At 44.0% G+C, this 71,788-nt stretch overlaps 1 protein-coding gene and 1 long non-coding RNA gene across 5 annotated transcripts; one reads left to right on the top strand and one right to left on the bottom strand.

Moving 5' to 3' along the window:
- The first annotated feature begins 5,177 nt into the window (after positions 1 to 5,177).
- On the top strand, positions 5,178 to 6,814 carry LOC113904617. The gene is made up of 2 exons (XR_003514577.1): positions 5,178 to 5,670; positions 6,409 to 6,814. It is a non-coding gene; the product is annotated as an uncharacterized LOC113904617 (long non-coding RNA).
- An 8,175-nt stretch (positions 6,815 to 14,989) lies between these two features.
- Positions 14,990 to 66,645, bottom strand: LOC113905241 (glycine N-acyltransferase-like). Of its 4 annotated transcripts, none has more exons than XM_027562248.1 (6): positions 64,172 to 64,409; positions 55,422 to 55,517; positions 51,856 to 51,963; positions 41,365 to 41,491; positions 38,703 to 38,874; positions 14,990 to 15,180 (listed from the first exon to the last, which is right to left on the bottom strand). In XM_027562248.1, exons 2-6 carry the CDS (start codon positions 55,497 to 55,499, stop codon positions 15,102 to 15,104), a joined length of 564 nt encoding a protein of 187 aa, XP_027418049.1. In that variant the 5' UTR covers positions 55,500 to 55,517; positions 64,172 to 64,409; the 3' UTR covers positions 14,990 to 15,101. The 4 variants fall into 4 exon arrangements, with proteins under 4 accessions (XP_027418049.1, XP_027418047.1, XP_027418046.1 ...); XM_027562246.1 differs by lacking the exons at positions 14,990 to 15,180; positions 64,172 to 64,409 and adding exons at positions 23,706 to 26,221; positions 66,453 to 66,645; XM_027562245.1 differs by lacking the exon at positions 14,990 to 15,180 and adding an exon at positions 23,706 to 26,221 and having other exon boundaries at positions 64,172 to 64,399.
- Positions 66,646 to 71,788: the final 5,143 nt, after the last annotated feature.

The raw sequence follows: 71,788 nt of genomic DNA, 5'->3' as shown, positions 1-71,788 counted from the left end.
AACCATAGCCTTGACTAGATGGACCTTTGTTGGCAAAGTAATGTCTGCTTTTTAATATGCTATCTAGGTTGGTCATAGCTTTTCTTCAAAGCAGCTAGAGTCTTTTAATTTCATGGCTGCAGTCACCATCTGCAGTAATTTTGGAACCCAAGAAAATAAAGTCTGTCACTGTTTCCACTGTTTCCCCATCTATTTGCCATGAAGTGATGGGACCGGATGCTATGATCTTAGTTTTCTGAATGTTGAGTTTTAAGCTAGCTTTTCCACTCTCCTCTTTCACTTTCATCAAGAGGCTCTTTAGTTCCTCTTCATTTTCTGCCATAAGGGTGGTGTCATCTGCATATCTGAGGTTATAGGCAATCATTACGTCATAGGCAAACATATCAGCAAAATGTTGGGAGCTCAAAAATCAGACTGGATTTTAAGGAATCTTTGCTGCGCTTCATGGTTTGGAGAATCCAGAGAAGGGAAGCCAGTGTGTGTGTTGGTCACTCAGTTGTTTCCAACTCTTTGTGACCCCATGAACATCCCCATGGGGTTCTTCAGCTAAGAGTACTGGGGTGGGTTGCCATGACCTTCTCCTGGGGATCTTCCTGACCCAGGGATAGAACCTGGGTCTCCTGAATTCCAGGCAGATTGTTTACTATGAGAGGCATTAGGGTAGGGAGAGTAGCAGGTAAGGAAGATGTGGAAGAATTTTCCACTCTTTATTTAAATCATTGCTGCATTCATTCTTAAGGTGCTTCTAAGGTGGATGACACTTTACCAAGTGAGGAAGATGAAAACCACTGAAGAAAATATAGGAAAGAAATCATTGCAACTTGAGTAGGGAAAAGATTTTTCCATGGGATACCAAAAGCACCATTCATAAAAGCACAAATTAATAAGTTGACTTTGAAGGAAACCAGAATGTTATCCCAAATAGGCTCTTTGACATAATTATTTTGAATTAAATTCAATTACTGACTCATTTGAAAAGACCCTGATGCTGGGAAAGATTGAAGGCAGGAGAAGGGGATGACAGAGGATGAGATGGTTGGATGGCATCAGTGACTTAATGGATATGAGTTTGGTAAACTCCGGGCATTGGTGATGGACAGGGAGGCCTGGAGTACTGCAGTCCATGGGGTTGCAAAGAGTCAGACACAACTGAGCGATTGGACTGAACTGAACTGAAGAAGCAGCACACAGAAATTGTGTGTGTTGGTCACTTAGTCGTGTCCAACTCTTTGTGACCCCATGGATTGTAGCCCACCAGGCTCCTCTGTCTATGGGATTCTCCAGGTAAGAATACTGGAGTGGGTTGCCATTTCCTTCTCCAGAGGATCTTTCTGACCCACGTATCGAACCCAGATTTCCTGCACTCAGGCAGATTCTTTACCATCTGAGCTATAGGGAAGTCCCAGCAAACAGAAAAGCTCCTCTTTTTCTGCCTAAAGGCAGAATATAAATTCTACTTTTTCCAAGCCAGATTCTTATCAGCCCAGAGGAATTTGCAAACAAACTTTGCCCCATAATTTTCCTCCCGTATATTTAACTTCTCATATTTTGCCCTCCTTGGAAGCCTAACTTCCTTCACCCTGTCATTTCTTTACAAATTTGTTATTCTTGCTGAAGACACTATGTACTTCAGAGTCCCAGGGCACCGTTTTGAGTTACTTTTGGTTTAGGTCTCTCCTGAATGATGTGCACTTCATGTTTTACTAAACTGTATGTTTTTCTCTTTTGGGGTTAGCATTCTGGTTTCCTTCAAAGTCAACTTATTAATTTGTGCTTTTATGAATGGTGCTTTTGGTATCCCATGGAAAAATCTTTCCCCTACGCAAGTTGCAATGATTTCTTTCCTATATTTTCTTCAGTGGTTTTCATCTTCCTCACTTGGTAAAGTGTCATCCACCTTAGAAGCACCTTAAGAATGACTACAGCAATGATTTAAAATACCAAACGTCTGGTTCTCAAGAAATGGCTTGTTAGCTCTTCATGTAGAGCACAGACTGTCCAATGGTTGCCAAGAGGTCCTGATACCTTCAGCACTACAGTCAGTAACTGGGGACTGAGTTTGCCGGACGCACGCTCCTCATCATGGTCCACAGTGGGTTCAGATTATGCATTCTGTCACCATGCTACCGTCGTCTCTGTGTCCTAGTCACTCCAGGGAAACTCAGTCTTTCCCGCCCCCTTTCAAGTTTGGGTTTTATGTATTTATTTTAATTGGAGGATAATTGCTTTACAATCGTGTATTGGTTTCTGCTGTACAACAACGCAGACCAGCTATATGTGTACACACATTCCCTGCCTCTTGAGCCCCCCTCCACGCCTCCATTCCTCCCCTCCGGTCATCACAGGGCTCAGAGCTGAGCTCCCTGTGCTCAACAGCGGCGTCCCACCAGCTGCCCGCTTTGCGCGCGGCCGTGCGGATGTGCCAGTGCGTCTCTCTTCGTTTGCCCCGCCGCCGCCTTCGTCCACTGCGTCCAGAAGCCTGTTTTCTCGGCCTGTGTCTCCGTTCTTGCCCTGCAAACAGGCTCGCCAGTACCGTGTTGCTGATTCCATACGCAGGCATCACTACACTGTGTTTATCTTTCTCTTCCTGACTCACTTCACTTTGTTCAGCACAGCCCCTTTCCTCTGTTCTCTAACATTGTAAGTTAAGAATCGCATGAGAACTTCCGGCGTGTAGCAGGCTTCCTGGTATTCGAGGTTGCCCAGCAAACATCAAGAGGGCGACCGAGAGCCACCTCTTAGGCACGTCTGTGACACCTGCACACCGGTGCGCCTTACTCACGGGCTCCTGTTTCCCGCATCGTGTCCCTTCCACGCTTTCACCCTGCTGGGTGTGCAGGTAGAGCCCCAAGGCCTTCTGCCCCTGCTGTGCCCGGGAAGCTGGCCCTTGTGTGTACTAACTCAAGTTAGGTCCTGTCACTTTGCCATTTCTTAAAGAAAAGAAAAGAAAAGGATTTGCAGAGACCCCGCAGTTTCTCCTATATATTTTCTCCTCTTGAAACAGCAATTATAGTTTAAGGGGGGGGGGAGAATTTTCCATCTGTTAAATGTCTTTTTATGTTTGCATTTATTTCAAGTGAAAACATACTTTATTGCAGCATCGTTGACTTGCAATACTTACATTAGCTTCAGGTGTACTACATAGAGGTCCAAAGTTTTGGTAGCTTGTACTCCGTTTAAAGCAGTTACAGAAGAATGGCCACATCCCCTTTGCTGAACAACACGTCCCTTCTTTTGCACACCATAGTTTGTAACTCCTAACTCCCTACCCCATCCTTCCCCCTTTCCTCATTCCTGTGGGTAACCACCAGTTTGTTCTCTGTATCTGTGACTCGTTTCTGTTTGGTTATATCTGCTCCCTTTGTTTTATGTTTACTGCTGCTGCTAAGTCATTTCAGTCGTGTCCGACTCTGTGTGACCCCATAGACCCAGCCCACCAGGCTCCCCCATCCCTGGGATTCTCCAGGCAAGAACACTGGAGTGGGTTGCCATTTCCTTCTTCAATGCATGAAAGTGAAAAGTGAAAGTGAAGTCGCTCAGTCGTGTCCAACTCTAGTGACCCCATGGACTGCAGCCCACCAGGCTGCTCCATCCACAGGATTTGCCAGGCAAGAGTACTGGAGTGGGGAGCCGTCGCCTTCTCATCACCTTCTCTTCTACATTTAGGCTCCACATATAAGTGATTACACACAGCATTTGTCTGTCTCTGTCTGACTTATTTCACTAAGCACAATACCCTCCAATTCCTTCATTTTATTCTTTACGTCTTTTTTTTTTTTTTTTCGTTTTTGGATGTGGACCACTTTAAAAGGGTTTTTATTAATTTCTTACAATATTGCTCCTGTTTTATGTTTTGAGTTTTTTTTTTTTTTGGCCCAGAGGCACGTGATGTCTTAGCTCCCTAACCAGGGACCTAACCTGCACTCCCGGCATTGGAAAAAGAGATTCCAACTACTGAACGCCAACAAGGTGCCTCCATCCGTGTAACTAGCAAGATCCCTCTGTTTATGGCTGAATATTGCTCCACTTCTGCCGCTCTCTCACTAAGGTTGTTGCCTATTGTACTACCACACCGTGAGCTCCTTGAGGTCAACAAGCTGTCCTATTCTTCTGGGTTTTCCTTCGCTTCCTGCGGAGCCACACCACCAGCAACTAACACACCGAGCAGAAATATGCAAGGAGAAGGTGCTTAGCAACAAAGGAGCAGGTGGTGGAGAGGAAGGAAGCCCGTCCTCCAAAGCTCTCGAGTCTGTGGAATGAGGTCCGTGTAGTGTTTCAGGAAACAGTTGGTTCAGATGCTAACATTTTTAAAAATAGGTCATTTTGATGCAGAATTTCATTCACAGTTCTCTTGAAATCTCAGATCTGGCCAAAGCAGACCTTCTGCCCATGAGGCAATAATCAGCCAGAGCTCAGTAAGCTGCTGTCCCTCTGGTGGGTCACGTGTTGTCCTGAATGCCATGGAGTGGAGGTGAGCCCACCGCACTCACACCACTGCTTAGTAATTCATCCCTTGTCTGCCACCAAGAGGAATGTGTTTCCTCCACTTATGCCCTGGAGGAAAGTCTGACCTGAGTCCAGCGAAGCTTTCTAAATTTACCTTCTTAAAGAAATGTTCTGCCTCTGCCAGGTTTTTTTCTGTTTTTTGCAATGTATCCTGCATTGGAAAGCGAAAGTCGCTCAGTTGTGATCCCATGGACTAAGCAAAGACAAACCAAAAGAATTGAAGTAACTCTTAAGAACAGAGGACACACACATACACTAACTTCAATAGAAGAAACAAATACATATAAATAACCCACAGCATGAACTGATTAAGGAGATGACATGACCATACTTAATAAACGAAGGAAAAGCCTTATTGAAACTGAATGCTTATTTAGGGCTTCCCTGATAACCCAGTTGGTAAAGAATCCGCCTGCAGTGCGGGAGACCTGGGTTCGACCCCTGGGTGGGGAAGGCCCGCTGGCACAGGGCACACTGCCCGCTCCAGTGTCCTTAGGCTTCCCCGTGGCTCAGCTCTGCTACGGATTTGCTCACCTTGCTGCTGTCGTCTAATCGCTCAGTCATGTCTGATCCTTTGTGACCCCATGGACCGTAGCCCACCAGGCTCCTTTGTCCGTGGGGTTTCCCAGGCAAGAATATGGGAGTGGGCACCCATTTCCTTTTCCAGGGGATCTTCCCGACCCAGGGATCGACCCTGCGGCTCCTGCATTGGCAGGCAAGCTCCTATCCACTGAGCTGCCTCACTAGACAAGGTCAACTTGTCCTTCCACTTGTTTTCCTTTGGGGAATATCCTGCTTAAACAGAGCCAAGGGTGATTTTATGTAAGTCCCCCCCCCCCAAAAAAAAGACCCAGTTTATTCAGGCATTGCAGAGGAATCACATTTCAAGACAAGCAAACTGTGGTTAACAAATAGGCAAGTCCAGAGAATGAAAGGAGAGCATTCTTTTATAGAAGAAAGGAGAAAGGAGGGGTTGCTCTGAACAGAAATTCATTGGAGGAAAGGAAAGTTGGAAGCGGTGGAGACCCTAACTGGCTGCAGAGCAGGGCAGCCTGCTGTTGCTGGGTGAGAGAGGAAATCCTTGTCCCTGCTGATCCACGCAAGCTGCAGTGATGAGCACGGGCCTGAACACCCTCCCTTCGTGGCTTCCAACTCCAGCTTTGAGTAAGCATTCTTTAATTCATCTTCACACTCATGAGGTGTCAGGGGACCTACCCTGACCGCATAATGACTGCATTTCCTATCTGGAGCAATTAGCCAAGCTCAGACCTACTGAGTTTGTGGTTCCATGGTCAATACAGTTTTCCCAGAGAACAGGTGGCAAACTCAGGTGTTGCAGGAAAGCAGTTTTTATCTGTTCTGAATCAGGGTCAGACAAGGCCCAGCTCGCCAGATTCTGCAGATTCAACGTGCACCAGCGAAATGCCTTTCACTTGGAAAATACCTATGAAGGCTGGAAAGCTGGACGCACATGACTTGTGCAGTTCACCCAAATCATGCTTGGAGCCTTCACGTGTGGTGACCTGAGATTCTCAGGAGAAGCAGAGCGGGGGAGGCGTGCATAGAATCTCTGCAGAGGCTGTGATGCTGTGCATCGTTGCACAGGCCAGACTCGTGGTGCTGCAATCGTATGAGAACCGTGGGCAGTTTATCCTTAGTCCCTCATCTCTCTCCTCGTCTCCTCAGGCTTCTCTCAAGGATCTCAGGGTCTTTATGCCGCCCACTCTGCTAAGTGTGTCAAAGTTACAAATTCCTCCCGGAACCCTCACATTCCCTCAGAATAGCTTGTCTGGGGATAATGAAAGGAATGTGGTAAAAAGAAGATTCTATCCTGTCAAATGCATGAATATGGGCTTCCCTGGTGGTCCTGTACCTAACTAAGACTATGTGCTCCCAATTCAGGGGCCCAGGTTTGATCCCTGATCAGAGAACGAGATCCCCCTGCCACAACTGGAAGATCCTGCGGGCTGCAACTAAGAACCCTGTACGCTGCTGTGAAGAACCGCACAACTGAGTAAATGGCTGACTGAATGAATGAAGAAAAAAACGCATGAGTGGAGATAAGGGCAGTGAAATGATCAGCAGAGGTGGAAAACGTCAAGACGAAAAAGCTGCCCTCGCCAGTGGAATCCCCTTTATGGATATGGAGCCCCACTTAATGATCCCAGAGAAGGAAATGGTGTTGCTGGGGGCCTGGACCATTACACAGGGTGATCCTGAGTCTCCTTTCTCCCAGGTCTTCTCAAGAAACCCTAAGGTTTCTTGACCCTTTATCTAGAATAAAGCTTCAGCCAAAAGGCTTGCCTTAGATGGTATCCAGATGCTGAGAACATTGGAGAAGTCCCAGAGGGAAAAAAAGTCAAAGACAATATCATATGTTATCTCCTATACACAGAATTTATATGAGAATTTGTATAAGAGACCTCTAAACTTTCATCCCTGGATGTCACTGGGGCTCCCTTGCTGAGTGAATTTTGGCATTTTGGTGGGGATGGGAGGAGCCTGAGATCCAAGATGTACAGGATCCAGGCCTTCCGCAGCTGCTGTCTGCTGGGATTTGATGGGAATCCTGAGACCTGGACCCCGAGTGACCAGCCTGAGAGCTGTGAATGCCTGGGTACCCAGGACCTTATCCTGGATCTTCTCCTCTCCCATACCTTCTACTGTATCAGATCCAGGCTCTGAATAAGCTGAGCTTTCCCATGTATTCCCGTGTGGACCAGGACACCTACTTACACAGAACGTCTGACAAACCTGAAGCAGATGGATGTGCTCTGTGGATGGCACCTGAGGAGTTGTGTGCCCTCGGAAATTTCTCCAGGGAAAGCAGGGATGTCCGATGAGGACCTGAGGGTTGGGGAGCAGTTCCCTGGAGGCCCAGGGGTGAGGATTTGCTGTTTTCATGGCTGCAGCGTGGATTCAGTCCCTGCTTGGGGAACTATGATTCTGCAAGAGGCATGGTGTAACCAAAAAGAATTAAAAAGCAAGCAACACAGACCTGGGACTGCCATGTAATTAATGGACACATAGGACATAGTGGCTCACTGATGAAGAATCTGCCTGCCAATGCAGGAGATGCAGGTTTGATGCCTGGATCAGGAAGATCCCCTGGAGATCCCTTGGAGAAGGACGTGGCAACCCACTGCAGGATTCTTGCCTGAGAAATCTCATGGATAGAAGAGCCTGGTGGGCTACAGCCCTTGGGTCACAAAGAGTTGGACACGACTTAGCGACTATACAATAACATATAAGTAAATATGGAAGACACTAAACTTGCTTACTTGTGTTTCTAGAGTTCCTAGCCAGTGTTTCTCATATAGCTGATGTTCAATAAATCTTCTCTAATGAAAAACATTTAATTAAAATAAATATTTGCTTAATGTAATTTAAGAACCCTCTAAGCATGTGGATACGTATAAAAAACAGCATAAGCGGAGTACATTGATTTCCTTGAACAAATAACATCTTGGGAACAAGATGGTGTGCAAGCTGTACTTAAACCAAGATGAGATAAAAAACATCCCTGCAGGTGGAACCTGGACCCTGGAGCCTCTGGGCCAGACAGATTGCTGTGTATCCCTGGGATGCTTCAACTGTGATCCGTAAGTATTGGTTGGAAGGAACTTTCATTTATCTCTTCTGGGAAGAAGACGGTGTGTTCTATGAGTCAGAAGAAAAATAAAATGGTTTGGTAACCAAAAAAATGATAGGTTATGACAGAGACAGTGGTCTATGTGCTTATGATTTTCTCTCTTTCAATTGTGGCAAAAATCATTTTCTCTCTTTTTTATTTTTTACTAGAAGAATGGGGAGATATTACATTTCCCAGTAACTCACATAGTTAAAGAGCCTGTGATTAATCACTCGCCAAGGGGGGGATTTCCTTGGTGGCCCAGTGGCTAAAACTCCACCCTCCCAATGAAGAGGTCCCGGGTTCAGTCCTTGGTCCGAGGAACTGAATCCCACATGAGGCAAGTAAGAGCTCTCATGGCGCAATGAAGATGCAACGCAGGCAAATAAACAAGCAACAACAAGAAAACACAACAACAGAGGAGCCGAGAAGAGTCAGAGAGAGACTGTGGGCAAGACACAGTTCAGTTCAGTCGCTCAGTCGTGTCCGACCCTTTGCGACCCCATGAATCGCAGCACGCCAGGCCTCCCTGTCCATCACCAACTCCCAGAGTTTACCCAAACTCATGTCCATTGAGTCGGTGATGCCATCCAGCCATCTCATCCTCTGTCGTCCCCTTCTCCCCACCATCCTCAATCTTTCCCAGCATCAGGGTCTTTTCCAGTGAGTCAGCTCTCTGCATCAGGTGGCCAAAGTATTGGAGTTTCAGCTTCAACATCAGTCCTTCCAATGAACACCCAGGACTGATCTCCTTTAGGATGGACTGGTTGGATCTCCTTGCAGTCCAAGGGACTCTCAAGAGTCTTCTCCAACACCACAGTTCAAAAGCATCAATTATTCGGCGCTCAGCCTTCTTCACAGTCCAACTCTCACATCCATACATGACCACTGGAAAAACCATAGCCTTGACAGACGGACCTTTGTTGGCACAGTAATGTCTCTGCTTTTTAATATGCTGTCTAGGTTGGTCATAACTTTCCTTCCAAGGAGTAAGCGTCTTTGAATTTCATGGCTGCAGTCACCATCTGCAGTGATTTTGGAGCCCCCCAAAATAGTCTGTCATTGTTTCCGCATCTATTTGCCATGAAGTGATGTGACCAGATGCAGTGATCTAGACATAAGTCCTTACCTAATCTGCCGAGGGACTTCCTTTCGCTCTTGCTATGTTCTGTTCCTAAGGAATGAACTAACGTTCACTGTATGGAATGAACAAATGAACAAATTTTCACAGTGAAAAGCAAGCTGTAAAATAAATAACCTTTTTTTTTAAGTGCTTGCCCATGGGAACAATACCACAAGTGACGGTCACTTCGCCTGCCAAGCAGTTCAGAGTGGATGTAAGGCTTTCCACACTCTGTCTCCACTCTCACGATTGAAATTTAAATACGGTCACTTCGCCTGCCAAGCAGTTCAGAGTGGATGTAAGGCTTTCCACACTCTGTCTCCACTCTCACGATTGAAATTTAAAAAAGCTTTGCAGGATGTGAGGGCAAGCACTGTGGCTTCTCTTCCGAGTTGGAAAACGGGAAAGTCTCGGGCTCACCAGCCTGCCAACTGGTGTCGCTTGCTGTCTGCACTGCCCTCTGCTGGTCAGTGGTGCCCATGACACGGAGGAGCATTCCGGGCTTTCAGAATGGAATCCCCTGGGCCATTTACTTCATTGTCACTTGACTTTTAAACACGGGGAGGGGATGGGAAGGAGAGGTAGGGAAGGAGAGGGTGGGATATTTACCATGTTGGGTGATAGCTCAGGATTCCCATCAGATCCCAACATATAGAAGCTGGGAAAGTCTGGATCCTGTCCATCATAAATCTCAGGCTCCTCTCAGTTCAGTTTGGTTCAGTTGCCCAATTGTATCTGACTCTTTGTGACCCCATGGACTGCAGCACGCCAGGCCTCCCTGTCCATCACCAACTCCCGGAGCTTGCTCAGACTCATGTCCATTGAGTCGTTGATGCCATCCAACCATCTCATCCTCTGTCGTCCCCTTCTCCTCCCGCCTTCAATCTTTTCCAGCATCAGGGTCTTTTCCAATGAGTCAGCTCTTCGCATCAGATAGCCAAAGTATTGGAGTTTCAGCTTCAGCATAAGTCCTTCCAACGAATATTCAGGACTGATGTCCTTTAGGGTGGACTGGTTGGATCTCCCTGCAGTCCAAGGGACTCTCAAGAGTCTTCTCCAACACCGAAGTTCAAAAGCATCAGTTCTTCAGTGCTCAACTTTCTCTCCTTCCCACCAAAATGCCGAAATGCACTCACCAAGGCAGCACAGGGATATCCAGGGATGAAAGCTTAGACATACCTTATATAAATTCAACATGTAAGAGCCAGCACGTGGTACTTGCCTGTCTCTGTCTGACTTACTTCATTTGGTATAATAATCTCTAGGTCTACCTGCGTTGCTGCAAGTGACGTGGTCTCATACTTTCTTTACGGCTGATAAATGTTCCAGACTTTTTATGACTGACAAATGCTGCATCTCCTTTAGCCATTCATTTGTTGTTGGACACTTAGGTTGGAGAAGCAAGATGTTTTCTTTGGCCCTGGGGCAGTTTTCAAAGGCCATTCCTGCTGATCCCTACCAAAACTCTTGAGTTCTGAGCAGGAAGAACATGATAGCTTTACCATCTTTGAGATGAAGACACTAGATGATGAAGATGAAGAGCTATTTGGCCTAACTCCCATAATTAATAAGTGGCAGAATCAGTCCTTAAAAGACAGAATTATTGAATGCTAGTCCTGGAAAAAGCGTGCAAATCATCTGACCCACACATTTCATAATATACAGAAACAGACCTCTGGAGAAAGGAAGTAACTTTTTGTGGTCTCAGATCTAGTTTTAGAATTATTTTTTTTATGGCTATTTATGTAAAATAAAGTGCTACCTCCTTAGTGCCTGGCACTGAGTCTGGCTATTAGCAGGCATTGAATGAGGAGCAACTGAGCACCAATGATTCTAGTCTCCTCCCATGACCCTCTTAGTCCAGAATATATTGATCGTAGCTGATGTCCATACAGACATTGTTTGGAATATGCTGGTGTATGATTTGGCACATTATTTACGTAAATACCATGTCAGTATGTACTCTGTGCTAAGTCGCTTCAATCATGTCCGACTCTTTGCGATCCTATGGACTATGGCCTGCCAGGCTCCTCTGTCCATGGGATTCTCCAGACAAGAACACTGGAATGGGCTGCCATGTGCTCCTCCAGGGGATCTTCCCGACCCAGGGATCAACCAGCTTCTCTCACGTCTCCTTCATTGGCAGGTGGGTTCTTCACCACTAGCGCTTGCCTGGGAAGCCCTACCCTATCAATATATCGTCCCTAATATCTGAGACAATAACCAAAGCTAACGCTGGAAATACGTGTGCACACGGGTTTGACTTGAGAACCTGTAAAAATCACCACTGACTTGAAATCTCATCTGAAACAGGGGGGAATGTTTCCGAGTCAGATAAATGGGAATCAGGCAAGCCTCAGCTCTACAATTTACAAGTCTTTGCTCATCCTTTCTAGGCCTCTGCTCCTTTGTTCATAACCACTGAATACTGGTATCTCCTTCCAGGGATATTATGAGGATAAGGTGAATGGACATAACTTAGGGGGTGCTGGCCCCCATGGACTGTGTTAGAGGTTGAGTCTCACACTTCCCCACAGAAGGTCGCATCTCCACCTTCATGAACTCAGGACTTTTTTTGTTTGTTTTCATGCATGGATTTCTCCCGTGTCCTCAGCATCTGGATACCATCTAAAGCAAGCATTTTGGCTGAAGCTTTATAAAGGACCAAGAACCATTAGGGAAATGAGAAGAGCTGGGAGAAGGGAGACTCAGAATCACCCTGCGTCATCATTTCCTTCCCTGGGACCATTGAGCAGGTCTCCAGATCCATAAAGGGGATCCCACTGGTGAGGGGCAGCTTTTTCCTCTTGAAGTTTCCCCTTCGGTCGGGCATTTCACTGCCCTTACTTCACAAGCGACGCCCACGTTTGTTTCATTGGCTCACTTGGCCCTGCTGTTCTTCGCGGCAGCCTGCAGGGTCCTTAGCTGCAGGATGTGGAATCTATCAGCTGTGTCGTGTGGGGTCTCATCCTCCAACCAGGCATTGAACCTGAGCCCCCTGCTTTGGGGTCCTGGAGTCTTAGGCACTGGATTAATTGGAAAGTCAACACTCATGCATTTGAAAGGATAGAACTTTATTATTATTTTTTATATCAATTTGCCTTTCATTATCCCCAGATAAGCTATTCTGAGGGAATGTTCTGGAGGAATTTGTAACTTTGCACATGCTTAGCAGAATGGGCAGCATAAAGACCCTGAGATCCTTGAGAGAAGCCTGAAGAGACGAGAAGGAGAGAGATGAGGGACTAAGGATAAACTGCCCGCGGTTCTCATACCTGTGCAACGATTCACAGCATCACAGCCTCTGCAGAGATTCTATGCACGCCTCCCTCGCTCTGCTTCTCCTGAGAATCTCAGGTCACCACACATGAAGGCTCCTTTCTTTTGGCCAAGTGTGTTTTGGCCCAAACTGCGTGAGGCATGTGTATGCAGCTTTCCAGCCTTTGTAGGTATTTTCCAAGTGAAAGGCATTTCGTTGATGCACATTGAGTCTGCAGACTCTGGTGAGCTGGGCCTTGTCTGACCCTGATTCAGGACAAATAAAAAATGTTTTCCTGTAAGACCTGGTTTTGCAATCTGTTCTCTTGGAAAGCTGTGCATTGACCCCTGAACCACAAACTCAGTAGGTCTTTCTTCAGTGCGTGCATGCTCAGTCATGTCTGACTCTTTGTGACCCCATGCATGGACTGGAGCCTGCCAGGCTCCTCTGTCCCTGGAATTCTCCAGGCAAGAATAATGGAGTGTGTAGCCATTCTCTTCTCCAAGGGATCTTCCCCACCCAGGGATCGAACCCGAGTCTCCCACATTGCAGACAGATTCTTTACCGTCTGAGTCACTAGGGAAGTCCTCAGTAGGTCTGAGCTGGGCTAATTGCTCCAAATCAGAAATGCAGGCATTATGCGGTCAGTGTAGTTCCCCTGACACGTCATGAGTGTGAAGATGAATTAAAGAATGCTTATTCAAAGCTGGAGTTGGGAAGCTGTGAAGGGAGGGCATTCAGACCCATGCTCGTCACTGCAGCTTGCGTGGATCAGCAGGGACAAGGAGGATTTCCTCTCTCACCCAGCAAAAGCAGGCTGCCCTGGTCTGCAGCCAGTTACGGAGAAGGCACTGGCGACCCACTCCAGTACTCTTGCCTGGAAAATCCCATGGATGGAGGAGCCTGGTAGGCTGCAGTCCATGGGGTCGCAAAGAGTTGGACATGACTGAGCGACTTCACTTTCACTTTTCACTTTCATGCATTGGAGAAGGAAATGACAACCCACTCCAGTGTTCTTGCCTGGAGAATCCCAGGGACAGGGAAGCCTGGTGGGCTGCCATCTATGGGGTCACATAGAGTTGGACACGACTGAAGCGATTTACCAGCAGCAGCAGCCAGTTAGAGCCTCCACCACTTCCAACTCTCCTTTTCTCCGGTGAATTTCTATTCAGAGCAACCCCTCCTAACTTTCTCCTTTCTTCGATAAAAGAATGCTCTCCTTTTATCCTCTGGGTTGTCTCTGTTTTAACCATTTGCTTCTCCTGAAATTCCTCGCTGTATGCGCAATCAGTTGCTCAGTCATTGCGACCCCATGGACTGTAACCTCCCAGGCTCCTCTGTCCATGGGATTTCCCAGGGGAGAATACTGGGACAAATTCAGGACAAATAAAAAATGTTTTCCTGTAAGACCTGGTTTTGCAATCTGTTCTCTTGGAAAGCTGTGCATTGACCCCTGAACCACAAACTCAGTAGGTCTTTCTTCAGTGCGTGCATGCTCAGTCATGTCTGACTCTTTGTGACCCCATGCATGGACTGGAGCCTGCCAGGCTCCTCTGTCCCTGGAATTCTCCAGGCAAGAATAATGGAGTGTGTTGCCATTTCTTTCATCAGGGGATCTTCCCGACCCAGGGATCGAACCCTCATCTCTTGCATCTTCTGCACTGGCAGGCGGATTCTTTATTACTGAGCCACTTGGGAGGCCTCAGTTCCTCTGCTATTCTGGAATAAACTCTCTTGCGCGCTCTCTCTTTTTTTAAAACATAAACTTGCCCTTTGTTATGTTTAAGGTTGATATTTCAAAAAGAAGAGCAAGTGAAAGGGCAAATTGACCTTGTCTAGTGAGCAAATAGTCAAACAGGAATGTATAATGTATTGCAAAAATATCTTTACCAGGAGAAAACTTAACAGGGACAGAAAATTTTAAAAGGTGGGGGGAGGCAAATAAATTTAGAAAGCTCTACTGGACGCACGTCAGACTTTCCTCCAGGGCGTGAGTGGAGGAAACTCACATTCCTCCTGGTGGCGGACAGGGATGAATTACCAAGCAGTGGTGTGAGTGTGGTGGGCTCACTCCACTCCATGGTGTTCAGGACAACACATGACCCACCAGAGGGACAGCAGCTTACTGAGCTCTGGCTGATTATTGCCTCATGGGCAGAAGGTCTGCTTTGGCCAGATCTGAGATTTCAAGAGAACTGTGAATGAAATTCTGCATCAAAATGACCTATTTTTAAAAATGTTAGCATCTGAACCAACTGTTTCCTGAAACACTACACGGACCTCATTCCACAGACTCGAGAGCTTTGGAGGACGGGCTTCCTTCCTCTCCACCACCTGCTCCTTTGTTGCTAAGCACCTTCTCCTTGCATATTTCTGCTCGGTGTGTTAGTTGTTGGTGGTGTGGCTCCACAGGAAGTGAAGGAAGACCAGAAGAATAGGACAGCTTGTTGACCTCAAGGAGCTCACGGTGTAGGATAAAGGCAACAACTTTAATAAGAGTGCAGCAGAAGTGGAGTAATATTCAGCCATAAACAGAGGGATCTTGCTGATTACAACACAGATGGAGGGATTTCCCTGATGGTTCAGTGTCTGGGATTTCTTCTTCCAATGCAGGAGGTGCAGCTTGGATCCCTGGTTGGGGAGCTAGGATCCCATGTACCTCTGGGCCAAAACACCAAAATATAAAGCAGAAGCAATATTGCAACAAATTCAACAAAGACTTTTAAAATGGTTCACATAATAATAATAATAATAATAATAATAATAATAATAAACTTTTAAAAAGGCAGATGGAATTGGAGGGTTTTATGCTCAGTGAAATAAGTCAGAGAAAGACAAGTACGGTGTGCTGTCACTTATACGCTGTTGCTCAGTCGCTCAGTCGTGTCCTACTCTTTGCAACCCCATGAACTGCAGCACATTAGGTTTCCCTGTCCTGCACAATCTCTTGGAGTTTGCTCAGACTCATGTCCATTAAGTCGATAATGCCATCCAGTCATCTCATCCTCTGTCATCCCCTTCTCCTCCCGCCTTCAACCTTTCCCAGCATCAAGGTCTTTTCCAATGAGTCAGTTCTTTGCATCAGGTGACCAAAGTATTGGAGTTTCAGCTTCAGCATCAGTCCTTCCTTGAGCCCCCTTAGGATGGACTGGTTGGATCTCCTTGTGGTCCAAGGGACTCTAAGAGTTTTCTCCAGCACCACAGTTCGGAAGCGTCACGTCTTTAGCGCTCAGCCTTCTTTATGACTCAGAAAGAGAGTAGGTAAATTGTCCAAAGCCCCACAGCTTGTCCAAACCCTAAAGCCCCATGAGTTTTGGGTGAAGCAGTCTGGCTCTAGAGACTGTGCGCTTACCCACCACACTTGACTCTCCAGGGCCACAAAATTTAGCTCACAAGTACCAAAAATTGGGTAGATTCAAACACATTTATTTTCTCACAGTTCTGGAGTCTAACAGGCCGAAATCAAGGTGTGGGCAGGGTGATGCTTCCTCTGAAAGCTTTGGGGGAGAAGCCTTCCTTGCCTCTTCCAAGCCCCTGGCTGCCACCAGTCCTCAGTGCTCCTGGGTTGGCTGATGCCTCGTTCCAGTCTCTGCGTCACTCCACGGAGCTCTCTCTGTTCTCCCTGTGTGTCCGTGGCCCCCTCCCCTCTGTATGTCTCTCTCCTCTCATGGAGACACTAATCAGCTCAATCCCCTATCACTCCAGCCTAACTCACTCACCGCCAAGAACTCTGCAGGTGTACCTTATTTAATGCCCTATGCTTCATTTTATTCTATCCCCTTGCCGCGTGTCCATATGTACAGGAGTTATGTAATATCATGGAGCGGCATCAGAGTTGACATTTCCTTCCCCATTGCTGGCCCCTCAGATTTTGTTCAGTCCTTGCTTATGTTTGTGTAGCTTTATCAAAATCTGCTGAGAGCTCTTTTCGTTTTTGAATTGTTTTCCTTGGATGAATTTCCTCTTCTGGGAATAATTGGGTCAAAGACTCTGAGTTTCACCCCGAAGGCATTGCCTGCTGCTCTCCTCTGCCGGCTCACCGTGAGTGTGTCCAGTGTCACGAACAATCTCAGTCTCAGTTGTTTTCAGTCTACCTTTTATTATGGGGCCCAATGCTTGGCTGTTGGTTTGAGTGGGCATCCCTGGAGGGTGCTTCCGAATCCTGTACTTTTCAGGAAATTCATTACTATCACACCCCACAGATTTATCTGGAGGGTTACTGGAGTATAGTTGATTTACCGTGTTGTGTTAATTTTGGCCGTACAGCAAAAGGATTGATATATGTATACATAAATATGCCTTTTCCTATTCTTTTCTCTAGTGGTTTATCACAGCATGTTGACTATCTTTCCATGTGCTGTACAGTAAGATCTTGTTTATTCATTCTATATAAAGTAGTTTGCCTCTGCTAACCCCAACTCCCAATCCATCCATCTTCTCCTCCTCCTAGCAAGCGAAAGTCTGTTCTCGATGTCTACGATTCTTTCTATTTCATAGATACGTTCATTTGTACTGTATTTTAGGTTCCACCGGTAAGTGATATCATACTGTATTTTTCTTTCTCTTCCTGCCTTACTCTGCTTTATATGACAATTTCTAGGTCCATTCATGTTGCTGCAAATGGTACTATTTCATTCTTTTTTATGACTGAGGCACCCCACTCCAGTACTCTTGCCTGGAAAATCCCATGGATGGAGGAGCCTGGTAGGCTGCAGTCCATGGGGTCGCTAAGAGTTGGACATGACTGAGCGACTTCCCTTTCACTTTTCACTTTCATGCATTGGAGAAGGAAATGGCGACCCACTCCAGCGTTCTTGCCTGGAGAATCCCAGGGACGGGGCAGCCTGGTGGGCTGCCGTCTGTGGGGTCGCACAGAGTTGGACACGACTGAAGCGACTTATCGGCAGCAGCAGCTGCAGCATTCCATTATGTGCATATTTCCCACACCATTTTTCTGCATTCATCTCTTGGTGGACATTTAGGTTGTCCGTGTCTTAACTCTGTAAATAGTGCTGCTATGAGCATAGGAGGCACGTATCCTTCTGAATTATACTTTTGTCTGCGTGTCTGCCCGGGAGTGAGACTGTTGGGTCAAATGGCACCTCTGTCTTTAGTTTTATGAGGAGCCTCCATACTGTTTTCCAGAGGAGCCTCACAAACTACATTTACCTTCCCACCAACAGTGCAGGAGGGTTCCCTCTTCTCCACACTTCTCCAGCAGTTATTATTTGCAGACTTTGTAATGATGGGTATTCTGACCTCCCAGATTTGACTTGCATCTCTGCATCTTATATTTATGTAACTTTCTTGTGAATTACCCTGAGATAAAAGATAAGATCAGCCTTCATGAATTCTATATTTTTTAATAGTCTTCAGTTCAGTTCAATTGCTCAGTCGTGTCTGACTCTTTGGGACCCCATGAACCGCAGCACACCAGGCCTCCCTGTCCATCGCCCACTCCCAGAGTCCATCCAAACCCATGTCCATTGAGCTGGTGATGCCATCCAACCATCTCACCCTCTGTGTCCCCTTCTCCTCTTGCCCTCAATCTTTCCCAGCATCAGGGTCTTTTCAAATGAGTCAGCTCTCCACATCAGGTGGCCAAAGTATTGGAGTTTCAGCTTCAACATCAGTCCTTCCAATGAACACACAGGACTGATCTCCTTTAGGATGGACTGGTTGGACCTCCTTGCAGTCCAAGGGATTCTCAAGAGTCTTCTCCAACACCACAGTTCAAAAGCATCAATTCTTCGGCGCTCAGCCTTCTTCACAGTCCAACTCTCACATCCATACATGACTACTGGAAAAACCATAGTCTTGACTAGACGAACCTTTATTGGCAAAGTAATGTCTCTGCTTTTGAATATGCTGTCTAGGTTGGTCATAACTTTCCTTCCAAGGAGTAAGTGTCTTTTAATTTCATGGCTGCAGTCACCATCTGCAGTGACTTTGAAGCCCAGAAAAATAAAGTCTGACACTGTCTCCACTGTTTCCCCATCTATTTCCCATGAAGTGATGGGACCAGATGCCATGATCTTAGTTTTCTGAATGTTGAGCTTTAAGCCAACTTTTTCACTCTCCTCTTTCACTTTCATCAAGAGGCTTTTGAGTTCTTCTTCACTTTCTGCCATAAGGGTGGTGTCATCTGCGTATCTGAGGTTATTGATATTTCTCCCAGCAATCTTGATTCCAGCTTGTGTTTCTTCCAGCCCAGTGTTTCTCATGATGTATTCTGCATAGAAGTTAAATAAGCAGGGTGACAATATACAGGCTTGACGTATTCCTTTTCCTATTTGGAACCAGTCTGTTGTTCCATGTCCAGTTCTAACTGTTGCTTCCTGACCTGCATACAGATTTCTCAAGAGGCAGATCAGGTGGTCTGGTATTCCCATCTCTTTCAGAATTTTCCACAGTTGATTGTGATCCACACAGTCAAAGGCTTTGGCATAGTCAATAAAGCAGACATAGATGTTTTTCTGGAACTCTCTTGCTTTTTCCATGATCCAGTGGATGTTGGCAATTTGATCTCTGGTTCCTCTGCCTTTTCTAAAACCAGCTTGAACATCAGGAAGTTCACAGTTCACATATTGTTGAAGCCTGGCTTGGAGAATTTTGAGCATTACTTTATTAGCGTGTGAGATGAGTGCAATTGTGCAGTAGTTTGAGGATTCTTTGGCATTGCCTTTCTTTGGGATTGGAATGAAAACTGACCTTTTCCAGTCCTGTGGCACTGCTGAGTTTTCCAAATTTGCTGGCATATTGAGTGCAGCACTTTCACAGCATCATCTTTTAGAATTTGAAATAGCTCAACTGGAATTCCATCACCTCCACTAGCTTTGTTCATAGTGATGCTTCCTAAGACCCACCTGACTTCACATTCTAGGATATCCAGCTCTAGGTGAGTGGGAGTGATCACACCTTCATGATTATCTGAGCCGTGAAGACCTTTTTTGTACAGTTCTTCTGTGTATTCTTGCCACCTCTTCTTAATATCTTCTGCTTCTGTTAGGTCCATACGATTTCTGTCCTTTATTGATCCCATCTTTGCATGGAATGTTCCCTTGGTATCTCTAATTTTCTTGAAGAGATCTGTAGTCTTTCCCATTCTATTATTTTCCTCTATTTCTTTGCATTGATCACTGATAGTCTTAAGTAGTCTTAAGATCCTCAGGTGCTTTATAGTCTTAAGATCCTCAGAAACAAGACAAGGGTGCCTGCACATTGGTCTGGACTTTTCTTCAAGACATATCTTAGTACAATGTAACTGAAAATATTTCCCATATCCAGCATATATCTATACACTCAATACATATATGTTGATTGGATTAATCAATCTATCTATCTATGCCTCTGGAAGTTAGAATAATTGGACAGGTGATTAGAAGCATTTTGTGCCTTAACTCATTCTCACCATCCACCTACTGAGGGCATATTATGTGCCAGGTACAGTGATAAACATAATGGGTAGGATAAGAAGAGCTTCCTGCCCCAGAAGAGAACACAGTCTGGAAAAACAAACTCTAGCCTGATGTAGCAAATTCTGACATGGAGATATGCATAAGCGCTTGTGAGAGCAGAGAAAAGGGAGTGGTTACTCTGTCTAAGGTAAGAAATAAGAGGATTTCCCTAAGTGGTCCAGTGGTTAAGAATCCATCTGCTAATGCTCTGGGAAGATCTGCTCTGGGAAGATCCCACATTTTGCGGGGCAACTAAGCCTACAACTGCTGAGCCCACATGCCCAAGCGACGGAAGCCTGCATGCCTAGAGCTCATCCTTCACAACAAGAGAAGCCACTGCAATGGGGAGCCCACAACCCGAGAGTGGCCCCTGCTCGCCCGATCGAGAGAGAGCCCGCCGCAGCTTCCAAGGCCCCATGCAGCCAAAAAATAAATTAAAAAATTTAAAAGTAAAAAACAAGAAAGGGAGTCAGTAGGGGTGACAGGCCCTTCAGCTCGACTTGGATGAAGGGTGATTGGAAGCTGAACTCAGAAGAGAGGAGTTAGGTAATTCCAAATAAGGAGCAAAATGCAGAAGGAACAGAGGTGTTGAAAAAGCAGACACCACCCTGAAGAAACATCCTGCGGCCTAATGTGGTGAGGAGCAGCCACAGAAGAGTCTGGGAAAGTAGGCCAGAGCCAGGTGGCAAATAAGACCCTCCTACATTTCCTAAGTGGATCTCAGGGAGTTCAGCGGCCACGGTCAAGGCGACCACAGCCTTCATGGTCTGGCTAAGTCTCTTCCCACCTCAAGAAGGAGATCCAAGGGTAAATCAAGCATGTGCCATTCTCTTCAAATGATGGACAAGAAGCTGGAAAGGAGACGGGGGCACACACACGAAAAAATCAGGGACATTCGCCAGTCCTCACATTGTCCAACCTGGTAAGGCAGCAGGATCCAAAAATAGAGTGAAGTCTTTGTAGCGTAGAGATGGTTTTCCATAGAAATGAACTGATATTGGTTTCATTTCTGCAAATCAGACCTTCCACGACCATCCTGAAGAAATCAGGAGGAGCAGAGCTGAAAGGAAGAGGCTCTGGGAAGTCAAAGTAAACGAAGAAGAATCCAGTAGGAAGTGATGGCTCGGAGCTAAACCCTTAACTCTGCAGATAACTTGTAGTCAAAGGCCCTGTGAATGCAGGAGAACTCCGACCAAATCATGTGCATTGTCTGTTGCAGCGGGAGAGACAGTGCACTAGCCAGGAAAGAGGGTGCGTCTCAGGAAGAGGATGTCAGAAGGGGCTTGAGAGGCAGCTGATGGAAAAAGGGTCCACGCCTTGGGAGCCACATGGCTTGGATACTTCTAGGAAGCATTGCAGTTCTGTTTAAGGCTGTTATCCATGAAGCAGGGGGCAAAAATCAGAGGGAGAGGAGTAGCAGCCTCTTGTTACCTGTTTGGAACCCCAGAACAAATACCTTCAGAATTTGTGGTTTGGGCTGAAAGAGCTATTATAACAGACTAATTTCTACTCTAGTGTTGCAGGGAAGAGCCAATTCTGTCTCTCCCTACTGCAGGGTCCCCAAGCCCCTCTTCCCTTGCTGACTTCAGGGCCTTTCTGGGGGCGATGCTTTAGCTGGTGCTCAAGTATAAAATGGAGAAGGCAATGGCAAGCCACTCCAGTACTCTTGCCTAGAAAATCCCATGGATGGAGGTGCCTGGTAGGCTGCAGTCCATGGGGTCGCTAAGAGTCGGACGTGACTGAGCGACTTCACTTTCACTTTTCACTTTCACACAATGGAGGAGGCAATGGCAACCCACTCCAGTGTTCTCGCCTGGAGAATCCCAGGGACGGCAGAGCCTGGTGGGCTGCTGTCTATGGGGTCGCACAGAGTCGGACAGGACTGAAGCGATGCAGCAGCAGCAAGTATAAAAAGCAGAGCTTTTATTATGGTGTGTTAAGGAAGCTGTGGTGTGGTGTTAAGGACCATGGTGGTCCCAAGTCTTAAGCTGATGTCATTCTCTTTCCTTCTATCTCCCTTCACGTAGGCAGTCTTCCTCTGGCAGTGTTGGGGCAGTCTTCCCAGAGAGACTCAAAGATGAATTGTCGGTGGCCTCACCAATGAGACTCCCACAAGACCCTTAGTCATGTTACAGAGGATTCAAATATCTTGAAATAATGTGCTGCTGCCAAGTGAGAGCCCAGTCTCCTCCCTACGCAGAGCCTCCCCGACTTCTGTCCCTGGTAAACAAACTCCTCTCTCCTATACTGCTTTCATGGACCACATAGATTAAGCTTCCACAAGCAAACAGAGAATCTCTTTATTATATGTGGACAGGAGGAGGGAGATTAAGAAAGCTCAGCTTTCAGAAATGTAATAAAACCTGTCGCTTGCTATCTGGTTCTAAAGGATGGTCATTAGCCACTGTAGTTGCTGACCTTCAGCACACCCCTTGAAAAGATTTCAGGGTGGAGATCAAGAATGAGGCACTCATGCTCTGGGAAAGTTGGAAGAACAGGTCTTCAAAGAGTTAGACATTTTCAGGGAAAATGTTTACGAACTCCAATTCCTGTGTCTTTCCATACTCCTAAAATCACTAAAATCATTCACCGAGGTATCTGTTCATCATGCCTAACAGTGATCTACCAAGACGCATGCTTGGTTGCAAGCGCCCCTGCTCTAAAATCACATACACGCTGGTCTCCCCCTTTACCTTTTCATTTTTTAAAACTTTTTTTTTTTTTTTGAAGTATAATTGATTGGACTGCAAGGAGATCCAGCCAGTCCATCCTAAAGGAGGTCAGTCCTGAATATTCACTGGAGGTACTGATGCTGAAGCTGAAACTCCAATACTTTGGCCACCTGATGCAAAGAACTGACTCATTTGAAAAGACCCTGATGCTGGGAAAGATTGAAGGCGGGAGGAGAAGCGGACGACAGAGGATGAGATGGTTGGATGCATCACCGACTCAATGGACATGAGTTTGGGTAAGCTTGGGAGTTGGTGACGGACAGGGAGGCCTGGCGTGCTGCAGTCCACAGGGTTGCAAAGAGTCAGACATGACTGAGTGACTGAACTGAACTGAACTGAACTGATTATGTTAGTTTCAGTTGTACAACGAAATGATTCAATTAGACATACACATGTATCTATTCCTTATCAAATTCTTTTCCCAGTTGGAGTGTTACCTAACATTAAGCAGAGTTCCCTATGTTGTACAGTAGGGCATTGTTCAGAGAAGGCAATGGCACCCCACTCCAGTACTCTTGCCTGGAAAATCCCATGGATGGAGGGGCCTGGTAGGCTGCAGTCCATGGGGTCACTAGGAGTCGGACACAACTGAGTGACTTCACTTTCACTTTTCACTTTCATGCATTGGAGAAGGAAATGGCAACCCACTCCAGTATTCTTGCCTGGAGAATCCCAGGGACGGGGAGCCTGGTGGGCTGCCGTCTATGGGGTCACACAGAGTCGGATATGACTGAAGCGACTTAGCAGGGCCTTGTTGGTCATCCATTTTAAATACAGCAGTGTGTACCTGTCAACCCCAAATCCCCTATCCCTCTCCCCTCCCCTCCCCACAGTAACCATCAATTCTTTCTCGAAGGCTGTGAGTCTGTTTCTGTTTTGTAAATAAGTTCATCTGTATATTTCCCCCACCCCAACCCCGTTACCCCTCTGGAGGAATTCCTCAGTCATCTGAGGGGCTGTCTCACAGGCGAGTCCTCAGAAAATCCCACAGTGAATCTGAAGCCCACAGCTTGCACCTTGTGCGTTTTTATTGATATTTCAGTCGACAGGAACAATTTTGTTCTTGGCTGAGTTGGGTCTCCTTTGTAATGTGTGGGCTCTTCCTGATGTCTGGACTCTTGGTTGGATGTGTGGGCTCTTCCTGACGTCTGGACTCTTGGTTGGATGTGTGGGCTCTTCCTGACGTCTGGACTCTTGGTTGGATGTGTGGGCTCTTCCTGACGTCTGGACTCTTGGTTGGATGTGTGGGCTCTTCCTGACGTCTGGACTCTTGGTTGGATGTGTGGGCTCTTCCTGACGTCTGGACTCTTGGTTGGATGTGTGGGCTCTTCCTGACGTCTGGACTCTTGGTTGGATGTGTGGGCTCTTCCTGACGTCTGGACTCTTGGTTGGATGTGTGGGCTCTTCCTGACGTCTGGACTCTTGGTTGGATGTGTGGGCTCTTCCTGACGTCTGGACTCTTGGTTGGATGTGTGGGCTCTTCCTGACGTCTGGACTCTTGGTTGGATGTGTGGGCTCTTCCTGAGGGGGCGTGCAGTCTTTCTCTAGCTGTACCATGAAGGCTTAGCTGCCTCTTAGCATGTGGGATCATAGTTCCCTGACCAGGCATCAAACCTATGGCCCCTGCATTGCAAGGCGGACTCTTAATCACATGACCAGCAGGAAAGTCTTGACAGAAACAACGTTAGTATCTTTTCCTGGGACAGTGTTGCTGAAACTCAGCCTCTGTTCCCTGGTGCCAAACAGCAATGTGCAGAGTTCTGAGTGAAGCAGAAACGAGTAGCTTTAGTTGCTTGACCAGACAAAGGAGGCCAGAGTGGGCTACTGCCTTGGAGACCATGTGGCCCATGCTGGACAGGGTAGTGAGAGGGTTTATAGTGTTCAGGGAGCAGGGTGTGGTCAGCGTGCACAGTTCTTGGATCAATTGGCATCAAAGTGAAGTTTCAAGCATCATCAACCTTCTCGTTTCAACCAGTCTAGGATCTTTGTTCTTGTGGTCAGCGGTTTTCATTTGGAGGGGGTCTTCTTCCTGTAAAAACCCCTTAGGAATGTGTGTCAGGTCTTTGTTTATACCTTTATCTATACCTTTCAGGGAACTGTGAGTTCAGTGATTCTGTAATATGGTAGAATTTTATTCTAAATTGTTACCTGTTCCCTAACCCAACAGTTATTCTTTGTTTCCACATCTTCACATTTTCCAATCATTAACTCTTGAGTCAGCATTTTACTTCAAAAGACAAGGGCACAGGGGTTTGCACAGTTTCAGTAGATGTTGCAAGAAAGGATACTGATACCAGTCAATTTTTCTCTTTTAATTTTCTATGCTGCATTGTGTGTGTGTGTGTGTGTGTGTGTGTGTGTGTGTAAATGGCTTCTCTAGTGGCTCAGTGGTAAAGAATCCGCTTTCAATGCAGGAGACTCAGGTTTGATCCCTGGGTTGGGAAGACCCCCTGGAGAAGGAAATGGTAATCCAAACCAGTATCCTTGCTGGGAAATCCCATGAACAGAGCTACCTGGGGGGCTACAGTCCATGGGGCCACAAAAGAGTCAGATATGACTTAGTGACTAAACAATAACAACACCTTTATAGATAGATAGAGAAATGTATAGTGTATTTGTATAATATATTTCATGTGATTATAATATAAGGCTTAAGAAATGACCTGAGATAGGAGGATCTTCAAAGATCTACTTAATGGACAGGTCACTCTCCAGCCAATTAAAAAGTCATAGAAAGTCAGAGGGGAAAAATTCATCATAAAGCCCACAAAATATTACAACACTTCTGGCAAACCGGAAAGAGTTAATGATCTAGGAGTTCCAGGAAGACCAATGTAGAAAAGCATGCAACTAAGTATAAATCATGACAAGGATGGTGAAAGCATCCAGAAACCGACAGCTGGGTACCTGGTCTGTTTCCTACTGAGGAAACAAGGAAATTCTGGGACGTATTTGAGCACAGAGACTGAATCTGTCTTGTTCACCACCCATCACTGCTTGCTCAGAGGTCAAGCCATTTCATCGCCCTTCATTACACTGTATTTTCTCTCTGTTGGCTCCTCCAGCCACATTCTGCATTTGTTCAATGCTCTCTTGTGTTCAGGGCAGCTTTACAGAGGCACAAAGTTCCATTGGTTCCAGCCGTTGGGCACAAAGATACTCTGCATGTTGGAGCACACTTTTTGCATGATGTGATTGGCCTTGTCTACGTGGGAATACAAGGGGAAGCCAAGTTTGTCCAGAGTCTGGACGTGGACACAGGAGATGTAGGAGATGAGCCCCTGGGCCCGGTACTCAGGCAGGGTGCCTGCCATCCGCAGCTCTCCCGTCTGGTCCATCAGCATCCAGGACACAGGGGCCCCCTCGGGCCCCAGTAGGCATGTGCTGGGGAAGGTCTGGATACAGCGCTCGATGAACCTCCGGCTCCTTTCATTGCCACCGAAATACCAGAGTTTATTCACCAAGACAGCATGGGCAGGATCCAGGGTTGAGAGTGTCAACATCTTTTGGTGGCTATTGGGAATTAAAAGAAAGAATAGCCCATAACATCGAAATGGCATTCAAGCCCTTGTGTCCCTGTCCTTTGAAGTCAAAGCCTTTTACTTTAGCCTCCCAGGCTTCCCCAGAATCTCAAAGGACTATCTCAAGGGTTCATGGTCAACGGGGCTCCCCTGGTGGCTCAGTGGTAAAGAATCCACCAGCTGATGCAGGAGATACGGGTTTCGGTCCCTAGCCGGAACAGTTAAGGCTTTGTGCCACAAATATGGAACCCACACTCTAGAGCTCATGGGCAACTACTGAGTCCACACACTCTAGAGACACACTCTGCACAAAGAGAAGCCACTGCGATGAGAAGCCTGTGTACTATGATGACAGAGTAGCCCCCAGTCACCACACTGGTGGTGAGAGAAAACCTGCACAGCAACAGTGACCCAGCACAGCCAAAAATAAATAATTAATAAAATCTTTTTTTTTTTTTTAGAGTTAATGGAGAGATCAAATCATGATGGAGGAATAGAAGGACAAGCACTCATCTCCTACTGCAAGAGCACCAAAATTTCAACTAGCTTTTGAACACCATTGACAGGAGGACACTGAAACCCACCAAAAACAGGTTGCCCATGCTGAAGAAGCGGAAGTTGAATGGTTCTATGAAGACCTACAAGAGCTTCTAGAACTAACACCCAAAAAAAGATGTCCTTTTTATTATAGGGGACTGGAATGCAAAAGTAGGAAGTCAAGAGCTACCTGGAGTAATAGGCAAGTTTGGCCTTGGAGTACAGAATGAAGCAGGGCAAAGGCTAACAGAGTTTTGCCAAGGGAACACACTGGTCATAGCAAACACTTTCTTCCAACAACACAAGAGAAGACTATACATGGACATCACCAGATGGTCAACACTGAAATCAGATAGATTATATTCTTTGCAGCCAAAGATGGAGAAGCTCTATACAGTCAACAAAAACAAGACCAGAAGCTGACTGTGGCTCTGATCATGAATTCCTTATTGCAAAATTCAGACTTAAACTTAAGAAAGTGGGGAAGACCAGTAGGCCATTTATGTATGTATGTTAGTCGCTCAGTCATGTCCAACTATTTGCGATCCCACGGACTGTAGCCCACCAGGCTTCTCTGTCCATGGAATTCTCCAGGCAAGAATACTGGAGTGGATTGCCATTCCCTTCTCCAGAGGAACTTCCCAACCCAGGAATCGAACCCTGGTTTCCTGCATGGCAGGCAGATTCTTTACCGTTTGAGCTACAGGGAAGTCTCTAGGCCATTCAGGTATGATCTAAATCAAATCCCTTATGATTGTACAGTGGAAGTGAGGAATAGATTCAAAAGATTATATCTGATAGAGTGCCTGAAGAACTATGGACTGTACAGGAGGCAGTGATCAAAATCATCCCCAAGAAAGAGAAATGCAAAAACCAAAATGGTCATCTGGGGTGGCCTTACAAACAGCTGAGAAAAGAAGAAGAGCAAAAGGCAAAAGAGAAAAGGAAAAATATACCCACCTGAATGCAGAGTTCCAAAGAATAGCAAGGAGAGACAAGAAAGCCTTCCTCAGTGATCAATGCAAAGAAAGAGAGGAAATAATAGAATGGGAAAGACTAGGTATCTCTTCAATAAAATTGGAGATACAAAGGAAACATTTCAAGCTAAGATGGGCACAATAAAGGACAGAAACAGTAAGTACCTAACAGAAGCAGAACAGATTAACAAAAGTTGGCAAGAGTACATAGAACTATGCAAAAAAGGTCTTCATGACCCATATAACCACAAAGGTGTGATCACTCATCTAGAGCCAGACATCTTGGAGTACAAAGTCAAGTGGGCCTTAGGAAGCATTACTATGAACAAAGCAAGTGGAAGTGATGGAATTCCAACTGAGTTATTTAATATCCTAAAGTATTATGCTGTGAAAGTGCTGCACTCAATATGACAGCAAATTTGGAAAACTCAGCATTGTCCATAGGACTGGAAAAAGTCAGTTTCCATTTCAATCCCCAAAAAAGGCAATGCCAAAGAATGTATAACCTATCACACAATTGTACTCATTTCACATGCTAGCAAGGTAATGCTCAAAATCCTTCAAGCTAGGCTCTAACACTACGTGAACTGAGAACTTCCAGATGTAAAATCTGGATTTAGAAAAGGCAGAGGAACCAGAAATCAAATGGTCAACGTCTGTTGGATCATAGAAAAAGCAAGAGAATTCCAGAAAAACATCTACATCAGCTTCATTGACTATATTAAAGCCTTTGACTGTGTGGATCACAACAAACTTTGGAAAATTCTTCAGATCAGATCAGATCAGTCACTCAGTCGTGTCCGACTCTTTGCGACCCCATGAATCGCAGCACAACAGGCCTCCCTGTCCATCACCAACTCCCGGAGTTCATTCAGACTCATGTCCATCGAGTCAGTGATGCCATCCAGCCATCTCATCCTCTGTCGTCCCCTTCTCCTCTTGCCCCCAATCCCTCCCAGCATCAGAGTCTTTTCCAATGAGTCAACTCTTCGCATGAGGTGGCCAAAGTACTGGAGTTTCAGCTTTAGCATCATTCCTTCCAAAGAAATCCCAGGGCTGAACTCCTTTAGAATGGACTGGTTGGATCTCCTTGCAGTCCAAGGGACTCTCAAGAGTCTTCACCAACACCACAGTTCAAAAACATCAATTCTTCGGCGCTCAGCCTTCTTCACAGTCCAACTCTCACAGCCATACATGACCACAGGAAAAACCATAGCCTTGACTAGACGAACCTTTGTTGGCAAAGTAATGTCTCTGCTTTTCAATATGTTATCTAGGTTGGTCATAACTATCCTTCCAAGGAGTAAGCGTCTTTTAATTTCATGGCTGCAGTCACCATCTGCAGTGATTTTGGAGCCCAGAAAAATAAAGTCTGACACTGTTTCCACTGTTTCCCCATCTATTTCCCATGAAGTGATGGGACCGGATGCCATGATCTTTGTTTTCTGAATGTTGAGCTTTAAGCCAACTTTTTCACTCTCCACTTTCACTTTCATCAAGAGGCTTTTGAGTTCCTCTTCACTTTTGGCCATAAGGCTGGTGTCATCTGCATATCTGAGGTGATTGATATTTCTTCCAGCAATCTTGATTCCAGCTTATGCTTACTCCAGTCCAGCATTTCTCATGATGTACTCTGCATATAAGTTAAATAAGCAGGGTGACAATATACAGGCTTGACGTATTCCTTTTCCTATTTGGAACCAGTCTGTTGTTCCATGTCCAGTTCTAACTGTTGCTTCCTGACCTGCATACAAATTTCTCAAGAGGCAGATCAGGTGGTCTGGTATTCCCATCTCTTTCAGAATTTTCCACAGTTTATTGTGATCCACACAGTCAAAGGCTTTGGCATAGTCAATCAAGCAGAAATAGATGTTTTTCTGGAACTCTCTTGCTTTTTCCATGATCCAGCGGATGTTGGCAATTTGATCTCTGGTTCCTCTGCCTTTTCTAAAACCAGCTTGAACATCAGGAAGTTCATGGTTCACATATTGCTGAAGCCTGGCTTGGAGAATTTTAAGCATTATTTTACTAGCATGTGAGATGAGTGCAATTGTGCGGTAGTTTGAGCATTCTTTGGCATTGCCTTTCTTTGGGATTGGAATGAAAACTGACCTTTTCCAGTCCTGTGGCTACTGCTGAGTTTTCCAAATTTGCTGGCATATTGAGTGCAGCACTTTCACAGCATCATCTTTCAGGATTTGGAAAAGCTCAACTGGAATTCCATCACCTCCACTAGCTTTGTCCATAGTGATGCTTTCTAAGGCCTGCTTGACTTAACATTTCAGGATGTCTGGCTCTAGGTCAGTGATCACACCATCATGATTATCTGGGTTGTGGAGATCTTTTTTGTACAGTTCTTCTGTGTATTCTTGCCATCTCTTCTTAATATCTTCTGCTTCTGTTAGGCCCATACCATTTCTGTCCTTTATCGAGCCCATCTTTGCATGAAATGTTCCTTTGGTATCTCTGATTTTCTTGAAGAGATCCCTAGTCTTTCCCATTCTGTTGTTTTCCTCTATTTCTTTGCATTGATCGCTGAAGAAGGCTTTCTTATCTCTTCTTGCTATTCTTTGGAACTCTGCATTCAGATGCTTATATCTCTCCTTTTCTCCTTTGCTTTTCGCTTCTCTTCTTTTCACAGCTATTTGTAAGGCCTCCCCAGACAGCCATTTTGCTTTTTTGCATTTCTTTTCCATGGAGATGGTCTTGATCCCTGTCTCCTGTACAATGTCATGAACCTCATTCCATAGTTGATCAGGCACTCTATCTATCAGATCTAGGCCCTTAAATCTATTTCTCACTTCCACTGTATAACCATAAGGGATTTGATTTAGGTCATACCTGAATGGTCTAGTGGTTTTCCCTGCTTTCTTCAATTTAAGTCTGAATTTGGCAATACGGAGTTCATGGTCTGAGCCACAGTCAGCTCCTGGTCTTGTTTTTGCTGACTGTATAGAGCTTCTCCATCTTTGGCTGCAAAGAATATAATCAATCTGATTTCGGTGTTGACGATCTGGTGATGTCCATGTATAGAGTCTTCTCTTGTGTTGTTGGAAGAGGGTGTTTGTTATGACCAGTGCATTTTCTTCACAAAACTCTATTAGTCTTTGCCCTGCTTCATTCCGTATTCCAAGGCCAAATTTGCCTGTTACTCCAGGTGTTTCTTGACTTCCTACTTTTGCATTCCAGTCCCCTATAATGAAAAGGACATCTGTTTGGGGTGTTAGTTCTAAAAGGTCTTGTAGGTCTTCATAGAACTGTTCAACTTCAGCTTCTTCAGCATTACTGGTTGGGGCATAGACTTGGATTACTGTGATATTGAATGGTTTGCCTTGGAAATGAACAGAGATCATTCTGTCGTTTTTGAGATTGCATCCAAGTACTGCATTTCGGACTCATTTGTTGACCATGATGGCTACTCCATTTCTTCTGAGGGATTCCTGCCCGCAGTAGTAGATATAATGGTCATCTGAGTTAAATTCACCCATTCCGGTCCATTTCAGTTCGCTGATTCCTAGAATGTCAACATTCACTCTTGCCATCTCTTGTTTGACTACTTCCAATTTGCCTTGATTCATGGACCTGACATTCCAGGTTCCTATGCAATATTGCTCTTTACAGCATCGGACCTTGCTTCTATCACCAGTCACATCCACAGCTGGGTATTCTTTTTGCTTTGGCTCCATCCCTTCATTCTTTCTGGAGTTATATCTCCACTGGTCTCCAGTAGCATATTGGGCACCTACTGACCTGGGGAGTTTCTCTTTCAGTATCCTATCATTTTGCCTTTCCAAACTGTTCATGGGGTTCTCAAGGCAAGAATACTGAAGTGGTTTGACATTCCCTTCTCCAATGGACCACATTCTGTCAGATCTCTCCACCATGACCCGCCCATCTTGGGTTGCCCCACGGGCATGGCTTAGTTTCATTGAGTTAGACAAGGCTGTGGTCCTAGTGTGATTAGATTGACTAGTTTTCTGTGAGTATGGTTTCAGTGTGTCTGCCCTCTGATGCCCTCTTGCAACACCTACTGTCTTACTTGGGTTTCTCTTACCTTGGGCATAGGGTATCTCTTCACGGCTGCTCCAGCAAAGCGCAGCCAATGCTCCTTACCTTGGACAAGGGTTATCTCCTCACCGCCACCCTTCCTGACCTTCAATGTGGAATAGCTCCGTATCCCACCCCTAGCCCTAGCGCCTACCTCCTAACCCTATGCTCCTAGACCCTGCCTGGGATTTGAACTCCTAACCTACAGACCTGCCTGCCTACCTGACTCTACCTGCTATGCTACCACAACTAGCTTGGAAAATTCTTAAAGAGGTCTGAATACCAGACCACCTTACCTGCCTCCTGAGGAACCTGTATGCAGACCAAGAAGGAACAGTTAGAACGAAACATGGAATAAGAGACTGGTTCAAAGTTGGAAAAAGAGTATGTCAAGACTATATTTTCACCCTGCTTATTTAACTTTTATGTAGAGTACATCACGTGGAATGCCAGGCTGGATGAAGCACAAGCTGGAATCAAGAGTGACAGGAGAAATATCAACAACTTCAGATATACAGATGACACCACCTTAACGGCAGAAAGCGAAGAGGAACTGAAGAGCCTCTTGATGAATGTGAAAGAGGAGAGTGAAAAAGCTGGGTTAAAACTCAACATTAAAAAAACTTAAGATTATGGCATCTGGTCCCATCACTTCATGGCAAATAGATGTGGGAAAAGTGGAAAAAGTGACTGACTTTGTTTTCTTGGGCTCCAAAATCACTGCAGATGGTGACTGCAGCCATGAAATTAAAAGGTGCTTGCTCCTTGGAAGAAAAGCTATGATCAACCTAGACACCATATTAAAAAGCAAAGACATCACTTTGCCAACAAAGTGATGCATATAATCAAAGCTATGGTTTTTCCAGTAGTCATGTACAGATGTGAGAATTAGACCATAAAAAGGCTGAGTATTTAAGAGTTGATGCTTTTGAACTGTGGTGTTGGAGAAGACTCTTGAGAGTCCCTTGGACTGCAAGGAGATCCAACCAGTCTATTCTGAAGGAGATCAGCCCTGGGATTTCTTTGGAAGGAATGATGCTGAAGCTGAAACTCCAGTACTTTGGCCACCTCATGCGAAGAGCTGACTCACTGGAAAAGACTCTGATGCTGGGAGGGATTGGGGGCAGGAGGAGAAGGGGATGACAGAGGATGAGATGGCTGGATGGCATCACTGACTTGATGGACGTGAGTCTGAGTGAACTCCGGGAGTTGGTGATGGACAGGGAGGCCTGTTGTGCTGCAATTCATGGGGTCACAAAGAGTTGGACACGACTGAGTGACTGAACTGAACTGAACAACCAAGAATATGCTACCCAACAAGACTCTCATTCGTATTTCACGGAGAAATCAAAAGCTTTCCAGACAAGCAAAAGTTAAGAGAATTCAGCACCACCAAAACAGATTCACAGCAAATGCTAAAGGAGCTTCTTTAGGAAGGAAACTCAAGAGAAGGAAGAGACCTAAAAAATTAAGAAAATGACAATAGGGTCCTATCAATAATCACATTAAATGTAAGTGGATTAAATGCAACAACAAAAAGACATAGATTGGCTGGATGGATGCAAATCTGTCATGTATCCACTTCCACTTACCACATCACTCTACTTAACCCCCCAAATTGCATGCAATTATTTTATACTCATAGATTAATCATGCTTCCATTGTGGCTTGCAAGTGTAATTATCTTTTATTCTTAGTTTGGCTATTACTTGTGAAAACTGATAAACATCTTTCACTACCGTGATTATGTAGCTAGTGTTCATTTTAATACCATTGCATCATGATCGGTCAACAGAAAACAACAGACTTTATCACTAAAACTACCACTTAATAGAAAAACTTGTAATCACTTTTTAAAATCCAGCTGCATATCAGAATTATCTTGGAATTTCTTGGAAAACACAAATGTGCCCAAAGTTCCAGATGTGATTTTAATGAGCTGCCATCTTCAGAAACAGCTGGAATATATGATGTTTCACTTTTATCCAGTTTGTTTCACTTTTTCTATTTCATAGTCAGTGATCCCATTTCCATTCAATATCACAGTAATCCAAGTCTATGCCCCAACCAGTAATGCTGAAGAAGCTGAAGTTGAACAGTTCTATGAAGACCTACAAGACCTTTTAGAACTAACACCCGAAAAAGATGTCCTTTTCATTATAGGGGACTGGAATGCAAAAGTAGGAAGTCAAGAAACACCTGGAGTAACAGGCAAATTTGGCCTTGGAATATGGAATGAAGCAGAGCAAAGACTAATAGAGTTTTGCGAAGAAAATGCACTGGTCATAACAAACACCCTCTTCCAACAACACAAGAGAAGACTCTACACATGGACATCACCAGATGGCCAACACCGAAATCAGATTGATTATATTCTTTGCAGCCAAAGATGGAGAAGCTCTATACAGTCAGCAAAAACAAGACCAGGAGCTGACTGTGGCTCAGACAATGAACTCCTTATTGCCAAATTTAGACTTAAATTGAAGAAAGCAGGGAAAACCACTAGACCATTCAGGTATGACCTAAATCAAATCCATTATGATTATACAGTGGAAGTGAGAAATAGTTTTAAGGGCCTAGATCTGATAGATAGAGTGCCTGATCAACTATGGAATGAGGTTCATGACATTGTACAGGAGACAGGGATCAAGACCATCTCCATGGAAAAGAAATGCAAAAAAGCAAAATGGCTGTCTGGGGAGGCCTTACAAATAGCTGTGAAAAGAAGAGAAGTGAAAAGCAAAGGAGAAAAGGAGAGATATAAAAATCTCAATGCAGAGTTCCAAAGAATAGCAAGAAGAGATAAGAAAGCCTTCTTCAGCGATCAATGCAAAGAAATAGAGGAAAACAACAGAATGGGAAAGACTAGGGATCTCTTCAAGAAAATCAGAGATACCAAAGGAACATTTCATGCAAAGATGGGCTCGATAAAGGACAGAAATGGTATGGACCTAAGAGAAGCAGAAGATATTAAGAAGAGATGGCAAGAATACACAGAAGAACTGTACAAAAAAGATCTCCACGACCCAGATAATCATGATGGTGTGATCACTGACCTAGAGCCAGACATCCTGGAATGTGAAGTCAAGTGGGCCTTAGAAAGCATCACTATGAACAAAGCTAGTGGAGGTGATGGAATTCCAGTTGAGCTTTTCCAAATCCTGAAAGATGATGCTGTGAAAGTGCTGCACTCTATATGCTAGCAAATTTGGAAAACTCAGCAGTGCCACAGGACTGGAAAAGGTCAGTTTTCATTCCAATCCCAAAGAAAGGCAATGCCAAAGAATGCTCAAACTATCACACAATTGCACTCATCTCACAGGCTAGTAAAGTAATGCTCAAAATTCTTCAAGCCAGGCTTCAGCAATATGTGAACCATGAACTTCCTGATGTTCAAGCTGGTTTTAGAAAAGGCAGAGGAACCAGAGATCAAATTGCCAACATCTGCTGGATCATGGAAAAAGCAAGAGAGTTCCAGGAAAACATCTATTTCTGCTTTATTGACTATGCCAAAGCCGTTGACTGTGTGGATCTCAATAAACTGTGGAAAATTCTGAGAGATGGGAATACCAGAACACCTGATCTGCCTCTTGAGAAATTTGTATGCAGGTCAGGAAGCAACAGTTAGAACTGGACATGGAACAACAGACTGGTTCCAAATAGGAAAAGAAGTTCGTCAAGGCTGTATATTGTCACCCTGTTTATTTAACTTCTATACAGAGTACATCATGAGAAATGCTGGACTGGAAGAAACACAAGCTGGAATCAAGATTGCCAGGAGAAATATCAATCACCTCAGATATGCAGATGACACCAGCCTTATGGCCGAAAGTGAAGAGAATCTAAAAAGCCTCTTGATGAAAGTGAAAGTGGAGAGTGAAAAAGTTGGCTTAAAGCTCAACATTCAGAAAAGAAGATCATGGCATCCGGTCCCATCACTTCATGGGAAATAGATGGGGAAACAGTGGAAACAGTGTCAGACTTTATTTTTCTGGGCTCCAAAATCACTGCAGATGGTGACTGCAGCCATGAAATTCAAAGACGCTTACTCCTTGGAAGGAAAGTTATGACCAACCTAGATAGTATATTGAAAAGCGGAGACATTACTTTGCCAACAAAGGTTCGTCTAGTCAAGGCTATGGTTTTTCCTGTGGTCATGTATGGATGTGAGAGTTGGACTGTGAAGAAGGCTGAGTGCTGAGGAATTGATGCTTTTGAAGTGTGGTGTTGGAGAAGACTCTTGAGAGTCCCTTGGACTACAAGGAGATCCAACCAGTCCATTCTGAAGGAGATCAGCCCTGGGATTTCTTTGGAAGGAATGATGCTAGAGCTGAAACTCCAGTACTTTGGCCACCTCATGCAAAGAGTTGACTCATTGGAAAAGACTGATGCTGGGAGGGATTGGGGGCAGGAGGAGAAGGGGATGACAGAGGATGAGATGGCTGGATGGCATCACTGACTTGATGGACGTGAGTCTGAGTGAACTCCGGGAGTTGGTGATGGACAGGGAGGCCTGGCGTGCTGCGATTTATGGCGTCGCAAGGAGTCGGACACGACTGAGTGACTGACCTGATCCGATCCGATCCCATTTCATTCAGCTTATGGTTTCCAATTTCTCCATCTCTGTTTTTTGTTGTTCTTTCTCTAGCGTTTACCAAGTGTAGTAGAAAATCTTTCCTATACTACATATACATCTATATACATTCAGTTCAGTTCAGTCGCTCAGTCGTGTCCGACTCTTTGCGACCCCATGAATCACAGCACGCCAGGCCTCCATTAAGCATGATATATATATTTTAGAAAACATGAAGTTTTGCTGAGATAAATATTTGACATTTTTGGTTCTATTTGTTTGACTAGGTATGAATAGAATGTTAGATTTCTAATTTATATTCACTCAAAATTTTGATATAGTTTCATATATTCCGGCATCTAGTATTATTGCTAAAAATCTAGAAAGTTTATTATTTTGTGACATTTAAAAAATTTGAATGAGGCTTGAAACTTCTAATTCAATTCTGAAAATATAAATAGGTATTATGTTGTAAAAAAACAACAGGAGATTAACATGTAATACAGTATTATTAAAGTATAGATTTTATTCAAATTTTACAAAATTTTATGCTAGTGTCTATTATTTATTTTCATACCTTATTCTAGATTCTACATTGTGTTTAGTTGCACTGAGTAGCTTCAGCTGCATGCAATGAACTTTGATAAATTCCCTTTTTATTCTTTTACTAATATTTTCTAATTTTCCTTGTCATGGTTTCTTAGATACACTCATCATATAAAAGTGGACATTTAATTTCTAATTACATGGGTTTTTAAAATTATCCTTGATATTAAATATTAATTTCTTATTTAAATGCTTTCTTCTCTGCAATCAACCTCTGTGTTTTTTCAGTCTTTTAACCTTTTTGAGGCTTTCAATGGCTAGGTCAAAGATCTCTCTCAGTAAATGTCCCATTGCATTTGAAAACATGTGGGTTATTTTCAAACTTCTTTAGATATTGATTTTGAACATGATTCCACAGTGAGAAGAGAACAGACTCTGTACGATTTCAATACCTTTAGACCATGAAACTTTCTCACCTTGTTATATATCCCTGGATATGTCCCACTGTCTCCTCGTTTATAGTCTGTGGGAACTTGAATGGAATTTGTACCCTGCTGCTGTGTGAAAATTGTATAAATCTTAATTATGTTGAATTGGTTTATAGTGATTTTCAGGTCTACTATATCCTTCTAATTTTGTGTCTATTCATTTAGTAATTTTTAATAGTTTGATGTTGAAACTCCAACTAAAAATCTTAGTTTATCTACTTAAAAAAATTACTTGTAATATATAGTGGCACAATAGGTAACTTTGTTCTGTACTTTCCAAGTCCCCTGTAAATGTGTCATCGTACTGTCATAATTTTAAAAATAAAAACAATTTTTAAAGAGTTAATGATTAGGATCTGTGCAGCCACAGAAACAGAACAGCTGTTGACTTAGAAACTGTTAACAGTTTAGACTACAGCCTGGCCACGTAGCCGAATCAGGGAAGTGACATATAGATAAAGGCCTGATGCACATTCCCAAGCCGTCTTTACAGGAAGCAGACCCCCTCCAGATGAGCACTTCTGACCGCAAGAACATAGACCCCAGACTGGTCAAAACCAGAAGGTTGATTTTGCTTGTAACTTCACCTGATGGCAACCAGAGAACTGCGCACAAGGCAATCGTGCTCTCTGCAGCCCTCCTGCTCACACTGCCTTAGAACCCCTTCCCTGAAAACCATTGAGGAGTCGAGTTGTTTGAGCTCGAGCTGCCCATCTGACCCTGGACACACTGCTCCCCTCACCCCATATAAGGAACCAGCTCCCCACCCTCAGCAAGCAAGCAAGGGAAAGCGTTGCTGGTTTTCACCCCCACCTGCTGCAGCAGGGTGTCAGTGAAGCTCTGCCTGAATTTCTTGTCGGGCTTCTAATCAATGTCTGTCGCTTGGAGAAGGCCAAGCACCCTGGTCAGTATCAAAGTCACGAGTCAAGGAATGCCCAGAGCCACCAGGAGAAGAAGCAAGGATGGATTCTCTCCTAGGGGCTTTGAAGGGAAGATAGGTTTGCCAGCTCCTGGACTTGGGATCCTGGCCTCCACAACCAGAAGGATAACTTTCTGCTGTTTGAATCCATCCCAGTCCGTTGTGTCTTCTTGTGACCGTCTTAAGAGACTAATGCGCTGGCTGCTTCAGTGGTAACAGATATGACGTTTTTGGCTCTGTTTTGTTTTATCCTGCCATGTGGCTTGTGGGTGCGATTTTAACTACTTCTCAGACCAGAGGGACTAAACCTCGGCAGGCAGTGGAAGTGTGGAGTCCTAACCGCTGGACCGCCAGGGATTCCCCAGAGCAGACTCTGTCAGACTTACCTGGATTTGTGTTTACCACCATCGCCTGACACATTTTTTGCCTCCAGCAGAGAAGCAGCCAATTTCTTTCCGGGCTCAGAGGCCATATAGAGAAAGCACTGTGTCTGCTTGACCTTGCCTGATTTAGTAGCTGCAAGATTTTTTATCACGTCATCCAGGCTGGACTGTGAACCTAGATGGAGGAAATGCAGAATCATATGACATATCATTGTTCATTTAAACGTCAGGAAAAAGCTGTCCGATGACTGCAAGGTTTGTGGGTTTCGAATGATTAAAGTTTGTGGGTTTCCATCATGAAAAGACCTCTATGGGATAATAGTAAGTCACTCTCACATTTAAAAGAAATTCATTTGCAAAGTTGAAATAGGGACACAGACATAGAGAACAAACATGCAAACTCCAAAGGGTCAAAGTGGAGGATGGGATTAACTGGGAGATTGGGGTTGCCGTATATGCAGTACTATGTATAAAATAGATGACTAATGAGAGCCTACCATAGAGCACAGGAAAGTACTCGGTGCTCTGTGGTGATCTAAACAGAAAGGAAATCCAAAAAAAGGGGGTGATACGTGTGCATACATACGGCCCAGAAACTGATGTAGCAGTATAAAGCAACTAAACTCCAATTACAAAAATTAAAACTGGGATAACACTACAATTCCTGAACACATCAGAGTACAGGTATGCTCATCAAAGGAGATGAGGTGAAGATAATAACCAGCATTTATTGAATTTATTTAACAATTCTATGCTGTAGGTTGTTGCTATAATGGTCCCAGTTTTTTCTTCTTCGCTTTCTGGACTGTTTTCTGCTGACCTGACTTCTGGGATTGGCTGTGAAACTTGTTTGGGCCAATGGAGCAATGGCAAAGGCGACTGAATAAGAAGCTTGAAAAGTGACTATGTGTGAAGTTTGCCTTTTCTCTCTGCTCTTAAGAACCTTGGGTGACTTCTGTATATCACCCAAGCCACTTCACTGGCACAGCCAGTAGCCAGTACAGACGAAGCCAGCGTTAACAGCCGGCCTCCAGATTGTGGCTAACTTAGTCCTGCCAGTTCATGGACAACCCCCAGCTGACTGCAGTCACATGGGGTGAACCCAGGAGAGACCAGTGGAAGAATCACCCAGCTGAGTCTCGTACAAACTGCTGACCCACAACATGTGAGCTAATGAGCGATTGTGTTTTGCAGTCACTACTTTGGGGTGGTTTCAAAACCTGACTGATAAAACCAGGCATAGGGCCATTTCTTATGCAAGATCTCACTTAATCTTTAAATAGCCCTATGTTTGGGGGACTACAATAATTGCTATTTTTACTCATCAGAAGACTGATCCACAGAGCTGTTGTTCCTTGTCTTAGACCACACAACTACTAACAGGCCTAACAAGCTCACAACTTCAGCTAATCTGACTCCAGAGAACACATTTTTTTTTTTTTTGGCTACATTGTAAGGCTTGTGGGATCTTAATTCCCTCACCAGGGATCGAACCTGGGTCCCTGGCAGTGAGAGCACAAAGTCCTAACCACTGAATGCCAGGGAATTCCCAAACATATTTGTAGTCACTAAATTCCTCCTCTGTAAGTATGATATATTGACACACCATGGAGGTGAGGCAGAACGGAAGCTCTGCTCCCATATCATCGATCCTGGAATAAACCATGAATTTTTGTTGTTGTTCAGTTGCTAAGTCGTGTCTGACTCTTTACGACCTGTGGACTGTAGCACGCCAGGCTCCTCTGTCCTCCACTATCTCCCAGAGTTTGATCAAATCCATGTCCATTGAGTTGGTGGTGCTTTCTAACCATCTCATCCTCTGCCACTGTCTTCTCCCTTTGCCTTCAGTCTTTCCCAGCATCAGGTCTTAATTCCAATGAGTTGAATCAGGTAGCTGTGAATTTTTAACTATTAAGAAATTCTATTGCTCGTGATTCCCCGTGTAAACCCCACACACAACAGTCTTTAAGTTCTAATTCACTACTGTTGGAGGAGGTCATCAAGAAGACATGTCGCCCTTGACTCCGGAGGCAACTGGAGGCTTCCCCCTCCCTCCACTGTCCTTGGAACAGGCGTTACACTTGCCTTCCAGAAACTGCTCCAAGGACACAGCCTTGAGATAGAAGTGTGGTGTTCACATATCTGGATTGGGCACATGATTAAACCCAGATAAGGCCACTATATACGTTTTTAAGATTTTTGCAGGCAGATGAGGGGATTCCCTCATCCTGCAGTCTCCCAGGACAAGCCTGGAGGTAAGTTCTCCTGCTTATTAACTTGCCACCCGCCAGTCTGGAGTGTCTGGGATTGCAATAAAGATGTAGAAGGCGTGTGTGTGCATGAGTGTGTGAGAGGGAGTGTGTGAGTGTTAGTCACTCAGTCATGTCAGACTCTTGCAACCCCATGGACTGTAGCCCACCAGACTCCTCTGTCCCTGAAATTGTCCAGGAAGAACACTGGAGTGGGTTGCCATTCCCTTCTCCAGGGGATCTTCCTGATGCAGTGATCAAACCCAGGTCTCCTGCATTGCAGGCAGATTCTTTACCTTCTGAACCACCCAAGAAGCCTGCTATGGAGGATACAGGGGTGTCACTCCAGAGGTAAAGGGACCCTACATATCCGACACAGGAGAGTCCAGCAGCCTGCCCACATCCTGGCCCCTTACTTTGAATCTGCAGATGTTGCTTCCAGTTGATGACTTCTGGCGAGCCAAGGAATTCCTGACATTTCTTAGGGTCCTTGGAGTAGACTTGATAAGTATTGGTGTAGTGATCAAGGTCATCTGTCATCTCCTGTTTGGGTCAGGAAAGTAGAATCCACCAAAATGCATCTACTTAGTGAATGCCATACTAGTTCTCAGTGTTCCGTTATATTATGATATTTTAAAAATACTAAAATATTAGCATTTTTTGTTGTATTGATTTTATTGAAGGATTATTTACATTATGAGATCAAGTCAAGAACTCCCTTATTCAATTAATAATTAAAAATGTCTTGAACACAACTACTTCCAACTCAGTTATTGCTCTAAATTTTCAAACCTAACAAAAATAATCTATTTAAAATTACTTTTCACCCCTCCACGAAACACATGAAGAAGCTTGCAAAGGGACTGAGAGCTGAATCTTTCTGTTTCCTGCTGCTCTTGAGAACCCTGAGGCTTCTGTGTGTGCCCAGTCCACTTCCATAAGTGTGGTCAATAACAGCGAAAACCAAGCCAGCAGCCATGGCCAGACTTGGGACTGCGACTTACCCAGTTCTACCAGCTCAGTAAAATGACAATTGAGAAGCTAAATATTTGGCCAAAAGAATACACCCCACTTTAGGGCAAAGATGTTTAGATTATGTGGGCTATGAACATGCCTTTATTGAAACAGAGACAGGCAACAGGTCAGACGATTCTTCTATACATTGTGAAACCAAGAAAAAGATGATGAAATCGATTTGCTTTCTTTAAAAAATACTCAAGGGCTTCTCTGGTGGTCCAGTTAAGACTCCATGCTTCTGCTGCAGGAGGCATGGGTTGGACTGGGGGGCATGTGTTCCATCCCTGGTTGGGGAACTAAGATCCCACATGCTGCACAGAATGGCCAAAAAACAAAAATCATGCTGTTGTAAAACCAACAAAAATCCCATCGGCAAACAAGCGTACTCATTTAAGTGTACCTAGTGAAATTATTAAAACGGACACAGGAGGATAAAGGAATAGATAAGAGGAGAAACTTCCTTTACCTAGTGAAGAATCGGAAAGCCTTTCCCCCTATAACTGGAAAATATGACACACAACTGCACTTGCAATTCAGCAAGGGTTACTTCTGATCAAACTGTATTTTTAAGAGTAACGCCACCAAAAATGTCCGTATAGGAGACCCCAGCCTCTGTCCCTCACAAAGATCAATAATTAGATCAATAATTAGGTCAATTTTGCCTACTACCCACACACATAGAAAAAGCTATGAGAGAGCCCTGGAGTCCTGCAACACAGGAGAATTTAAAAAAAAAAAAAATTGAGACTAGCTGCCCCCAAAGAGAAGAAAGACAGTCCCATTTCGCCTGCATCATCCCATTCACCAAGCCAGCATTGCCCAGTGCCAAGAGGGAACTCCCCAGCTAGAAAGAGCTCTCTCTCACCAAGAGAGGAAGTACAGGATGAAGGGGCAGCTTCCTCAGCCTTCTAGAGCACCACACCAAGGTCCCACTCCAGTTTCATCCCACCCAGACTGGCAAAACTGAGATAAATAGAGGTGGTTAGAAATGAGAAAGAAGTGCAGGGGCCACCAGTAGCAGCCATGTAATGGGGGTGATGCACAGTTCACCCTGACCTGCTCTGCAGGAAAAGCCAGCAGTTTTTGCCCCTGCAGAATTCAACAGTCAGCATCGGACCACCTGCAGACATCAACAAATTTTGCCCCACCAGTATTCACATACTCTGTCAGCCACCCAAGACCCTCCTCCCACCCTCCCCGACCGGCTCCTACCGGAACCCGGTCACCGAACCCACAGTCAGCTCTGCAGCTGCATGAATACAAGCTGACATCCACCACCCAGCACACGTTGGGGGCTGGCCCCTCCAGCTGTGTACTTGCGTGCCACTCAACAGGTGACTGTCACTGGCCTCCACTGCCATTCGCACAGTGAGAGACAGACTGTGCAGTCATGAGAGAGCCCATTCATAGCTAGGGTCCCCACAGCTGTCTGTGGGCCTGGATCGGGCCTGCACCCCTGCACTGACCTGCAGCTGACCCCCCCAGCTGCCTGCCTGCATGCCCCCATCCCCAATTGCTGTGCCCTCATGGCAAGACCCAGTAGACACTGTATTGAGTGCCAGCGAGGCCCCCCACGGCTGCCAGTGCACCTGCAGTTGGTCCTGGCCCTGCTGCCTGCCAGGGCCCCCACTATCACGTGCCTGTTTGCAAACGGCCCAGCCACTACCCAAGAGTCTGCCGCTGGCCCCCACAGCTGTGTCTGAACACACCACTGATGGCAGCCACTACCACACCTGCCCTGGCCCATAGCCACTGGACTTGGAGGCATCATTGAGGACCCCAAAGGCCCTGAAGCCACTGTTGACCCCCCTGAAATGCTTACCAAGGATCACACAGTTGTCAGTGTGGATCCCAGTAGCCTGAGTGGAAAAGCCATCACCCCCTAGCCCTGAAGACCAGTGCCACCACAAGCCCCTGCACTCAGTGCCCTGTACCGCTAGACCTGGGGCCACAGCACGTGCTAGAGAGCCCCAGCAAGGCACTCAGTCATGTCTGACTCTTTGTGACTCCGCGGACTACAGCCAAATCTCTTCTGTCCATGAGATTTCCAAGGCAAGAATACTGGACTGGGTAGCCATTCCCTTCTCCAGGGGATGGAACTCGAGTCTCCTGCATTGCAGGCAGATTCTTTACTATCTGAGCCACCAGGGAAGCTCCTACCCATGAGAAAATTTTCCCTTACCAAAGTCAGTCCATAAAGTACGGAAGGTTGTTTCTTCAAAAGTTCAGGCACCTATGCAAGGATATAGGGCTCATAAAGAACCCGATGTGAAGAACCGACTCCTTGGAAAAAACCCTGATGCTGGGAAAGATTGGAGGCGGGAGGAGAAGTGGACAGCAGAGCATGAGACGATTGGATGGCATCACCGACTTGATGGACATGAATTTGAGCAAGCTCCAGGAGTTGGTGATGGACAGGGAGGCCTGGTGTGCTGCAGTCCATGGGGTCACAAAGAGTTGGACACAACTGAACAACTGAACTGAAAAAACCAGCAAAATATGAAACCACCAAAAGAATACAGTAAACCCCAGCTCCAAAGCAATGATACCCAGGAATTTCCTAACAAAGAATTCAAAATAATTTTTCAAAAGATGCTCAGAGAGCTGTAAGAGAACACAGAAAAATAATTTAACAGCATCAGGACAACAATACAAGAACAAAATGAGACATTCAGAGATGGAAAACATAAAAAAGAACCAAAGAAAACTTTTGAAAGTGAAGAATAGTAGGAGTACACAGAAGAATTCAGTAGAGCACTTCGACAGCAATGTAAACCAAACTGAGGAGAGAATCAGAGCTCAGAGTTAGACCAAGTGAAATTATCTAAGTAGAAGAGCAAAAAGAAAAAGAATAAAAGACAGTGAGGAAAGCCTGTGTGACCTATGAAAGTGAAGTGAAAGTCATTCACTCGTGTTTGACTCTGCCACCCCATGGACTATACAGTTCAAGGAATTCTCCAGGTCAGACTACTGAAGTGAGTAGTCATTGCCTTCTCCAGGGGATCTTCCCAACCCAGGGATTGAACCCAGGTCTCCTGCATTGCAGGTGGACCCTTTACCAGCTGAGCCACCAGGGAAGCCCATATGCCTTGAATACACCGAAATTAATTTCATGAAACTCCTTATCTATAGGATACCTCAAAAGAACCAATTTGTGAATTTATTAATTTCCAGAAGTAGAAGAGACGGAAAGAGGGAAGAAAGTTTGTTTAAAGAAATAATGGCTGAGAACTTCCGAATTCTTGGAAGAAATTTGGATATACAAGTTTGAGAAGCTAATAGGTCACCAAACAACTTAAAGAGGAACTCACTTAGATACATTAGAATAATATTGTTGAAAATCCCTTAAGGCGGCTATCAGTCGATGTCTCAGAGACCTTGCAAGCCAGAAGAAAATAGGGCAATATATTTAAAGTGTGGAAAGAAATAAACTGTCAACCAAAACTACTTTACCTGTCAAATTTGTTCTTCAGAGACAAGACAGACTTTCACTAACAAATAAAAACTGAAGAAATTCATCACCCAAAGTCTTGCCTTATAAGAAATGTCAAAATGGGAACAGTTCTCAGAACAGTTCCAAGTAATCCTCTTAAAATAGGCAGAGGAATTGAATAGACATTTTTCCAAACAAGATATACAAATGGCCAGCACATACATGAAAAAGTGCTCTATATCACGAATTAGCAGGTAAATGCAAATCAAGACCACATACACAGCAGAACGGTTATCATCAAAAGACAAGAGATAACAAACATTGGGCGGGGGGCAGTGGTTTGGAGAAAAAGGAACCCTCGTGCACTGTTGGTGGGAATGTAAACTGGCATAACCACTTTAGAAATGGTATGGTGGTCTCCCCCCAAATTTAAAACAGAACTGTCCTAGGAATTGGGAATCCCATTCTGGGTGTGCATCCAAAGGAAATGAAAACAGGACCTGGAGGAGACACGTGTGCTCCGTGCTCAATGCAATGTTATTCCCAATAGCCACGACATGGAGACAACGAATGAACGGACAGGGAACATGTGGCATGTCTGGCAGTGGAACATCAGTCAGCCTGGAGAAAGAAGCAAATCCTGCCGTTTGTGATCCGTGGGTAGACCCTGTGTGCATTGTGCTACGTGAAATGGGCAGACAGAGGAAGGCATGATGTCTTCCGTGCGTGGATTTTAAAACACTTTATCACAGAAACAGAGGTTCCTAGAGGCTGGGGATGCCCAGGAACGGGCAGTGGGGAAATGTTGGTCAAAGGGCACAAACTTCCAGTTATAAGACAAATAAGTTCTGAGGATAAAAGGCAGAGAACGAGGACCATAGTTCAGATCAGATCAGTTGTTCAGTCGTGTCCAACTCTTTGCGACCCCATGAATCGCAGCACGCCAGGCCTCCCTGTCCATCACCAACTCCCGGAGTTCACTCAGACTCACGTCCATCGAGTCAGTGATGCCATCCAGCTATCTCATCCTCTGTCGTCCCGTTCTCCTCCTGCCCCCAATCCCTCCCAGCATCAGAGTCTTTTCCAATGAGTCAACTCTTTGCATGAGGTGGCCAAAGTACTGGAGTTTCAGCTTTAGCATCATTCCTTCCAAAGAAATCCCAGGGCTGATCTCCTTCAGAATGGACTGGTTGGATCTCCTTGCAGTCCAAGGGACTCTCAAGAGTCTTCTCCAACACCACAGTTCAAAAGCATCAATTCTTCGGCGCTCAGCCTTCTTCACAGTCCAACTCTCACAGCCATACATGACCACAGGAAAAACCATAGCCTTGACTAGATGAACCTCTGTTGGCTAAGTAATGTCTCTGCTTTTGAATATGTTATCTAGCTTGGTCATAACTTTCCTTCCAAGGAGTAAGCGCCTTTTAATTTCATGGCTGCAGTCACCATCTGCAGTGATTTTGGAGCCCAGAAAAATAAAGTCGGACACTGTTTCCACTGTTTCCCCATGTATTTCCCATGAAGTGATGGGACCAGATGCCATGATCTTCGTTTTCTGAATGTTGAGCTTTAAGCCAACTTGTTCACTCTCCACTTTCACTTTCATCAAGAGGCTTTTGAGTTCCTCTTCACTTTCTTCCATAAGGGTGGTGTCATCTGCATATCTGAGGTGATTGATATTTCTCCTGGCAATCTTGATTCCAGCTTGAGTTTCTTCCAGTCCAGCGTTTCTCATGATGTACTCTGCATAGAAGTTAAATAAACAGGGTGACAATATACAGGCTTGAAGAACTCCTTTTCCTATTTGGAACCAGTCTGTTGTTCCATGTCCAGTTCTAACTGTTGCTTCCTGACCTGCATACAAATTTCTCAAGAGACAGATCAGGTGGTCTGGTATTCCCATCTCTTCCAGAATTTTCCACAGTTTATTGTGATCCACACTGTCAAAGGCTTTGGCATAGTCAATAAAGCAGAAATAGATGTTTTTCTGGAACTCTCTTGCTTTTTCCATGATCCAGCGGATGTTGGCAATTTGATCTCTGGTTCCTCTGCCTTTTCTAAAACCAGCCTGAACATCAGGAAGTTCACGGTTCACATATTGCTGAAGCCTGGCTTGGAGAATTTTAAGCATTACTTTACTAGTGTGTGAGATGAGTGCAATTGTGCAATAGTTTGAGCATTCTTTGGCATTGCCTTTCTTTGGGATTGGAATGAGAACTGACCTTTTCCAGTCCTGTGGCCACTGCTGAGTTTTCCAAATTTGCTGGCATATTGAGTGCAGCACTTTCACAGCATCATCTTTCAGGATTTGGAATGGCTCCACTGGAATTCCATCACCTCCACTAGCTTTGTTCTAGGCCCACTTGACTTCACATTCCAGGATGTCTGGCTCTAGGTCAGTGATCACACCATTGTAATTATCTGGGTCGTGGAGATCTTTTTTGTACAGTTCTTCTGTGTATTCTTGCCATCTCTTCTTAATATCTTCTGCTTCTGTTAGGTCCATATCATTTCTGTCCTTTATCGAGCCCATCTTTGCATGAAATGTTCCTTTGGTATCTCTGATTTTCTTGAAGTGATCCCTAGTCTTTCCCATTCTGTTGTTTTCCTTTATTTCTTTGCATTGATCACTGAAGAAGGCTTTCTTATCTCTTCTTGCTATTCTTTGGAACTCTGCATTCAGATGTTTATATCTCTCCTTTTCTCCTTTGCTTTTCGCTTCTCTTCTTTTCACAGCTATTTGTAAGGCCTCCCCAGACAGCCATTTTGCTTTTTTGCATTTCTTTTCCACAGGGATTGTCTTGATCCCTGTCTCCTGTACAATGTCACGAACCTCATTCCATAGTTCATCAGGCACTCTATCTATCAGATCTAGTCCCTTAAATCTATTTCTCACTTCCACTGTATAATCATAAGGGATTTGATTTAGGTCATACCCGAATGGTCTAGTGGTTTTCCCTGATTTCTTCAATTTCAGTCTGAATTTGGCAATAAGGAGTTCATGGTCTGAGCCACAGTCAGCTCCTGGTCTTGTTTTTGCTGACTGTATAGAGCTTCTCCATCTTTGGCTGCAAAGAATATAATCAATCTGATTTCGGTGTTGACGATCTGGTGATGTCCATGTATAGAGTCTTCTCTTGTGTTGTTGGAAGAGGGTGTTTGTTATGACCAGTGCATTAGTCTTTGCCCTGCTTCATTCCGTATTCCAAGGCCAAATTTGTCTGTTACTCCAGGTGTTTCTTGACTTCCTACTTTTGCATTCCAGTCCCCTATAATGAAAAGGACATCTGTTTTGGGTGTTAGTTCTAAAAGGTCTTGTAGGTCTTCATAGAACCGTTCAACTTCAGCTTCTTCAGTGTTACTGGTTGGAGCATAGACTTGGATTACTGTGGTATTGAATGGTTTGCCTTGGAAATGAACAGAGATCATTCTGTCGTTTTTGAGATTGCACCCAAGTACTGCATTTTGGACTCTTTTGTTGACCATGATGGCTACTCCATTTCTTCTGAGGGATTCCTGCCTGAAGTAGTAGATATAATGGTCATCTGAGTTAAATTCACCCATTCCGGTCCATTTCAGTTCGCTGATTCCTAGAATGTCAACACTCACTCTTGCCATCTCTTGTTTGACCTCTTCCAATTTGCCTTGATTCATGGACCTGACATTCCAGGTTCCTATGCAATATTGCTCTTTACAGCATCGGACCTTGCTTCTATCACCAGTCACATCCACAGCTGGGCATTGTTTTTGCTTTGGCTCCATCCCTTCATTCTTTCTGGAGTTATATCTCCACTGGTCTCCAGTAGCATATTGGGCACCTACTGACCTGGGGAGTTTCTCTTTCAGTATCCTATCATTTTGCCTTTTCATACTGTTCATGGGGTTCTCAAGGCAAGAATACTGAAGTGGTTTGCCTTTCCCCTCTCCAGCAGATCACATTCTGTCAAATCTCCCCACTATGACCCACCCATCTTGGGTTGCTGCACTGGCAAGTCTTAGTTTCATTGAGTTAGACAAGGCTGTGGTCCTAGTGTGATTAGATTGACTTGTTTTCTGTGAGTATGGTTTCAGTGTGTCTGCCCTCTGATGCCCTCTTGCAACACCTACCGTCTTACTTGGGTTTCTCTTACCTTGGGTGTGGGGTATCTCTTCACGGCTGCTCTAGCAAAGCGCAGCCAATGCTCCTTACCTTGGACAAGGGGTACCTCACCACTGCCCTTCCTGACCTTCAACGTGGGATAGCTCCTCTAGGCCCTTCTGCGCCTGCGCAGCCACGGCTCCTTGGACGTAGGGTTGGTCCTCCTGGCCACCGCCCCTGGCCTCGAGCGTGAGGGCGTAGGGGTAGCTCCTCTGGCCCGTTGCTCCTGGCCTCGGGCTTAGGGGCGTGGGGTAGCTCCTCATGCCCACCGCCCCTGGCCTCGGGTTTGGGGCGTGGGGTATCTCCTCCCGGCCGCCGCCCCTGACCTCAGACGCTGGGTATCTCCTCTCGGCCGCCCCCTCCCCCCCCGCCCGACCTCGGATATAGGGTAGCTCCTCTGGGCTGTTCCTGCGCTGTCGCAGTCTAGTACTCTCGGCCGCTGCCCCTGACCTCGGACGTGGGGTAACTCCTCTTGGCCGCCGCCCTTTGGGCATGGGGTTCTCCCGGCTTCTGCCCCTGACTTCGGATGTGGGGTGGCTCCTCTCGGTCGTGCTTGGTGTACCCGTCGCAGCCGCCTGCGCTTTGGCGCACCCGTTGCAGGACCATAGTTAATGCTGTATTATATGCAGTTGAGCATTGAACGAAGAAGGAGTTAGGGACCCCAACTCTCCACACAGCTGAAAATCTGCGTGTAACTTTACAGTCATCCTTTGTATCTGCTATTCTGCATCCACAGATTCAAACATCGTCAGATAGTGGAGTACTGTAGCATGTAATTATTGGGGAAAAAAATATTTAAGTGGGCTTGTGCAGTTCCAACCCATGTTGTTCAAGGGTTAATTGTACTTGAAGGTTGCTGAGAGAGCAGATTTTGAATGTTTTCACTAAGAAATAGAATGGTAATTATGAGACAGGATGGAGTATTAGCTAAAGTTATGGAGGGAATCATTGTACTGTACGTGTATATCAAATCTGCAATGTTGTAGATCTGACACAATCTTATATGTCAATGATCATTCTTCAAGTTGGAAAAGTCTTATTTTTAAAACTGTATTTTTGAAAGTAGCTCAGATTTCTATCAATAATTAAAAGTGTTCGTTTTAAATTGTTATTTAATTTGGTTTCTTGAATATTTATTACCCGTTTCACTTCTATGTAAGTTATATTAAGTGATAATATATTTATATTACAATTTTACTTGATATTTTAAAATATAATTATACATTTTATTTTTGAATAAACATAACTATTAAATAAACTTAACTATTCAATTTCACTAATTAAAAAATTATCATACAATATGTAACCAACAATTCCAACTATGTAATTTGCTCCTTAATTTTCCTTAATTCACTCTTGTTTCAGACTTTATCTCTTGCAACTGCTTTGAATTAAGTTCTGATCTGCAACCATGTAAAAAATCCTATTTATATTCAACATCCAATTTTGGTAAAATTTCTACTAAGAATCATTCCTCTCCCTGCAACCTCTACCACATGCTTTTTCCCCTCCTGCCTGGTTTTATTTGCTTAATTGATGACCATAGGTTATAACATGGTGCAGCATCTCAACGGGAAGAGACCACCACAATGGGAAGTTTTGAGTTAGCATGAATGAGTTGATGTGGTTTCAAAACTGGTGTTTGTACAAGGTATGAAATATTTTTTTTCCCCTTAGGTTAAGGGTTTAAAATGGGCTTGATTTATTACATGTAGAAATCCAGCCTGGGAAATGCTTCTTTGATGCCTTTCACAAAAGATCAAGCGCTTGTCTACGCCATCAACATAATCCTACATTAGCACAGCCTCCCCCTGGTTGCCTCTATTCCCGCAAACTGGATGCAGGAAATGACAAAGCGTTTGGTCCTAAGCAGCAGCAGGATGCCATCTTGGTTTTGATTCTGGCCATTTCACACCATGGGGCCCTAGTGGCTCAGACAGTAAAGAATCCACCTGCAAGGCAGGAGACATGGGTTCAATCCCTGGGTTGGGAAGATTCCCTGGAGAAGGGAATGGCAGCCCACTCCAGTATTCTTGCCTGGAGAATTCCATGGACAGAGGAGCCTGGTGGGCGACAGTCCACAAGGTTGCAGAGTCAGACACGACTGAGCATCTAACCATTTCACACCATGATGTCATTTCCCTATGGATTTACCTATAATCTCCTCCAGGCTGTGGACTTTTTGAAGATAAGGACATGTTGACTATATCACCTTGATTTATTTCTATATTCCCAGGGTCTACCATATTGCCAACTGCATGGTAAGTACATAGCCAATATGAACATAAATACCTATTCATTCCACATCTGGCCCCTTACCTGCTCCTGAGGGCGGATAACCACTGTATTAAAATCAGGCCACTTGTCCACCAGAGCCTTTAGCTTGAAAGGGTTTCCCTGGTTTATGTGGAAGGTGGTCCCATAAACCTGTAGTATTACAAGAAAGTGAGAGGATTATCTTATTAGGAAGAGATGGCAAAGTGCCGTGCTTGCATAGGACAAGGTTTATTTTTATGAAATAATGGAATTCTTTGATTGGAAGGTACCTAGTAAGAACTTCAGCAGACCACTGGTGAGATTCTAAGTTTCCCCACAATAAATATATCTTTAAAAAATATTCACATAGAAGATATGCAAACCAACGGAATTTATGAACAGAACTCCCATTATGGAATGTAATAAGATCTTTAATAGATTTACATCTGTTCATGTAAGCGTGTACGTGCTAAGTCCCTTCAGTCGCGTCTGACTCTTTGTGACCCCATGGACTGTAGCCACCAGGTTCCTCCGGCCATGGGATTCTCCAGGCACACACAGCACATTTCACAAAACTGGAGAATATCAGATACACTCCACTCCAGGTGTTTCCAACTTCTTGACGAAAAAAAGTACTCTTCAAAGAATATCTTTTTTGCTGAAATCTTTGCATTTGTACCTGATATTTGCTTAGGGAAGGTTTTTAGAAGGGAGATTGCTGGGTTTAAAGCTATCTACATGTTTAAGGCTTTTCAACACATATTTTCAAATTAACCTCTGGTAAAGGTAACTATTTCCTACAAATCAGTGGAGGCTATAGTAACTAAAGGTCATGGAGAATTGTCTCTTTGGTCCCTTTACAGTAAATATAAACAAAACCAGATAGGCTACCTATAGAAGAATGCTTACCTTTCTCTTCCCCAGAGTAAAAGGATGGTTTACAAATGGTTAAGATTGAGGAAGGTGAAGATATTCAACTCATCCCAAATTATGCCAAGTCTTTCAAAGTATTGGCCTCAAATGAGATAAACCGATGTAGCCACAATTCACCCCACTGTAAATTTATGGTCTGATCTATACCCACAGTGGCTAATATTGGCATAGCTGCTCTGTGTGCAAGCACAGCCTGCCTGTTCCCCATCAAATCTTCTCATCTGGCAACAACCCCAAGAGACTGGAGGTCCTGTTACTCCCCCTCCTCTTTTATGGTGGCTGTGCAGCCTGTGGGATCTTTGCTTCAACATCAGGCATCCAGGGATTGAAGCCGGGCCCTAGGTAATGAAAGTACCAAGTCTTAACCCCTGGGGCCACCAGGGAATCCCTTCATGACTCCCATTCTGTGTGAGAAAGCCAAGGCACATAAAAGTTAAGTAACGTGGTGGGGAGACACAGCCTGCTGGTGGAAGGGGTGGGAACAGACCCAGGCAGGCTGCCCTTTTAGCTGTAGAACCAAGGAGGAGTCACCATCATCAAGGTAACTCCATGGTGGGATGAGGGTGCATATTCTAGACGAAACTGTAAGATAGAAACTGATACGTATAATTTATTGACCGAAGTCCAAGGCGCTGTGCTAAGCAGATGAGCATAAGGGTTAGGACTTGGCTTCAAATGTTCACTTGCCCAGAGTAAAATCCTGGCTGCTTACCGTGTAAACTTGGTGAAGCACAGAGACCTACTGGACTTTAGGAGCAACACCACAACAGGATTTTGACCCTGATACAGTCCAGATGCAGAACACTTCCCTTTCCATGAGGATGGCTCCTGAGGCTCTTATAGTCACATCCACTACCTTCCCATTGCCCCCTCCTCGTTCACCTCCAGAAGCCATCAGTGTGTTCTCTGTTTCTGAATTTGGTTATCTCAAGGATTTTATATAAACGAACTTATATAGTGTGGAACCCTTTGGGACTGGCTTTTTTCACTCAGCATCATTTTCTGGCTGCTGCTGCTGCTGCTACGTCACTTCAGTCGTGTCTGACTCTGTGCGACCCCATAGACAGCGGCCCACCAGGATTCCCCCGTCCCAGAGATTCTCGAGGCAAGAACACTGGAGTGGGTTGCCATTTCCTTCTCCAATGCATGAAAGTGAAAAGTGAGAGTGAAGTCGCTCAGTTGTGTCCAACCCTCAGCGACCCCATGGACTCTAGCCTACCAGGCTCTTCTGTCCATGGGATTTTCCAGGCCAGAGTACTGGAGTGGGGTGCCATCGCCTTCTCCAATAATTTTCTGAGGATTCATCCAAATTGCTGCAGGTATCCCTCGGTCATTTCTTCTTTATCACTTAGTAGTATCCCATAGTATGGATGTACCACAGTTCATTTAGCCACTCACCTATGGGAGGACATGTGAGTTGTTTCCAGCTTTTGACTATCATGGATCAGATTGTTATAGACATTAGGGCACACAGTTTTGTGTGAACATAAACTTGCATTTCTCTAGGGCAAATGCTCAAGGTTGTCGTCGCTGGCTGTGCGCTGGTTGCACGATTGGTTAGACACTTACAAATGGCTGTTTAAGAGGGGCTGCACCATCTCACATTCCCAGCAGTGATGTATGAGAGATCCAGTTTATTCTCTTAATAGGATCTGAAGTTGAGGGTCTGTTTTGCTCAAAATACACAGGTAGGCTCTGGAGAGTTGAAACGGAATAAATGGATTATATTTATGGCCCCAGGAGTAACCAGGTGGGCAAGTTATTAAGTTTTCCTGGCCTCAGAGCCATCTTCCACAGCATAGGGAGAAGACCGACTGCCCCTCCTACGGGAGTTTTGAGGCTGACACGAGTCCACAGATCAAGTCCAGCGGCTGCGGTGAAGTGAGGGCTGGAAGTGCTTTCCGTTGCCACTGACGACCATGCTGCCATTGTTCTGGCCTTGAGGCCCCGCTGGCGCCGGTGCTGGCCGCGGTTCTGTGATTAAACTTCTATCTTTAGATGTGCAAAGTGCTTTTAAAAGCAGTTCAGGGAATTCCCTGGTGGTCCATAGTTAGGACTCAGGCTTTCTCTGTCGAGGACCTGGATTCAATCTCTAGTTAGGGAACTGAGATCTGACAAGTCATGCAGACAAAAAAGGAAAAGAAAAAAATGAAAGAAAAAGCATTTTCCTCCTTCCATCAATCCTCTGAATGTTAAAAGTGAAAATATAAATAAATCTGCATAAATCCAGCCATTCTGTAAGAAATACCATTGCCTTAAAGTAATGAATAGTAGATAATTGTTTCTAGATCTCTTCCATGCACACTTGGATTTCAAAGAAATAAGACTTGACCTGTTAAATATTCCAAGAAGATACATGGTGGTTAACTTCACCTCGGGCACAAATGTTTAAAAATTAGTATGTACTTAGATCAACCTTTTAAAGAGAAATCAAGAAAATATTTTTGAGTCTCCAGAGGGCAGTGTTTTTGTAACTTAAAATTATTGGGCAAGTCATATAACTGAGAACTCTTCCCTCTTCCAGGACATGAGTTAATACACTTCTCTTGCCAAGAGATGGTGTGAACTGTGTGCGATGTGGTGTGAGTGAGTTCTTACCACAGAATGTGCACTCAGTAAGAGCTCATTCTCCTCCTGACCTCTTTGGTTCCCTAAGAATGCAACCCTCTGCTTCCCTAAGAATGTCCCAAGCTCACCTTTAAGGATGCAGGGATGCTCTTCCTCAAGGATTTTTCTAGCATCTGCAGCATCTGCGGGCCTTGTAAGTGGAGCATCTTGGCAGGTACCTTAGCCTAGTGAGTACCAACAAATAGCCAGGAATGAGAAGATGCTGAACCAATAAGAAAAGATTCACACAGCTTTACCTGAGTTTTAGAAGGTAACAGGGAAGGTAAATTTGCCTAGAATAACTGCCTTGGGAGAGGGAGACATATTTAGATTGTTTCCATGTCTTGCTGTTCTACCATTACAAAAATTTCCTCTTATATTTTCCTTCAGAAGTCTTATAGGTTTAGTTCCTATATTTGGGTCTACGAAAATTTCAAGTTAACTTTTTGTAAGTGGTATGATGTAAGAGTGGATATTCTTTTCCACAGAGTAGATTTGATGTTGTTGATCAGTTGCAAACTTGTGTTCCAACTCTTTGCAAACCTGTGGACTGCAGCGTGCCAGGCTTCCCTGTCCTTCACTATCTCCTGGAGGAGAAACTGGTTTTTTAATTACTAGTTATTGCAAGGACTGTCCTTTCTCTTTCGAGTTGCTTTGATGTAATTGTTGAAAAGCAATTGAGTTTATATGTATGCCTGCATCTCTCAAGTTTCTATTAGTTTAATTGATCTATATATCTATTCTTATGATTTTTTTTTTACTACTGTTTTTGAGTACTGTGGCTTTATACTAAGCCTTGAAATCTGATAGTGTGGGTCCATCAACTTTTTTAGATGCTTTTTGCTTAGGTTTTTTGCATTTCTATTTAAACTTTGTAATAATCTTGTGAATTTTTATTAAAAATTGTCTGACACTTATGTTGAGGTTGCAGTGAATCTGTAGCTTAGTTATATAAGAAGTAATATCTGAAAAATATTGAATATTTTAGTCTATGAATGTGATGTATCTCTTCATTATTTTAGGTCTTCTTTAAATTTTTTAGCAAAGGACTTTAGTTTTTGGCTATCTTCTGTTAAACTTATCCCCATTCATTCCCTCCTTTGGATGTCATTATAAATAAATACGAGACTTCCCAGGTGGCGCTAGTGGTAAAGAACCCACCTGCCAATTCAGGAGAACTAAGAGACACCATTTAGATCCTGGGTTGAGAAGATCCTCTGGAGAAGGAAATGGCAACTCACTCCAGTATTCTTGCCTGGAAAATCCCATGGACAGAAAAATTTGGCAGGCTACAGTCCGTGGGGTTGCAAAGAGCTGGACACAACTAAAGTGACTTAGCACATAAATAAACATATAACTGTAAATTACGTTATATTTTGAAGTTTTAAAAAATCTGTTTGTTTACAGAAGTGCAATTTTTCTATATTGGCTTTGTGTAGTGTGACCTTATGGAGTTAACTCATTACCTTTAGTATTGTTGTTCAATGGCTCAGTTGTGTCCCACTCTTTGTTACCACTTAGACTGCAGCATGCCAGGCTCCCCTGTCCTTCACTATCTCTTGGAGTCCACCCAAACCCATTTCCATCGAGTTGGTGATGCCATCCAACCATCTCATCCTCTGTCATCCCCTTCTCCTCCCACCTTCAATCTTTCCCAGCATCGGGGTCTTTTCCAATGAGTCAGCTCTTCCAATTAGGTGGCCAAAGTACTGGAGCTTCAGCTTCAGCAGCATCAGTCCTTCCAATGACTATTCAGGGTTGATTTTCTTTAGGATGGACTGGTTGGATCTTACAGTCCAAGGGACTCTCAAGAGTCTTTTTCAGCACCACAGTTCGAAAGCATCAATTCTTCAGTGTTCAGCTTTCTTTTATGGTCCAACTCTCACATCCATACATGACTACAGGGAAAACCATAGTTTTGACTCTATGGACCTTTGTTGGCAAAGAAAAGTCTCTGCTTTTTAATATGCTGTCTGAGTTTGTTATAGCTTTCCTTCTAAGGAGCAAGTGTCTTTTAATTTCATGGCTGCAGTCACCATCTACAGTGATTTTGGAGCCCAAGAAAAGAAAATCTGTCAGTGCTTCTACTTTTTCCCCTTCTTTGCACCATGAAGTAATGGGACCAGATGCCATGATCTTCATTTTTTAAATGTTGAGTTTTAAGCCAGCTTTTTCATTCCTCTCTTTCACACTCATCCAGCAGCTTAGTTCCTCTTTGCATTCTGCCATTAAATTGATATCATCTGTCTATCTGAGGTTATTGATATTTCTCCCAGCAATCTTGAATCCAGCTTGTGATTCATCCAGCCTGGCATTTTGCACTATCTACTCTGCACAGAAGTTACTTGAGCAAGGTGACAATATTCAGCTTTGATGTACTCCTTTTCCAATTCTGAACCAGTCAGTTGTTCCATGTCTGGTTCTAACTGTTGCTTCTTGACTCTCACACAGGTTTCTCAGGAGACAAGTAAGGTGGTCTGGTACTCCCATCTCTTTAAGTGTTTTCCACAGTTTGTTTTGATCCACACAATCAAAGACTTTAGCATAATCAATGAAGCAGAAGTAGATGTTTTTCTGGAATTTCCTTGCTTTCTCTATGAGCCTACCAATGTTGGCAATTTGATACTGGTTCATCTGCCTTTTCTAAACCCAGCTTGTATGTCTGGAAACTCTGGGTTCATGTACTGCTGAAGGCTAGATTGAAGGATTTTGAGCATTACCTTCTAGCATGTGAAATGAGTGCAATTGTACAATCTTTGGCAGTTTGAGCATTCTTTGGCATTGCCCTTCTTTGGCATTGGAATGAAAACTAATCTTTCCCACAATTACCTTTAGTAGTTGTGTATTTTTGCAATTAAAATTTTCTATATATGTGATCAAATGTTTTTTGCAAATGAAAATAATTTTATTTCCTCCATCTGTATGTGTTTTATTCCTTTTCTTGGCTTACTGTACCACTTAGAACTTGCAGGAAAATATTTTATAGGAGGTACTATATGAGCATTCTTTTTGATATTAGGGAAAAGTATTTATTTTCTTACTTAAGCTTAGCTGTTAATTTTTCATCAATCACCTTTGTCATGTTGAAAAAGTTGCTTGTTAAGGGGTTTTTTAAAAATCATAAATTAATGTTGATATTTGTCAGCCATTTTAAATACATCTATTGGGATAATTATATGATTTTTTTCTTGTTGACATGTTGAATTTTAATTATTTACTTTTGAATGCTAAATGAATAATATATTTTCAGTATAAACTCATTATTCATAAGGTATTATTTTTATATATTTTGGATCAATTTTCTATTATTTTAAAGGATTTTTGCACCTATGTTTGTGAATGATTGATCTATATTGATCTATATTCTTATTTTCTAGTAAAGTTTTTATCCATTTTGATATAACATTTATGTTCAGAAAATACAAATTGAGAAAGAGTTTCCTCCTCCTCTATTTTCTTAAGAGAATTAATATTTCTTCATCAAGTATTTGTTGATTTCAACAGTGAAGCCATCTGGGACTCGGAAATATTTTTACTTGGAATTAAATTTCTCTGTGGAAATGTTTTAACTACAAATTCAATTTCCTTTGTAAATATATGGCTTTTCTGATTTTTGAGGTAACTTCTGGTTATTTAGTTGGGTCTTCTCTGGTGGCTCAGACAGTAAAGAATCTGCTTGCAATGCAGGAGACCCAGGTTTGATCCATGGGTTGAGAAGATCCTCTGGAGAAGGGAAAGGCAACCCACTCCAGTATTCTTACCTGGAGAATTCCATGGACAGAGAAGCCTGGTGGGCTACAATCCATACAGTTGCAGAGTTAGACACATCTGGTTATTTATTTAGGTCATTAGAGGGATTTTTTTTTTTTCCATTTTATCTAAGCTGTAGAATTTATTGCACAAAGCCATCTATATTTTCTTATCCTTTAAATGTCTGTGGGATCTATAGTAGTGTTCCCTCACTCATCACTGACAGTCCTGGTAATTCATGTTCTTTTTCAAAATTTCTTGATCAGTTTAGAGTCAGATCAGATCAGATCAGTGGCTCAGTCATGTCCGATTCTTTGCAACCCCATGAATCGCAGCATGCCAGGCCTCCCTGTCCATCACCAACTCCCGGAGTTCACTCAGACCCATGTCCATCAAGTCAGTGATGCCATCCAGCCATCTCATCCTCTGTCGTCCCCTTCTCCTCTTGCCCCCAATCCCTCCCAGCATCAGAGTCTTTTCCAATGAGTCAACTCTTCGCATGAGGTGGCCAAAATATTGGAGTTTCAGCTTTAGCATCATTCGTTCCAAGGAAATCCCAGGGCTGATCTCCTTTAGAACAGACTGGTTGGTTCTCCTTGCAGTCCAAGGGACTCTCAAGAGTCTTCTCCAACACCACAGTTCAAAAGCATCAATTCTTCGGCGCTCAGCCTTCTTCACAGTCCAACTCTCACAGCCATACATGACCACAGGAAAAACCATAGCCTTGACTAGACGAACCTTTGTTGGCAAAGTAATGTCTCTGCTTTTGAATATACTGTCTAGGTTGGTCATAACTTTCCTTCCAAGGAGTGTCTTTTAATTTCATGGCTGCAGTCACCATCTGCAGTGATTTTGGAGCCCAGAAAAATAAAGTCGGACACTGTTTCCACTGTTTCCCCATCTATTTCCCATGAAGTGATGGGACCAGATGCCATGATCTTCGTTTTCTGAATGTTGAGCTTTAAGCCAACTTTTTCACTCTCCACTTTCACCTTCATCAAGAGGCTTTTTAGTTCCTCTTCACTTTCTGCCATAAGGGTGGTGTCATCTGCATATCTGAGGTGATTGATATTTCTCCGGGCAATCTTGATTCCAGCTTGTGTTTCTTCCAGTCCAGCATTTCTCATGATGTACTCTGCATAGAAGTTAAATAAACAGGGTGACAATATACAGGCTTGAAGAACTCCTTTTCCTATTTGGAACCAGTCTGTTGTTCCATGTCCAGTTCTAACTGTTGCTTCCTGACCTGCATACAAATTTCTCAAGAGGCAGATCAGGTGGTCTGGTATTCCCATCTCTTGAAGAATTTTCCACAGTTTATTGTGATCCACACAGTCAAAGGCTTTGGCATAGTCAATAAAGCGGAAATAGATGTTTTTCTGGAATTCTCTTGCTTTTTCCATGATCCAGCAGATGTTGGCAATTTGATCTCTGGTTCCTCTGCCTTTTCTAAAACCAGCTTGAACATCAGGAAGTTCATGGTTCACATATTGCTGAAGCCTGGCTTGGAGAATTTTGAGCATTTCTTTACTAGCGTGTGAGATGAGTGCAATTGTGTGGTAGTTTGAGGATTCTTTGGCATTGCCTTTCTTTGGGATTGGAATGAAAACTGACCTTTTCCAGTCCTGTGGCCACTGCTGAGTTTTCCAAATTTGCTGGCATATTGAGTGCAGCACTTTCACAGCGTCATCTTTCAGGATTTGGAATGGCTCCACTGGAATTCCATCACCTCCACTAGCTTTGTTCGTAGTGATGCTTTCTAAGGCCCACTTGACTTCACATTCCAGGATGTCTGGCTCTAGGTCAGTGATCACACCATCATGATTATCTGGGTCGTGGAGATCTTTTTTGTACAGTTCTTCTGTGTATTCTTGCCATCTCTTCTTAATATCTTCTGCTTCTCTTAGGTCCATACCATTTCTGTCCTTTATCGAGCTCATCTTTGCATGAAATGTTCCTTTGGTATCTCTGATTTTCTTGAAGAGATCCCTAGTCTTTCCCATTCTGTTGTTTTCCTCTATTTCTTTGCATTGATCACTGAAGAAGGCTTTCTTATCTCTTCTTGCTATTCTTTGGAACTCTGCATTCAGATGTTTATATCTCTCCTTTTCTCCTTTGCTTTTCACTTCTCTTCTTTTCACAGCTATTTGTTAAGGCCTCCCCAGACAGCCATTTTGCTTTTTTGCATGGAGATGATCTTGATCCCTGTCTCCTGTACAATGTCACGAACCTCATTCCATAGTTCATCAGGCACTCTATCTATCAGATCTAGGCCCTTAAATCTATTTCTCACTTCCACTGTATAATCATAAGGGACTTGATTCAGGTCATACCTGAATGGTCTAGTGGTTTTCCCTACTTTCTTCAATTTAAGTCTGAATTTGGCAATAAGGAGTTCATGGTCTGAGCCACAGTCAGCTCCTGGTCTTGTTTTTGCTGACTGTATAGAGCTTCTCCATCTTTGGCTGCAAAGAATATAATCAATCTGATTTTGGTGTTGACCATCTGGTGATGTCCATGTATAGAGTCTTCTCTTGTGTTGTTGGAAGAGGGTGTTTGTTATGACCAGTGCATTTTCTTCGCAAAACTCTATTAGTCTTTGCCCTGCTTCATTCCATATTCCAAAGCCAAATTTGCCTGTTACTCCAGGTGTTTCTTGACTTCCTACTTTTACATTCCAGTCTCCTATAATGAAAAGGACATCTTTTTTGGGTGTTAGTTATAAAAGGTCTTGTAGGTCTTCATAGAACCGTTCAAGAGTAGGGTTTAGAGTAGGGTTCCGTTTAGAGTAGGGTTTTAGTAGGGTTTAGTAGGGTTCCCTAAATTTAGCACTATTTATATTTCAGTGCAGATAAGTCTTTGTTGGGGGAGGCAATTCTATGCATCATAGAATGTATAATAACATCACTGGACTCTACTAACTAGCTCTCAGTAGTAACACTTCCACTCTCAGTTGTGAGAAACAAAAATGTCTCTGGGCATTTATCTCATCTTTCTGAAAGCCTCAGGATTTGTTGTTGTTCAGTCTCTAGGTCGTGTCCAACCCTTTGAGACCCCATAGACTGTAGCACACCAGGCTCCTCTGTCCTCCACTATCTCCCGGAGTTTGCTCAAATTCATCTCCATTGAGTCAGCGATGCTATCTAACCATCTCATCCTCTGCCCCCTTCTCCTTTTGCCTTCAGTCCTTCCCAGCATCAAGTAGAAGTCCAGCATTCCGAGATGCAAATGTGACCTTTAGTCTGAAAGCCTCCTGTAAGAGGCAAAATGAGTTTGATGCCAAATTTCTAGGGTTGTAACATTGTTACAATCCTGCAAGCCATTTAATATGAAACTGTTCTGTTAGGCAGGTGCAAACACACACACACAGTGAAAAGTACCGCCAGCCCCAGTAGCAACAGCAAAACATGTTGCCTTGTTATTGAGTAGATTGAAAACTGAAGAGGCTCTAGAAGACTGCCTAGTCATCATGAGCTTTTAGCTTTGGCAAAGGGCAAAGTCCACACACACACACACACAAAGCACTTCAGACCCAGCCATCCTGACTGGAAATATTTGCAAAATATTGAGCAGTTTAAACAAAGAAAGCAAACTCTAAATAATAGAGAATCCTGAAATCAAAGGAGAAAATGTAGAACACAAAACAGTACCTGATCCTTGATTATAATGTGTAAATCTCTGCTTAGACATATTCAATATGCAACATATATGAGAACTGGAAGGAGGTAGAAAGATAAAGTTAGAAGGGAAAACAAGATGTGAAAAGCCATTCACTGCAAACTGAGAGAGTGGCCTTGACATGTACACACGACCATGTGTGGATTAGATGGCTGGCTGGAAGCTGCTGTGTAACAGGGAGCTCAGCTCAGTGCTGTGCGATGACTTACAGGGGGAATGGGGTGGGCGGGGAGCCTCATGAGAGAGGGCACCTCACGAGCGAGTGAACACTGGTCCATGTCCGACTCTGTGACCCCGTGGGCTGCAGCCCGCCAGGCTCCTCTGTCCAAGGAATTCTCCAGGCAAGAATACTGGAGTGGGTTGCCATTTCCTCCTCCAGGGTATCTTCCCAACCCAGGGATTGAACCCAGGACTGCTGCATTGTAGGCAGATTCTTTACCACCTGAGCCACCAACAAAGCCCAGGAAAGGGATATATGTGTACAGATAGCTGATTCACTTTGTTGTACAACAGGAACTAACACAATGTTGTAAAGCAGTTATATTTCAATTAAAAAGAAAACTAAAAAAACATTTTATGGCCATAACATTATTGATAAAATATTTTACATTAACTTTCTTTTTCACAGGATCTGAATTAAAAGTCAGCCTACCGTGCATTCTAGTCCATGTTCCTCTGCATATTTCCTCTCTGACTTTGAACCAACTGCTTTGTTTTCTTGGTTAACCTTTATCTAAGGAACAAGCTACCTCCTGTAGAATGTTTCCTAAGGGAGTAAACAGAACCACATTTGCCTCCTGTCTCGGCACTGTAGGTGTGTTAGGTGAACGCTACCTGGGTCAGCATCCTTCCTGCAAATGTTATTACCTCTCCACTCACCCACCAACTTCCAAACCCCTCCGTACTATTCATCTGCTCAGAATGGAAAGCTGGCTTCGTCCTTCCAAGAAGATCCCCCCCCCCGACCCCCCACAGTACATCTATCATATACACAGTAGAAAGTGAAAGTGAAAGTGGAGTCGCTCAATCGTGTCCGACTCTTTTCGACCCCGTGGACTGCAGCCTACCAGGCTCCTCCGTCCATGAGATTCTCCAGGCAAGAATACTGGAGTGGGTTGCCATTTTCTTCTCCAGGGAATCTTCCCGACCCAGGGATCCAACCTAGGTCTCCTGCATTGGAGGCAGATGCTTTAAACCGCTGAGCCACCAGGGCAGCCATAGTAGAGGCAATGCATTATTTCTCAAATCAAATAGGCTCCCTCCCCTTTGGCATAAATATCAATCAATAAACTTGGCACTTCCTGTCTAAAACCGACAAGAGCATTTGATTTTTCCCACCGTCTTGTGGGAAGAAAAGGAAGGAGGTGAGTATCACAGAGCAGCGATTCTCTCTGCTGAGGTGAGTCCTCACCTGGAAAGCTGTCTGCACAGAGAAGAGTCCCCAGGAACCAATGAGAAGCAGCAGCTTTTTCCAGAACCTGAAGTGCTCGTTGTCCCGGGACGCCCAGCCAGGAGCTGCAAAGGGTGTTGTGGTAGTTTTTCTACAGAAACAACTAAGTTGGAGCTGTCACTGTGGACCTTTCCTCCTTAAAAAGGAAGGGAGAAGGTTCAGGGAGCTGGTGCAGCCTCTCCTGGACCTCTGGGCCCTCCTTCTGGGTCACATGTTCTGCTGTTTCTGCAAATCTGGGAGTCTGGTTGCAACTCAGCGTTTGTAATCCTACCGTTTACCAGTCGTGTCTCTATGACCAAAGCAGCTAATACCTCTTTGCCTCTGTTTCCTTATCTGTAGGTGAAATCAATAACACCGCCTACACTTACTACATTTCTGCTTTGTTAAGTGAAACAGGCTAACATTTGTGAGCTGCTTAGGGAAGTACCTGACAAATACAAGATGTGTATATGAATGTCTCTTAAATGAAAGGGAGCAAAACAAAGTTACACACATGTATAGTGTAAGCTGCCTGAGTAAATGTGTCTCGCAAAATATTGAGTGAAAGCCTTTTTTCCCTGTGGTTATAGGTCCAATCCCTTTTGATACGATGATTCTAATGTGAGGCACTGAAGACAAGAATGTTGGAAAGAGGGGATATGTTGTTCTACTACCCCATCCTAAACAGTCCTGCATAGTGTGAGTTTTTCTTATAAACATCCCCACCAAAGTCCTCGTTTATGTTGACTCAAGGTGGCTCTTCGTAACTACCTCATTATATATAAGTGAAGACGCTCATGTACAGGGTTAGATAAGGTTTTGCCTTCACTTGGGATTCCTGGTATTCAAGGAAAACAAATTCATGTTTAAACATTATCAAGGGATTTCCCTCGGGGTCCAGAGGTTAAGAATCCACCTTGCAATGCAGGGGAAGCAGGTTCAACCCCCGGTTAGGGAACTAAGCCCACACAGCTAGAGAGACAGCGCACTGCAACGAAGACGCTGAATAAGGCAGCCAAGATCCCTCGTGTTGCAGCTAGGGCCCAACGGGACCAAATAAGCCAATAAATATTAAAAAAAAAACAAACACCAAAACCACATAAAGAAATTTTAAAAAATTACCAGCAGTCAGATAGCTTAGCACACATAATATATCTTGCAAACAGAGATAAAAGCATGGAGGCAAGTTACTTTTATGTTATCAGGGATAGGGCTTCCCTTGTGGCTCAGCTGGTAAAGAATCTGCCTGCAGTGCAGCAGACCCAGGTTCGATCCCTGGGTTGGGAAGATACCCTGGAGAAGGGAAAGGCTCCCCACTCCAGTATTCTGGCCTGGAGAATTCTGTGGACAGTACAGTCCATGGGGTTGCAAAGAGTTGGACACAATAGAGTGACTTTCACTTTCACTTATCAGTGATCTAACTTAGGAAAAGAAACAGCTTCTGGCTGTAAAAGCATTGAAATCTGCGGACGTTTAATTTATTTTACATATAAATGGCTCCAGCGCATTTTTGGAGTTAATCCTGTGTGTTTGCAATGGCACAGACTCTTACCAGTCAGTCAAGTAAAATTCAAACTCTGGGCTAAAAAACATAATGTACTTTGACACGGTTGCATAGCCTGAAGTGTGTTCTGTCTGACAACCTAAGACTAGAGGTGTCCCATTAGCTAGCAGGCATAACTCCAGTTCCAGACTCTAGAAAAGACCGGTAGTCCACTGAGGGAGTTGGGGAAGAAATACATGGGCATGGTCTAAGATTCCCACGGTCCTGACTTAGAAAAGAACCCGATTCCCCTGTAGGATAAGAACCCAAGAGCCTCTTGTGAGGTGTGGTTAAAATGACTAATTCGGTAGGTTCTCCATGTCTGGGTTATGTCACGAAAAACAGTTCCCGATTCTCAGGAATATGTGTGTGTCTGTCTTCACAGCACAAGGATATTTACTTTTTGTAGGATTGTCCCCCCGAAAAAAGAGTCATTATTGGTAAAATTAATGTAACACAGTTTAGCACCATGCTTTTTTTTTCTATGTCTAAGAAATTTGAAATCCCATGGACAGAGGAGCCTGGCAGGCGACAGTCTAGGGTCACAAAGAGTCGGACACAACTGAAGCAGCTTAGCACACACACATCACTAGACAGGAAATGCCTCTGAACAGACAAAGGGCTAGTCTGGCTGAGGATGGAGTGATTGAAATGATTAGGTTGAAAGACAATATTTTTCTAATCTTGAGCAAATGTAACCGTCTTATCAACATGACTTACCAAAAGTATGGGTCCAGGGGCTTTTCTGGTAGTCCATTGGTTAAGGCTTCACTCTTCCAATTCAAGGGCCACGGATTCCATCACTGACTGGGGAGCTACAATTCCACATGCTACGGGGTGCAGTCAAAAAAAAAAGTTCCAGAAACTATCTCATGAATGTTTATTAATGGTATCTTTCTAACATTCCTAAAATCCAGCTGTTAATCAGAATATCCTTGTTAAATTTAGTAGCATCAGTTAAATATATGTCCAGGATTTATGGATTCTTTTTTTTAGGAGCTATCAAGTGCAGACAGTCTTTAAGTTGACTGAACCAGCGACTTGGAAGAAGTAATTTATAGAGTCAGGATGGGATTGTCTTTAAAACCTAACCAAGTTATTATTGGAGAAGGCAATGGCACCCCACTCCAGTACTCTCACCTGGAAAAGCCCATGGACGGAGGAGCCTGGAAGGCTGCAGTCCATGGGATCTCGAAGAGTCGGACACAACTGAGCAACTTCACTTTCACTTTTCACTTTCATGCATTGGAGAAGGAAATGGCAACCCACTCCAGTGTTCTTGCCTGGGGAATCCCAGGGATGGGGAAGCCTGGCGGGCTGCCGTCTATGGGGTCGCACAGGGTCGGACACGACTGAAGCGACTCAGCAGCAGCGGCGGCAGCCGCCGCCGCGTCTTCTGATGCTCTTGCCACCTCTTTGTCTTCTCCCTTTTACGCTGTTTTCATAGCATCACTCTCGGTTCTCTTTTTTGGAATGCCCCTTACATGAGTGTCCAAACTTTTCGATGTTGTTCAGTTTTCGTGTTTTCTTTCCTATTTTCCATCCGGTCCCTGTGCTGTGTGATGTTCTGACTTATACCGTCTACCGGAACTTCTTACCTTTCTAATTATCTATCAGCTGTGTCCACTTTGCTACTCAGAACATCTATTGCGATTTCTATTCAAAGTTCCAGTACTTAATTCCCAAAATTAGAGATTGACTAGAGGTTTATTCCTTCTATGAATATAATATACCAACAACTATACTTTCCTAAAATCTCCTACCTGCTCTGTGTTTGTGAATTCACCCACAGGCTGAGTTTTATGCCTTTCTTTCCTTGTCAATTCTTTGGTCATTGCTGGTTTTCTTTTTGAGTTTGAGAGTTCCTATTTACAATTTTAAAAGAACTGTTACTCCACATCCCTGGCATTTTGGAGGATGGGAGTGGAATGTTACAGATTGTGAAACTCATTTGCCCTCTTCATGTGAGGCCCTCCCCTCTTGCAAAGGTCATAGCTCTCTGTTGCTTCCAGTCCCCAAAGCCCCTCTCTGCCCCCAATTGCCTTCTGCTCGAGTAACACATTTGCAAACTATTCAGCAAAAAATCAGGATGGAACCAAAGGTCAACCAGCAAGTTTACATAATCTAGCTCTGAGCCTGGGTTAGATTTTTCCAGTTTGCTGGCTCGGGGCTGATTCTGCCCTGTATGATCTTCTGGCTGACATTTCACACATGTGTTACAGGGAGCCGTTTCTTAGACTTTTATTTCAGCCTGGTCTTGGTCTTTCTCCTTCTCCAGCTTACAGGAAATCCTCAACACATCTGGAGTGTCAACAGATTACTTTTTATCTTACTCCAAGTAGTGTTAATTTAATCACACAATGAATGAAGCTTAGGCAAATGATTGCTGGCCTCCGTCTGGAATCTTGAGCCAGTTCTCTAGCTTGTGTTTCCACAATCCTTTTCATCTCTATTTTTACAGGTGCATGTATTTTTATCTGCATTAAAAAAAATAGGAAACAAAAATCCACAGTGTTGATGAGATTTGCCCAGTATCATCCACTGAGTGGCTGAATCTTACTTGTAATTCAGACACAGTCCTGACCCCTAACCTCATGTTTTTACCACATTACCCAAGGTACTAGACTTAGGTATACTCAACCAACGGTCTCCAAGTCTATAGCATGTAGCAGTTATAAAGCACTTTCACTTGCATCATGTTAACTTTTCCTCACAGAAGTCCTTGCTATAGTGTTATTGCTTACCCTAGACAGGAAATGCTGCAATTAAAACAAATGAGAAAGTTACATGACAGCTGAGGGTTACATGACAATTGTCATGACAAATGACAACTGAGCAATGACTCTCAGGGTCTGGAAACCCGAAGTCTCTGGACAGGCACAGGTATAAATCTTGGGGCATCCTACCCATTTCTATACCACCTACCTCAAACAATATGGCAATCAGCATGTTAAAAGAATATCCAAATAAACCCACCTGAGGCTGGACAATCTTGTTCCCATAAAATATCTTTTTATCTTTAAGGACACTGAACTGCTCCTTTTCACTCCTTTTTCTATTCAGTGGCAGTGACTTCCACTGCTCTGTCTTCCAGCTCATGATCTGTTCCTTTGCGTCATTTAGTCTACTATTGATTCCTTCTAGTGTATTTTTCATTGCAGTTAGTGTATTCTTCATCTCTGTTTGATTGTTCCTTATATTTTTAAACTCTTTGTTAAATATTTCCAACTCTGGTTTTGTGTATCCACTCTCCTTCCGAGTTCCTTGATCATCTTCATGGCCACTACACTGAAGTCTTTTCAGGGTAGATTGCCTATCTCCACATCACTCACTGCTTTTTCTGGGTTTTATCTTCTTCCTTCATCTGAAACATATTCCTTCACTGCCTCATCTTATCTAACTTATTACTTGTAGTTTTATGTATCGTGTGAAATGCCAGGCTAGATGAAGCACACGCTGGAATCAAGATTGCCAGGAGAAATATCAATAATCTCAGATATGCAGATGACACCACCCTTATGGCAGAAAGTGAAGAGGAACTAAAGAGCCTCTTGATGAAAGTGGAAGAGGAGAGTGAAAAAGTTGGCTTAAAAGTCAACACTAACTAAAATCATGGTATCCAGTCCCATCACTTCATGGCAAATAAATGGGAAAACATTGGAAATAGTGACAGACTTTATTTTTTAGGGCTCAAAATCACTGCAGATGGTGACTGCAGCTATGAAATTAAAAGACACTTACTCTTTGGAAGAAAAGCTATGACCAACCTAGACAACATATTAAAAAGCAGAGACATTACTTTGCTGACAAAGGTCCATCTAGTCAAAGCTATAATTTTTCCAGTAGTCATGTATGGGTGTGAGATTTGGACCATAAAGAAGGCTGAGCACCAAAGAATTGATGCTTTTGAACTGTGGCTCTGGAGAAAACTCTTGAGAGTCCCTTGGGCTGCAAGGATATCCAAGCAGTCCAATCCTAAAAGAAATCAATCCTGAACATTCATTGGAAGGACTGATGCTGAAGCTGAAACTCTAATACTTTGGCCACCTGATACGAAGAACTGACTTATAGGAAAAGACCCTGATGCCGGGAAAGATTGAAGGCATGAAGAGAAAGGGATGACAGAGGATGAGGTGGTTGGATGACATCACTGACTCAATGGACATGAGTTTGAGCAAGCACCAGCAGATGGTGAAGGACAGAAAGGCCTGGTGTGCCGCAGTCCATGAGGTCACAGAGTCAGATGCAACTGAGTGACTGAACAACAAGATTGTTTACATTTCTCAGCTTTGGAGAAGTGGCCTCTGTAGGAAGCTCCTTTCTCAGGAAGGCGCTGAAGAGGTATTCTAAGTACATATTCTCTTAAAACCTGCCATGCATGACTGCCATGCTCCAGGCCAGAATTGGACAAAATGTGGTTTTCAAACAGTAAATATGCTTCTGCTTCTGGCCAAAACAGAGAAACCAGATGTGACTATTTACCGTTCCTCCTCAAGCTATGACAAAACTCAACAAAGTAAATGAAACAGTTTTCATATGTTGGACATCAGGCACCGTAGAAATACGATCCCTCAGAAAAGAGAAAATGTGAGCCTTAGGATTGAATCAACTCACTGTGTGAAGGCTGCAGCTCAGGGAAATAGAACCGACCAGAGCACAGGGTCTCACCGAGCTGTGCTTACAGAGACTGGAGGCTGGGGAGACCCGGGTGGAGCTTCGGAGAGAGACAGATGGATGGACAGACAGAGGGAGGGATATCTGGAGAATTCTTGGGGAAAGCAACCTCCTAGACTCCCTTAGACTTTAACCTAGGGGAAGATCACTGGAAAGGAGTAGGTGGGAAATTTACTCTAGGTCCCACAAGGCTGGGAATACTTTGTGTTCTTATGAGTTGACATGAAAATATCTTATAACATAGAGCATTGGGTAAGATGCTCAGGCTTAGCAGGGGATGAAATTCAGCCTTGCCTCTTCTAGATTCACCCTAACTCTGGTTAAAAGCAAGCCTTGACATTATCCAACTGATTCCAATAAGTTCACCAGGCACCAGGACAAGAGACAGCATTATAAATACGTATGACAGAACCTAGCAAGTAACAGCCTATGATTCCAATTGTCTACCATCCAATAAATGGTGAGGATGTTAAGGATCAGGAAAATAGAGAAACACACATCAAAACAGTTAGACACAGAGGAGACACCTGCAAACATACGGTGAAAATGTTTTCTATTGCAAGAATGCTTTTCCTCTTCTTGTAATGTGTGTGTGTGTGTGCATATGTGTGTGTGTGTGTTGTTCAGTTGTATCTGACTCTTTGCAACCACATGGACTGTAACCTTCCAGGCTCCTCTGTTCATGGAATTCTCCAGGCAAGAATACTGGAATGGGTATCTGTTTCCTTTTCCGAGGGATCTTCCTGATCCAGAACTAGAACCTGGGTCTCCAGCATTGCAGGAATATTCTTTACCATCTGAGCCACCAGGGAAGCCCCTTATTGTAATAATTCTTGCCAATAAGGTTTCTCTTTATAAATAAGTAAATGCAGAGATGTTAGAACCTGCAAACAAGAATGTTAAATAGTTATCATTTTACTCCACGTGTGTGAGAGATAGAGGAACATGTGATTATAATGAGGAGGAAAATGGAAGATATAAAGAAGATGCATATGAAGTTTATAGCCGTGAAAACTATATCTAAAATGAAAAATACACTGGACGTGATTAACAGTAAATGAGACATTGCAAAGGAAGAGAAGCTAAAGATACAGCAATTAAAACTATCCATAATGATTTATGGAGGGAGAGAAAGAATCACTGGAGTCATTACTGCTAATATGTCACTATTTCCCCCAAACTTATCTATAGATTCAAATTAGTCATGAAACACTGAAAGTTTCATTTTAAGTTTTTGAATGTTGAGTTTTAAGCCAGACAGTTTCACTCTCCTTTCACCCTCATCAAGAGGCTCTTTAGCTCCCCTTCACTTTCTGCCATTAGGGTGGTATTATCTGCATATCTGAGGTTGTTGATATTTCTCCTGGTAATCTTGATTCCAG

Source organism: Bos indicus x Bos taurus, chromosome 15 (assembly GCF_003369695.1).
Source record: "Bos indicus x Bos taurus breed Angus x Brahman F1 hybrid chromosome 15, Bos_hybrid_MaternalHap_v2.0, whole genome shotgun sequence".
NCBI classification, from domain to species: domain Eukaryota; kingdom Metazoa; phylum Chordata; class Mammalia; order Artiodactyla; family Bovidae; genus Bos; species Bos indicus x Bos taurus.
The sequence above is the reverse complement of the archived record's forward strand: the minus strand, read 5'-3'. Positions and strand labels throughout refer to the sequence as shown.

Excerpts from the sequence above, each read along its gene's own strand:
- LOC113905241 (XM_027562246.1), bottom strand. The coding sequence starts at position 55,499 with ATGCTCCACTTACAAGGCCCGCAGATGCTGCAGATGCTAGAAAAATCC. Across the intron at positions 41,492-51,855 it reads TTATCCGCCCTCAGGAGCAG|GAGATGACAGATGACCTTGA; the intron begins GTAAGGGGCCAG and ends TGACCCAAACAG. Across the intron at positions 26,222-38,702 it reads GGTGGTAAACACAAATCCAG|CCACCAAAAGATGTTGACAC; the intron begins GTAAGTCTGACA and ends AATTCCCAATAG.